The following is a 72,089-nucleotide window of genomic DNA, read 5'->3' on the forward strand; positions in this document are numbered from 1 at the left end:
GTCCCTATGAAGGTCTCTTCTCCTAAGTTCAAGCCTCGGTTCATCGGTCCTTATAGGATCTCGGAGATTCTTAACCCTGTATCTTTTCGTTTGGATCTCCCAGCATCGTTTGCTATTCATAATGTGTTCCATCGGTCGTTGTTGCGGAGGTATGAGGTGCCCGTTGTTCCTTCGGTTGAGCCTCCTGCTCCGGTGCTGGTGGAGGGAGAATTGGAGTATGTTGTTGAGAAGATCTTGGATTCTCGTGTTTCCAGACGCAAACTCCAGTATTTGGTTAAGTGGAAGGGTTATGGTCAGGAGGATAATTCCTGGGTGGTCGCCTCCGATGTTCATGCGACTGATTTGGTCCGCGCCTTCCATAGAGCTCACCCTGATCGCCCTGGGGGTTCTCGTGAGGGTTCGGTGACCCCTCCTCAAGGGGGGGGTACTGTTGTGGATTCTGTTTGTGGGCTCCCTCTGGTGGTTACTGCTGGTACTGGGTGACTTTGGTGGGTTGCGGCCTTTGGTTTCCACCTGTCCATCAGTGGCTGGGTGTTTCCTATTTTACCTGGCCTTTCTGTCATTTCCCTTGCCGGCTATCAATGTATTCAGATGTGCTCTGTTTGGTTCCTGCCTACCTGCTCCCAGATCTTTCAGGATAAGCTAAGTGCTGATTTTCAGTTGTTTGGTTTTTTGTCCAGCTTGCTTATTATGTCTCTATGCTAGCTGGTAGCTCTAGTGGACTGAGGTTCTCCCCATGTGCCATGAGTTGGCACATGGGTTCTTGTAATCTCAGGATGGTTTTTTTGATTAGGGTTTTTTGCTGACCGCTCAGTCCCCTTTTGTATCGTTCTGCTTTCTAGTTTACAGCGGGCCTCAATTTGCTAAAACTATATATATCATCTCTATGTGTGTGCCTTCCTCTCATTTCACCGTCAATACATGTGGGGGGCAACTATATCTTTTGGGGTTCATTCCGCTGGAGGCAAGTGAGGTCTTTATTTTCTCTGCAGTGCTAGTTAGCTCTTAGGCTGGTGCGTGGCGTCTAGAACCAACGTAGGCACGCTCCCTGGCTATCTCTAGTTGCGTTTGTCAGGCGTAGGGCAGCGGTCAGCCCAGGTTCCATCACCCTAGAGCTCGTCCGTAATATATTTGTACTTTGCTTGTCCTGTGCTATTCCTAGCCATTGGGATTCATGACACAGCTCCAAGCCTCAACAGGGAAGTGCAAATTAAAAATATCACCAGCAATTCCTAACAGCAAGTTGGGAGTTATAAACACCCAGATCCAGGTGACACCATTAGAGCCAGGGGAGGTGGCCACTGGGTCCTAGCATCAGAATGACCAGGCAGAAGTCTGCAGCCTCTGACACATCCGTGACAGTATGATTAAGCGCTCTGCCTAACCAGCCCTGTATAACGTAATTCAGTTCAATAAAAGCTTTAAGAAAATCATTTATAATAATGTCACCATTTCCTATGCTAATGAGGGCTTTGATTAGTCGATGTGACATTAGTGTCCCAAGACTAGTCAGCCCTCTTTCCATGTTATCATGCCCTTGTGGGAGTGATCGAATAATTTGCATGAGCCGGCCTCATCGCCAGCTGATGCAAATCTAGCACATGGGTGCCGCTCATTTTGTCACCGTCACTGCACCTCTGCAGCCAAGTGTACGCTTCCCGGCTTCAGAGGCGCACTGTGCATGACCGGAAGCCATCTTCTGAACTTCTGGTGAAGCTCAGTACATCTCTGAAACCAGGAAGCCTACACCTGGCTGCAGAGACGCAATGGTGCTGCCAAAATGAGAGGCGCCCATGCGCTAGATTTGCATGAGGGCTGTCTCGTCAGGGGAACTAACACCCCATCAACCAGTCAAATCCCTAATTAGCATAGGAAACAGGGACATTACAAATATTTTTTTAAGCATTTATTTAACTGAATAACGGTACACAGGGCTGGTTAGGCAGGGAGTTTACTCATACACGGGTGAATGCTGCTGGGTTGGAGGGCATGGAGGCCTGACAGGTTTCCTTTAACTCTTATCTACAATTGCATAATGAAAGGTTCAGGAGGGATTTGGAGTCCTGCCATTCCTGCTCACTTTCCTCTATCCAACCATGCACTTATGCATCTCTCACACGGGCAAGACAGAATTTAATATCTGGGTCTAAACAATGATAATATGAAAATTCCTATTGAATGACAGCAAGCAGAGATGAAAAAAACATGAGGAACTCATAAAGAAAGTAAAAAAAAGAGAACTGTATAACTAATCAGTATTTATTGAAACCTGAAGGATTTTTTGACGTACAGCTGTTACTGAATACTGTACTATGCACAGATTAATCTAAATTGTAAAAAAAATGCTCTTTTTTTGCGAAGACCCAAATATGGTGGTATGAAAGTACCTCACGCAGATGTATGAATGCTGCCTAAAGGGAATGCGTCATCACAAAATGATCTACTGTTAGAATCAGGTCTGCATGATAAACCTATTCTGTCATGAGTTTTTTTTTTTTTTTTTATGGGTATATAAAAAAGAATCTTAAAATCACAAGTCTGTCCAAAAATTGCAATTTTTACTCTGAGAAAAACTCCTAAGATTCCCCTGCGAAAACACGCAGTCACCTATCCACAGGATGGTTTGTAACTGGTTGATCGATGTGGGTTTGACCACAAGGAGGCGCACCAATCCGTAGAACAGGGATTTTTTATCCACATTAGAATGGAGCGGCAGGGCGAATGCTCGAGCGTTGCTCCATTAATTCTCTATGGGGATGCCGAACGTTACGCTCAGCTTTTTCCACTAGTCCCATAGAGAATAAAACAGGGATCAAAGTTCCCTGTTTTGTTGATCGGTGTGGGTTCCAGTAGTTAGACCCCCATCGATCAGTAAGATATTACCTATCCTGAGGATAGGAGATAACTTGTTTTCATAGGAGAACCACTCTAATATTAAAGGGGTTGTCCACTACTAGGAAAACCCCTTCTTAACCTAAATGTTTGGCGCCAAGAAATAAAAGGCTTATATTCCCCTCTCATCCCAGCGCCTTTCTGATCACATACTTGTCCATCAGTATGTACAAGAAAGCTGTGCAGTCTGTGAGGAAGGCTACTGTAACAAGTGCAGGAGGAAATCCCCTTTAAAAGGGGTAGTGCACAACCCTTTAAATGTCTAAGGTCCTTGTGGCTGCTATAATTCTCTAAACAGTGTTACCAAATGCCCAGGCGGCATGGTTTTCTCATAATCATGTACATAAAAGAACAGCATAGTCCTACAGCTTTGCAATGCAGCCCTATTTTTCTGTTCTTTGTCCTACCATTATTTTGTGGGCAAATTTGCTCCAGGTTGTTTATGTTGGTTATTTAAGGCTTGTAGCCAAATACTGTGATTTCAATGCACTGGTAATTTTTTTGGCACATGTTCACATATAAAGTGGTGATTTGTATGTAATAAAATCAGTTTCTTATACTAAGGATTTTTTTAAAAAATTATTGAATTCATGCGGTTGTGTTTTACAAAATTATGGTCTTATTGCCATCTTCTGGTGAAAGACTGCATTGCAATAAGACGTGATAGCGTGCATTGGAAATAATAATTGAGGAATATTGCCACCTTGTGGCCAAAGACTGCAGTGCACCCACTATCTGGATTGATTAAAAATATAATAATAATTTTATTTGTAGTCTGCAGCACCTTAAAATTCAGGGAGGACATGTACAGACAAAATAAGACAATATAGAATAACACCTAATTCAACATTTACAAAGAGGAGTAAGGACATTAAAGTAAAACTGCACGAAGCCAGTAATAGCTTCAAAGCATACCTCGCAACTTCTACAGGAAAGAAAGAGGGGCAAACAATGTGGGGCGCACAACTTATTGGCCACACCCCTAACCACGCCCCCAGGCCACACCCATTACCATTTCTCTCTACCGTGGCAGGAGGAGACGTTAGGTGGCAGGGAGGTACATTCAGCAAATACAGGGAAATGCAGGGAATGCTGTAGATAAGCCCCTGATGCCGGTGGCCGCAGCTTATAGGCGAAAAATGGGGTGACAGGTTCCCTTTAAGACTTGCACCTGCAGGAATACACTTTATTTACCAACATTGTGAATTGCTGATTTTTTCCTGGATTTCTTTGCCATTAATTAATTTGTCAGATTGTTTCTTTGGTTACATCACATTAATTAGTTATTTGGTTATTGTGACTTTTATAGGAGGTTTTTAAACCCCTGATTTAATTTCTCTCTCTTTTTTTTACTTTGCAATTATATGCTTCAATGACCGCAAGTAATTTTCTGCACTGAATCCAGTTGATATTTCATTGGTGGTAACTTTTGGCACCATACAAATTGTGTCCTCATGTTTTTATTATATTCTGTCTTTATCTTTTAAAAAAATAAGATATTTTTATTCTAACTTCAATAAAGTATCATTTTTTAAGGCATATAGCTTCTTTTTCCTCCTTTGATGATTTTGATTGTTGGAAGCTGCCTCTCCTAGGCATTCTACATGCTTTTATGGGGAACCTGAAAAAAAAAGTAAGGAAGAAAAATGGAGTTGCATTTTTAAGCATAGAATCAAAGCTTTTCTCTATCATTAAAAACGCAAATTAACATGTGCGCCGAAAACACACCAAATATAAGAGAAAACGCATAAATAAATGCAGCAAACATGCAATAGAGAAAATTGGTATAGCATCGTGTGATGTGGACACCTGTAGAAAGCGTGCAGAAAAAACGCAGTCGAAAAAACACAGCATTTACGCTACATGTGAACACGGCCAACATTTCTGAACGGACAATCGCAGCATCTCTCAGTGTTTCAGGCAATCAGATTGCCTGAAACACTGATGTCCCAGCCTATGATCGGTGTTCTAAGAGCACCAATCATAGGCTGGTGCCTGGCAGCGCCTGACATGGCCTGGATCCGCTCTGATTAGCACGATCGACCATTACATCAGTCACGCCAATCACAGGGCACAGCCACGGTGTGACCGTGCTGTCACTTAGCTGTGCCCCGGCTGTAACCTACCTAGGATCGGAGCTGTAAGAGCACTAATCCTAGGCTAGTGACTGGCAACACCATCGTCACCAGGGCCAGCTCCAATTGGTGCGATCAATGTCATCGGCGATCACACCAATCACAGGGCACAGATACAGTGACATAGTCTCCTAAAGTGCAGTAGTTGCAATAAAAAAGGACATAAATATAAGTAAAATGATCAAATGACAACCTATGTGCAATCATGAGTAGCTGCAAAGCAAGGAACGGTCTCATATAGCTTACATCAGTGTTAATCCTGGCCACAGACACCACAGCTACAATCCCGACAGCGCCGTTTCGCCTGTCTGGCTTCTTCCAATGGGGGCATGTGTGTGTTGTCAGCGTAATATACACATTTAAATAGTGAGCGTAACAGCTGTTTCACATGTCGACCAAATCAGGGGGTTATTCTGCATGCACAGATCGCCGGACCGCCTCTCTGCAAAAAGTGGCTTCCGGATCCCAGCGCTTGGAACGTGGCACTGGTCAGAATTCAAAAATGTGGCTCTGTCAGGGGTTAAGGGAATCTATAGTTAATCTGCAAGTAAAGAGCGATGAAATCATGCCTGCTTGCCTTAATGGAGCTGCGGCTACAGGGAAAAAAATATATTTGATTTTCCCTGCAGGTGCTCATTTCCATTCTTTGGGGCTGTGCAGGGGAGCGGTTACAGTCACCACTCACTACACAGTGAGCATGCTCTAATCACTCCTCGGTCATTGATTGACAGCCTGCTCTGCAGTGTGTGTGTGCAGCGTATGTGTGCAAAGCAGGCTGTAAATCCAAGTGCCGGACAGTAATAACAGCATGCTCAAAGTATAGTGATATACAGGTGCTTCTCACAAAATTAGAATATCATCAAAAAGTGAATTTATTTCAGTTCTTCACTACAAAAAGTGAAACTCGTATATAATATAGAGTCATTACAAATGGAGTGATCTATTTCAAGTGTTTATTTCTGTAAACCATAATCATCAACATTAACAGAAATAAACACTTGAAATAGATCACTCCATTTGTAATGACTCTATATTATATACGAGTTTCACTTTTTGTAGTGAAGAACTGAAATAAATTCACTTTTTGATGATATTCTAATTTTGTGAGAAGCACCTGTATATACTGCTCCCTGTACTGCTCCATGACTAGAAGTGAGTAGGCACAAGGAGAATATAAACTTATTTTCTTCCAGTATCTGCTACACCAGTAAGGCAGGCAGGATTTTAACACTATTTACCTGTAGATTAACACAATATCTGCAGGGAAATAATGTCTCTTGTCTTGACCTAACAGATTTCTTTTAACACCTACAGTACAGACCAAAAGTTTGGACACACCTTCTCATTTAAAGATTTTTCTGTATTTTCATGACTATGAAAATTGTACATTCACACTGAAGGCATCAAAACTATGAATTAACACATGTGGAATTATATACTTAACAAAAAAGTGTGAAACAACTGAAATTATGTCTTATATTCTAGGTTCTTCAAAGTAGCCACATTTTGCTTTGATGACTGCTTTGCACACTCTTGGCATTCTCTTGATAAGCTTCAAGAGGTAGTCACCGGAAATGGTTTTCACTTCACAGGTGTGCCCTGTCAGGTTTAATAAGTGGGATTTCTTGCCTTATAAATGGGGTTGGACCATCAGTTGTGTTGAGCAGAAGTCTGGTGGATACCCAGCTGATAGTCCTACTGAATACACTGTTAGAATTTGTATTATGGCAGGAAAAAAGCAGCTAAGTAAAGAAAAACGAGTGGCCATCATTACTTTAAGAAATGAAGGCCTTCATGGTAAAATAGATGCTAGGAAACCACTGCTAAGGACAGACAACAAGCAGAAGAGACTTGTTTGGGCTAAAGAACACAAGGAATGGACATTAGACCAGTGGAAATCTGTGCTTTGGTCTGATGAGCCAAATTTGAGATCTTTGGTTCCAACCACCATGTCTTTGTGAGAGAAGCAGAAAAGGTGAATGGATGGACTCTACGTGCCTGGTTCCCACCGTGAAGCATGGAGGAGGAGGTGTGATAGTGTGGGGGGTGCTTTGCTGGTAACACTGTTGAGGAGTTATTCAAAATTGAAGACATACTGAACCAGCATGGCTACCACAGGATCTTGCAGCGGCATGCTATTCCATCCGGTTTGCGTTTAGTTGGATCATCATTTATTTTTCAACAGGACAATGACCCCAAACACACCTTCAGGCTGTGTAAGGGCTATTTGACCAAGAAGGAGAGTGATGGGGTGCTACGCCAGATGTCCTGGCCTCCACAGTCACCAGACCTGAACCCAATCGAGATGGTTTGGGGTGAAAGTTAAAGGGGAAAGAAAATTCAGATTAAAATGGTTGTCCAGGTGTAAGATGGTGTGCCATATAAGATGCGATTCCCCAGCACTGTGCGGCATTTGTGTCTGGAGACTGCCACCTACTGCCCAAGCAGAACCTTGTGGAACCAACAGGAAGAGGAAATGTTTCAGGAAGGACAAATCTAGATGAAGGACTGGGTTAGGTTACTTTCGAGACACAGTTCCCCGATATAAGAGACTGGAGTGACAAGGCAGGGCAGATTTGGAAGCTATTATGCAGTAGCCAACAACAACCAGCAGCAGCCTCCACACATTGAACGGAACTGCGCTTACCAGCTCTGTTCTAAGTGTTTACACCTGGCTGCTGTCTGAGCCAAAAACAGCTGATCAGTGAGAGCTGTATTATCCTGCAGATGGGTCATCAATTAACTATGCCCAGACAACCCCTTTAAATCATTAGATTAATAGATTAATCATTAGAGTAATATGGGCATATGCCTTTTATGGGAATAATTTAAATGACAGAATATAATTTTTATTTACAGCATGGGGTACGTTATACTATACAAAATATATACACTGGATTATAATGGATCAAAGAGGTTCAGCACTAAGAACACAAGTACAATATATGTATAAGAGATCATCTATGTCCTATGTGACCCATAGAAAGAGAAAGAAAAAGGACATAACCGATTCCATTTGAAGGAAATACAATTTATTACAACAACTTCATTGCCCTCCAAAATACAAAAACACATATTTACAATACACATATATGACTGCTATATACTGATCTCTGTATGCACAACTCATGTCATACAGTTTAGTTTCTGTAGCTTTCCTATGATTTGTCACTGTATTTTGGTGGATTCTGTATATTTAAAAAGATGAATGCGATGTAATCAGTCACCTGCACCAAGCACTAAGTTACCATATATTGCAGGCTGCACCTTTGACTCTTAGTCTATGTGACATATATATTGTGATCCATCATTTATTCCTAAAGCATTTCTTACCAAAGCACAAGGATATAGATTATTACTGCTAAATAATAGTATTGCAGATTGTAACAGGATTGCAACAATGTGGCAATTTTACAAATATCGCAATATATGAAAGCTGCACAGAAATTCAGCATATACAAGTATCTGACACCCTCTTATGTGTGAAATTCACATATCTTTTATGTTAGCACATTGTGAATAATGTCATGATACTGTTACGATGTTGTCAATTGTCTAAGGCTGGATTCACTCATCCATATTAAACAACCATGGATCTATTGACCTAAACTCCTCACCCTAATAGACATATATGAGGGTGTTAATCTGTCACCAGGTTTCTGCCACCTAATCTGAGGGGCAAAGACCCTGATTCCAGCGATGTGTCACTTACTGAGCTGCTTGCTGTAGGTTTGATAAAAATCACAATTTTAATTTAACAGCAGAAGATTATCACTAGAGGACTGGTAAACCTGCTGCGAAGTGGTCATCCATATTCATGAGATCTGTATAACCCCACCACTGATTGGCAGTTTTCTGCCTATGCACAGTGTACACAGAAAGAAGCCAATCAGAGTTGTGGGTGGGGTTGATTGCCTGACACATGGGGATCTCCCGGGTTTAGTGTATCCCTCATATGTTCACCAATGCCATTTTTCAGTGTTGTTATTGTGCATCAAACATACTGGACCTGACATTTATCACATTATATAAGCTATACTATGGGTAGGACTACAATTGATGAATGATGTATAGTATTGTTTTAGTGCAAAACAATGTAACTGTTGTTGACTCCTTGATGTACTTGCATAAGTTACATCCCTTAGAGTTCATGCAGAAGCCCATGCAAATCGATACGCAATGCACAGACTGGCAGTGGCTCTCCCAACCCGCGTGCCATAACCTCATAGATATATATGAAGCTGTCACGCTTGGGTTGGGAGAGCAGTGGCCAGTCCATGCACTGCGGTCTCGGGCCAATTTGAAAGGACGTGTAAATGAGCCCTTAGTCTGTGACCAAGTACATTGCAATTTCCAGTACGATCTTGGCGATACCATATTCCTACAGTCCTCACCTTCTAGTGGTCAATTGGCGCCCTGAGCATAGAATAGTAGCTAGGTCCCGATCTGTATATACAATAGGGAAGGATTATTTTATAACATTCCTGACTATAAGTGGTAATAAATGTAACTCCATAATTTATCATAATCTGACGCAGTTTTTCTCTTTGTCTACATAAATATTTTTCTCTAGTTTTTTGGTTTGCCTTTCTTTTTCCATGTGTAAAGCACTCATACACATTAGATAGCGCCTGGCTGAATGATCATTTGCCTGACGGCTATCTTTCCTGACTACAAAGAGGCTTGGTTGAGCGTTCCTATGTTCTAGATGAGAGAGACGCTGCCAGAATCATCTGACAGAGGCATTATCTCTAGTGATGAGCGAGTGTGCTCATTACTCGAGTTTTCCGAGCATGCTTGGGTGTTCTCCGAGTATCTTGGGCGTGCTCGTAGATTATGTTTGAGTCGCTGCAGCTGCATGATTTGCGGCTGTTAGACAACCTGAACACATGTGGGGATTCCCTAACAGGCAATCCCTGCATGTATTCAGGTTGTCTAACAGCCGCAAATCATGCAGCTGAGGCGACACAAACATGATCTACGAGCACGCCCATGATACTTGGAGAACACCAGAACATGCTCGAAAAACTCGAGTAACGAGCACACTCGCTCATCACTAGTGTTGAGCGATACCTTCCGATATTCAAAATTATCGGTATCGGATTGGATCGGCCGATATCCAAAAAATATCGGATATCGCCGATCCCGATACCAATACAAGTCAATGGGACACAAATATCGGAAGGTATCCTGGATGGTTCCCAGGGTCTGAAGGAGAGGAAACTCTCCTTCAGGCCCTGGGATCCATATTCATGTAAAAAATAAAGAATAAAAATAAAAAATATGGATATACTCACCCTCGGACGGCCCCTGGCTGTCACCGCTGCAAGCGTCTGCCTCCGTTCCTAAGAATGCAGAGTGAAGGACCTTCGATGACGTCGCGGCTTGTGATTGGTCGTGTGACCGCTCATGTGACCGCTCACGCGACCAATCACAAGCCGCGACGTCATCGCAGGTCCTACACTCACTGCATTCTTAGGAACGGAGGCTGCCGGTTACACCGCTAAGGTCCAGGGTCCGCCGGAGGGGTGAGTATATTCATATTTTTTATTTTTATTCTTTATTTTTTACATGAATATGGATCCCAGGGCCTGAAGGACAGTCTCCTCTCCTCCAGACCCTGGGAACTTCCGATTCCGATTTCCGATATCACAAAAATATCGGAACTCGGTATCGGAATTCCGATACAGCGCATATCGGCCAATACCCGATATTTGCAGTATCGGAATGCTCAACACTACTCATCACTAATTATCTCCTCTTCCAAAAGAAAGATCAGACAGTTGAATGCCAGCTGCCCGAACCTTATGTCCCTCAGGATAATTTGTCAGTGGACAGGCAGGCCCCCATATATATTAGATGGTCCACTGATCCAGCCGAAATTGGCAGATTCGACCGACTTTTATGTAACGTGTATGGGGCCTTAAGAGTGGTCAACAAATCTTTTAGGTATGTTTCCACATTGCATTAAAAATGGTTTGAGTTTCATCAAGTATCTTTTGAGAGTTCATCAGAGTTTGGTCAGTGTCAATTTTTACCATGAGAGTTTCATCAGTTTTTCCAGATGAAATAAATAACTAATGGAGGTTTCTGAAACAGTCCATGAAAAATGGACAGCACAAGGATGGCATCTGAGTACTGTTCGATTTGTTTTTCAGACTCATAGACTTGCCTTGGGGAGTTTGAACTGACACTTGGACATGTGAACAGCCCCATAGACTATCGTAGGTACGAGTGCAATTCGTGAAAAATATGGCTACCAATCATTCGAGAAAAACTGATGTCTGAAAGAGGCCTAACGGTGGCCATACACATTTGATAGAAGTAGATTAAACCAAGCATTAACGAACAATCACTACACCATGGCAATCATACACATTGAAGTCCATATTGGCCATTAGTCTTTCAACCTGGACATACACAGACGATGACACTTGGCAAAAAATGACATTTTGGGGAAAGTTCTGGATGGGGACTACTGATTATCAGACAAAATTATTGAGTGTTTCTGACTTAATTCCAGATGAAGATTTATAACAATCTTTACAATTCTGGCAGGGCCTCCTACAGATGTGTCTCTTTAGTCAGAACTGAGTAATATCAAGACAATATTGGAGGTTACCGGGAAATTTATCTTGTGATAAACAGTTTCTTGTTGAGTTACAACCAGTCATTCAGGCACTAATGAGATAAAATATGACAAATGTCAACTGTTCTATTTCTGAGTTTTATGGCGATGATTCATTTTTCTGATGAAAAAGTAAAAAAAAAATTTAATGTCAGTTTGCAGAGCAAAATTTGTGGAAATAAAATACATGTATGGTTGTATTGATGTATATTCTTTCCATTTTTGAAAACCATCTAATGAAATCTCTCCGAAGACCACCTGTTTGAGATTACTGCCTACATCCTAGGCTTCATTCTTCTGAGACAGACTTGAGACTTCAGTTCATTACGTATAGTAGTACTCTTCCTTGAGAGAGCCATCCCTCTTGAAGTCCATTTTTTGGGGTTTACTCTTAAGTGGTTGTCCCAAAGAATTATCAATGTATATATATATATATTTAAAGGAAATAGGAATATCAAGGAGAATAGGTTGTGGTTGTCTCTGTCTCCATTGCAAAAGAGCTTCTCTTGCTAGGTTTGCTTGTAGACCATTTGGAGAACTTCTCTTGACTTAGGCAGCCCAAATCCTTGAAGAATTTACACATGTCATTCCTGAACTTAATTCCAATTATAGCATATAGAAAAGGGTTAAGACAACAACGCAAGCATGCCAGGCTATAGGTTATATCATCAGCTATGTCCAATTTTTTGCTCACGGTGCAATCGCTGCTGTTGTAAAAGTTCTTCACCATCAAGACACTGTTGTATGGCAACTGGAAGACCACAAATGCAATGACAATGGCAATAATGACCTTGATAGCTTTGTACTTCTCAAAATTACGTGCTCGTAACAGTGTTCTTATAATCATACTATAACAAAAGGACATGATGAGAAAGGGTAGAAGAAATCCCAAGACCATCTGGATGATCGTCAGCATTGCATTGAAACTCTTGAAATCTGTTGGTAATATGGTGCAAGTTTCCTTCCCATACATGAACGTGACACCACTGTTGATCATCTCAGGTATGGATAATGTGAAGGCGAGGACCCAGATGCAAACACTGGAGAGCTTGCTAATGAGTACCGTCTTGGATCTGTGACGATGAGCAGAAGGTGCTTGGACTATTGCAAAGTATCTTTCAATACTTACACTCAAGAGCAGAAACATCCCACTGATAAAGCTCATTTTGTACAGAGAGTAGATGACTTTACACATCTCCATACCAAAAACCCAACGATAACTAATGCTCACTGCCCAGAAAGGAAGGGTGAAGAGGAACACAATATCTGCAATTGCCAAGTTCAGCATGTAATAGTCTGTGCCTGTTTTGAGTCTCTTGAAGTACAAGTATCTTAGTAGGACCATGCCATTTCCAGATAACCCGACAATGCAGATAATGAAGTACATTAATGGCAGGAAGATGGAGCTGAAGTCTCGAACGTCACCCTTTTTACATTGCTCTTGATAATCATCCATAATCAGTGTCAAATAGTCTTCTTCAGTGGTCATGTCGGTGGAATTTCCAATCCCATCACTAACCTGAGAAATTGCAAATGTTAGATGTTATTTTAAATTCTATGGGCCCCAAAACAGCAGCATACAGGTTCAGACTGGTTCACAGGGCAACATTCTCTTAAAGGCGTTTTCCCACGAATAAAAGTTAATTTTAATCAATAGATTTTGGAACAACAATTTCCACAATTGGATGTCCCTGAGCTGAGATAATCTTATAAATGTGCCCCTGCTGTGTACTGTGTAATGGCTGTGTCTGACCGTACAGGAACACGGACCGATCATACCACAGCTCCTGGGAAGGGGGGGAGGAAAATAATATATAGATAGTACAGCATGGGATCAAAGTTGATTTTTTCTGTGAGGTAAAACATTTCCCTGCCTAATTTTAAACAATGTTTTACTTTAAAGAAAGAATCATTTGTAATCCCATTCTGTAATGTCTGTGTAATCCCCCTCCCCTGTCCAGGAGCTGTGGTATGATCAGACCATGTTCCTGTACGGTCAGACACAGCCATTACACAGTACACAGCAGGGGCACATTTATAAGATTATCTCAGCACAGGAACATTTTATTCAAACACATTCGATTGTGGAAATTATTATTATTCAAATACCTACTGATAAAAATGAACTTTTGTTCATGGGAAAACCCCTTTAAATTAGCAGTAGCTTAACTTTTACTCTTCCTTTTATTTAAATCTATATTAGCCAACTGGGCATGGTCCTGAAAATGCACCCCATAAAGAAGTTTTTAGGGCCACCCTCATTTGGAAAATTAGACTAAATTTATATAGAGGGAAGGAGAGGTGGGAAACAAAAGAAAAAGAACTCCACATTCAGAAGGACAGCGGCACATACATTTGGCAAGAAGAATATATATTTATGGTAAATGACAGGTTCTCCTTAAGCCAATTCTGTGTATGTTTTGAGCATTTGGTAAGAAGTAGCCATATTTATGGCATCTGCAGCCTGGGCTGTGGGTATCTGTCCATGGCAGTCTGTAAATTTGACAGACACGCATGATTGCATGATGATGGTAACCTGCAGCACATAAGAGAACATTTGCACATTTTCTATTCTCTGAGCTTCTCTAAGCCACATCCTGCCTCACCTGGAGTGAAAGGACAGGAAGCCACAGATTCACAATTCAAGTTGCAAAATTACCTGATGCATCTCGTCTAGGTGCTAATATTGTGCAAGATTGGTAGTCTAAAAGAGGGGAGGATTATAAAGGGACAATTGCCCAGGGCCTCCACCAACTTTTATCTGGCCCTGTTCTGACATCAATACAGTGAAATATTTTCATTTTAAGATATGGATGGCTTTCAGACAATAAATGGAGGCACACTATCCTGTCAATGGTAGATCTAGTGCAGACCAATCCGGAGGATGTCTGCTCTGTTCAATGGCTGCAGTGGTCAAAAGACCGGAAGAGTGCATAATTGGATGTTTCTTTAAAGGGGTTGTCTGGTCCAAATCAATAAGCCTGCAGACACTCTGTGTGACTGCAAACCAAGGCCGGACTGGCCATCTGGCAATTCTGGCAATTGCCAGATGGGCTGGTCCAGTTGTGGTAGCATTTTCTGCTATGCTGTTAACAGTATCAGCTTCATCAAGATGCAGCTGAGACGGAGCATCAGGGGGAAGAACAACACGGGCCTATCTGCTTTCAAATGCCAGAGCTGAATTTCACTTCCAGTCCATCCCTGCTGCAAACTGATCAATCCACCCAATAAGCACTGTGTGCTGCAGGGATTCGCCAGTTTCTGAGTGGGGAACGGAGGAGGGAATGTATGAGTTTTACTTACTCCCGGAGAGTGGACACGGCCTTGCTTCCATACATTTGTATGGAGCGAGGCTGCGCCCTGTAGTCAACCCGCCCAATGGACAGCATTGTTACTAGACAGGCCGTGGCCTCTCTTTATACAAATGTATAGCGCGAGGCCACGTCCACCAGACAGTCCCTGGCAGGGAGTATATCTAACTCATACATACCCTTCGGTCCCGAGTCAGAAACCGCGTATGTGAGTGCGCTGGGAGGATTCATAACTTTGCAGTCACACAGAGTGACTGAAGACTAATCGATTTGGACCGGACAACCCCTTTAATAATGCATTCTTGTAGTCACATGACTGCTGCAGCCAATCACAGTTTGCAGCAGTCCGGTTTAATTTTAAATGAGTAGACCGCTTCCTGAGCGAGCACACACCTCTAGCGCAGCCTATGCTAGACCCACAGGGATACTGTAAGGTGAGTATGCCTGTTATGACTGTCTAAGTAATTGTAAAATCCACCTCCTCAGGCTTTATACTGCAGCTCAGATTAATCAGATTGGCTGCTGCTATGTATGAACTGAAGCCCGACCCAAGCTCAGTAGAAAGTTAGTCCATACTCACAGGAGTGAAGGGGCTGATGCTGCTGTTTGCAGAGTTATTGGACTCAAGGTCTGCTTTGGTTGAGTGTACCTGTAACATTAATAAGTAATATTGTACATAGGTGTGATTAGCTGAAAAATATTACAAATGTAATATTTAAAGAGGATCTATCACTTTCCATAAATATGATTTTTTTCTACCTGGGGTAAATGCCGCTGTTTTCCTGAATTTGGCATTTTTTGTCTTTGGTTCCTGCACCTCTCTGTTCCTGAGATATGGACTCCTTTTGCCTGTGCAAAAATCTAGTCTTATCAGCCAAATGGGAGTGGCCCTCAATGAGACACCCACAGAGAAGATATGAGGACCAAGAAAGACTAGATTTATATACAGGGAAGAGGGACCGTATGTCAGGAGTGAGGAGGAGCAGGGACAAAAGAAAAACCACACCGGATTTAGGAGAACAGCAGCATTTACACCAGGTAAAAAAAATTTGGATTTATGGCAAGTGACACGTCCTCTTTAATTCGATATTAGAATGTGACATGCTGATGGCTCTTTTGTATTATTATTTTAAAATATCATATCAATTATCCTGAGTTATGGGCCTCAGCATATGGGAAAACAAAGCACTGTTCTGCAAAAACACGCCCTCGTATGAAGGGAAAAGTAAGTAAGTTATGGGAAAAATGGCCCAGAAGGACACAGTCAATGAACAGTCCCCGTGTTCTTAGTGGTTTGCGCAGTGGTTGGGAATTTTTCTTTATTTTTAATACTTTCTTTCATCTTAAAGCAGAACAATAAATTTCAACATTTCAACAGGGTAATTATTGTCTACCGTGGTATTGTGGATTACATAAGATCACAAGACTGCTGAGATCACAGGACTGTCACACATCCTAGCACAGAGAACTCCCTACCCCTATTATTCCTGGTGAGACAGCAATGCCCATGGTGGCCTCTTTCCGAGACCCAAAACATTTTAATTTTTGGGATATTTAGCTGTGTGAGGGCTTCTTTTTTACATCCCGAGTCATTGTTTTTATTAATATCATTTTTGGATATATACAATGTTTTGATGGCCTCTTATTAAATTTTTTTCTGTTGTTGCAGCTGCCAAAAAATGCAATTCTGGTGTTTTGATTTTTGTTTATCACTACGCTGTTTACCGATCGGATTAATCTATTTTATATTTTGATAGATTGAACTTTTACGAACTCAGCGATGGATACCAAATATATGTTTTTTTTAATTCCTTATTTTTTAACTGGTGGAGAAAAAGGAGTGATTTGAACTTTTAGATATTTTTTTTTCACAGGGGCGGCTGTCAGTCAGTGCCAGGGGCGTGGTTACAGCCGCCACTCTATACATACAGAGCAGTGACTGAAGGCCGTGCCGGCACCGCCCCCATGACTGAAACCGGTCTGTTTCTCTGTCCTCCGGAATACACGCCTGCGCAAGGCAATATTGCCTTCCGCTGGCGTGTACTCCGGTGGACAGAGAATGAACTTCAATCCATTATTGCGGCCAGCATGCGGCCAGTGGGTAAGGACAGGGTGAATCAAACACCCGAAAACCCCGCCCATATGACCCAAAACCGGTCCCGCCAAATTCAGGTGACAGGTTTCCTTTAATTTCTTCCAGTCAGCAGGCTACGGGCAGGATCACAGTGCTATTAACTTGCAGATTAACCCCATATCTGCAGGTTATTACCATTTTTCAGGCGACATGTTCCTTTAAAGTGTTAGAGGAACTCTTTAAGGAGCAGTTTAAGTTTCTTTCGTATTGAGCTTGAGGGTAAGTTACCCCTTATAACATCTACGAGGCCTTCAACTTGAGAAGAATACAAGTCTGCATTGTTGTGTACGCTCCCACTGTTCTGTGTGTCAGTCTACACTGTAGTTATGACATTTTAGCTATGAAACAACAGAATCGGGATGAACAATGGTACAGGTCATCAGTGCATGGAGTTGGGTGAGGACGGAAGGAAATCTGGTCACTTTTAGGGGCTTTTGGTCACAGATGATAAAAATATTAACAAAATCGAGCAAATTTCTGACTCGACTTTCGAAGAATTTCTAAGTGGAGTTGATGACTTAGATTAGAGTGAGGGGGATAAGTGGTTCCGAAGATGCTGGTAGTTTTAGGCACGGCAGTCTATAGCCCCTGTGTGGTTAGAAGGGTATATATCTCATGGGCGTAGTCCCAGGTACTGCTAGACTCATACAGATAATGTCAGTACATGAGCGCTGTGTGGGTGAAGCTTTATTCTGGATTCTGCCTTTGATGTTGAGCTCCTTTGACAGAAGGAGCTAAGATAGCAAATCAAGAAAAAAAAACTTTAAGAAGAAGCTGTGGTTAAAAGGAATAGGTAGAAAGTAAAAAGAGCAGTTGTCGGTAAGGAGGGGTTCGTGAAGACAGTGCCGCAGCAACTAATCAATGTGGTGAGGCGCCCCCATACAAGAAACTGCGGTCACACATAACCTGGTTCCCATGACTTGTCTACAGTACACTTACCTGCAGGACGGCCAGGACGAGAACCACGAGTAGAAATTCTGAAAATGAGAACACAAATATTTTTATAAAACCTTCCCATTCTTGTAGCTATGATCTTATGTTATTTGGATGGGTTGGCCGAGCACCTGATGGATATGGCCAGATTACTACTGTAAAAAGTGGTCTTGGGGGCACAAATTTGTACCAGGTTTGCAAAATCACTCTAGATAGATAATGGACTTAAAGGCAATAAGCAGCACCACAATGGTAAATCATATTTAAAGGGAATCTGTCAGTAAGATCTACCCCCCAAACTACATATATGACCATGCAGGTCTTTGACATATAAATCCATCAATATCATTATATATTCTGTTCCTGCTTTACCAAGTAATTTTGCATATTCATTTATATCCAAATGAGGTATTAAGTACTCGAGTCCTGACACAGCACTTAAAGGGAATCTACCACCAGGTTTTTGCCATCTAATATCAGAATGGCATATAGTAGAGGCAGAGACCCTGATTCCAGCAGGGTGACACTTACAGGGCTGCTTAGTGTAGTTTTTATAAAATCTATGTTTTATCAGCAGGAGATTATCACTAGAGGACTAGCAAACCTGCTGCTGGGTAATCCTCCGTATTCATGTGATCTGTGTAACCCTACCCCCGATTCTAATTTGCAGCTTTCTGTGTACACTGTAAATAGGCAGAAAGCTGCCAATCAGTGGTGTGGGCGGGGTTATACAGGGCTCCGCATTCAGAGAACTGCTAGAGCTGCAGCAGAGAAAACAGAGATATTAACAAAATGACAGTAAGCAGCCCAGATTGCTGGAATCAGCGTCTCTGCCCCTAAATTATGCTGCTTTTAAATGGGATAGCAAATTCCTGGTGACAGATTCCCTTTAATAAGCCACTGCTCCTGAGGATGTTTTCCCGCCTATCACCAGCCTCTTTAGCTTGATTGATAACTAATTAGAAAGTTACTCAACTATGCACATAGAAAAAAAAAGAACAATTCTGTGCTTAGGTTTGCATAGCCTTGTGGTGGCCATATTATAAAGGTATAATAAGCATGTGATACCATCATTTAAGCGTCCATGTGCCTTTTATAGGGTGGCAAAGTATATTGGTTGATACTCCTGCATTGCTTAGCATATATTAGTTCTGGATAACACATATAGCATGCTGCTTGTAGGCGGCTATCTCTATGATTATATCATGAGTCTCGTCAAGTCATGTAGACTTGCTTGTCAGAGTTGTCATCAGTACAGTCATTTCTGATCGGCAGAGCTTGTTTTTGTAAGTTAGTGCATTCATATCATGTGTGCGCTAAACCAGACAGCTCATGGGGATTCTTGTAAGTTACAGTGAAAATAGAGTCAGAGTGCTAAGGGATCAATAAATGTCACTCGGCTGCAGTAATGGGCATAGCCTGCCATATAGATAACCCTGTGCCTGAGTAAAATGTTAAATAGTAACTGTCATTTTCTTTTAGTACACATGAAAATGAGACATTTTGTGATATATCTTATTACAGAAATCGGCTTCTCTTCCCTCCTGGATTATTCAATGTCAAAATTCTCAATTCACAGGTAAAATGTGTCTTCAGTGAGGACAGATTTTTCCATTACTGAGATAGGAGTTGGTGCTCATAAACTTCTATGGAACCAGCAGCAGAATGTCTGTGTGGGTCTGTAGCTCCTCCCTCCTGCATAGAAATTTAAAAGCACCAACTGTCATCTCCTATCTCAGTAATGGAAAAATCTGTCTTCACTGAATACAGATTATACAGATTTTAGCCCTGAATTTAGAGTGAAAGATCAGTCCTGTTAGAAAAAGAAGCAAATATCTTTGATAACATACATTAGAAAGTTTCTTATTTCCATGCATACTATTGATTTATGAGATAAAAATTACAACAATGGTTACTTTTTAAGGGAATGTGACAATCTATTAATTTTATCAGTTTCGCTAGCTGTCATGGGACCAGTACAGAGAATGGCCCCATCTAAAGTTGCCTCTTTCCTTTCTCCCCAGGGTTGCTTGACCCTTTACTACAGATCTCAGTGCAATGTCAGCAAATGAGAGTGTGGGAGATCTGGAAAAGAAACTTACATGTATGTTAAGTATTTTTAGCTTTAGCATGTTTAATATATTTAATGTCATTTTACAGAATACCCTTTTAACCCTTAGTTCTATGATGAATGTTCTGTCCAGGTTCGGGGATAAACTCTGCATGTTCTCTGCAAACAGAGGAGCGAGTGGAAGGTTTCTGCCGCAGCCAGTTGCTTCCCAGCAAAAGACTAAGCAACATGGAGCTTCACCAGATCACAAAGTTAAAAGCACTAACAGTTGTGTTACCAGTCCACCGGATTAGAACATCGATGTGAATAGTTTCTGTATACCACAATGCTGATGTAAAATGTGGATAAAATAAGGCTAGGTATACGTCGCAGTCAATAAACCCACAATGCACTGATCACATCTATGTCTGGTACAGCTCGGTTCCGTCAGTCAACTTTTTCTGGCAAATTGTTAAAATGCCTGATTATCATACTTAGTTATAGCTGATGTGTGGGAAATCTGGGTGACAACCGATTATTTACAGGTGCTGAAGTGGTGTGAGGTTTGATAATGGACCCAGTGGATTCAGAACAGTCATCAAGTTCCTTTACTTGAAAGGCCACACACCAAAGGAGACGTTCGAAGAGATGAAAGAGGTTTATGGTGACGATGCCCCATCATATGATGTAGTCAAGAACTGGCATCGTCAATTCAAATGTGGTCGGACTTTGGTGCAAACAGCTCCGATTCCAGGGTGGCTCCACTCTGCTATTGATGAACACACCATCAAGCAACTGGAGGTCGCCATTTTGGAAAATCGCCGCCTAACCATTCGCCACCTAGCCCAAAATTTCAAGATTAGTGTGGGGTCTATGGAAAAAGTCATCCAAGACCATCTTCACATGCATAAGGTATCATCTCGCTGGTTTTCCCGGCTGCTCACACCTTTCCTGAAGCAGGAACGAGTCGAATGCTCTCAGGCTCTATTGGTGATGTGCCATGGAAACCAGGAGGACTTTTTCAACAGACTGATCACACAGGATGAAAGCTGGGTCCATCACTATGATCCTGAGACTAAAGTCCAGTCGATGCAATGGAAGCATCATGACTCCCCTCCTCCAAAGAAGGCACGTGCCCAATCCTCGGCAGGTAAGATCATGCTCACAGTATTTTGGGACCAGCACGAAGTAGTATTGATGGATTTCCTAGCAAAGGGTACCATTATCACTGGGGCATACTACACTTCACTGGTGCTGAAATTGCGGGAGGCCATAGAAACCAAGAGACGTGGCATGCTCACCAAAGGTGTCCACCTTCTGCAAGACAGTGCACCAGTTCACAACTCACATGTTTCCCAAATGGAAGCATGCCCCTGTGGCTTTGAAATTCTACCGCATCCCCCTAATTCACCCGAACTCGCACCATCGGACTTCCACCTTTTTCCAAAAATGAAGTTAGTTTTGAAGGGCAAGAAATTTCCGGATGATGAGACTGATTTCCGAAGTCACAACGTGGCTTTTGGAGCAACCTGTAGATGTCTACAAGCGAAGTGTTTACAGTTGCTTAAAGAGATGGGAGAAGTGTGTGTCCCTAGGTGGCTCCTATGTAGGGAAGGACTAATAACTGTGCAAAGTTTTATTGCTCTCAGTCCACAGGAAGTGGGTCAGGGGAAATCTTTAATGAACGCCCCTCGAAGATGGAGTTTCTGGGTGACAGCCCAATAAATGCAACCTAAGCCTCTGTTCACATCTGTCACATGAGCTGAATGTCGTGCTATTTTGTTCAGTAATATGTCGGACACCATGATAGAATTCCTTTACAGTTAGTGGGGTAAGGTGGATGCTACTGCTTTCTGTCTGGTGGATCCGACTCTGCCATTAATTGTACACACAGGTATATCTCTACCTTACTTGTTATAATCTAGGCTTGCTAGTAGTGATGAGCGAGTATACTCGTTGCTCGGGTGGTCTCCGAGTATTTGCTAGTGCTCGGAGATTTAGTTTTCGTCACCGCAGCTGCATGATTTACGGCTGCTAGACAGGCTGAGCACATGTGGGGGTTGCCTGTATGTTAGGGAATTCCCACATGTATTCAGGCTGTCCAGCTGCTGTAAACCATGCAGCTGAGACAAAGAACACAAAATCTCCGAGCACTAACAAATACTCGGAGATCACCCGAGCATGCTCAGGAAAACCCAAGCAACGAGTATACTCGCTCTTCACTACTTGCTAGAAGAAAATAAACATAATTTCTAAGGCCACGTTCACACGTTCAGTATTTGGTCAGCATTTTACCTCAGTATTTGTAAGCCAAGACCAGGTGAGGAAAAGTATAATTAAAAAAAGTCACTATTTCTGTATTTATCACCCACTCCTAGTTTTGGTTTAGAAATACTGAGGTAAAATACTGACCTCAATACTGAGGTAAAATTCTGACAAAAAACTGAATGTGTGAACGTGACCTTACTGTGACAGAACTGGACAACTCAATGAGTTGCCTTCACTCTTTTTTTACCTTTTAAAGTTTACCTGTAACCAAATGGTAATTCTTTAAGAGAGTAATTTTTTAAAGTCAGTATTGTTTGTGTTTGTGTTACCATTATTTGTTGCAGAATATTTGATAAATTTGCAGCATCTTTACGTTACAACACTTTTCTCTACAGCTGAGTTTCTGCTTTTTAAGCCACCCCCTGCTGGAACCAATCACTGAGGTTAGCCGTTATCCATAGATAAGCAGTACGAGACCACTGCGCTCAGTGATTAGCTAAAGCGGTCAGACATGTCAAGCAGAGTGAAAAACTGGGTATACGCAGGGATCCAGAATTTTATCACCTAAAGAAACACTAAACACAGAAAATGTGCCAAAATATTAAAAACTATCCAGGCAATTCTTCCTTTATTCTTTTCCTAGTCTAACTCATATTTTAGAAATCTTGTTGTGTCTAGTGAGATCAGCCATGTCCCTCTCCTCCATCTTTTGACTTTCTTGTGTCTGGCTGTAAGACAACCAGCTGCAGTAAAACAAAGAAATAGCCATTACTTACTCATTTTAACCCCCTCCAGTGTGGCTACTCACGTGCCAGACATCATCAATGTGACTGTGACAGCCATTTACTGGATGTACTGCACGTAGATACTGAGGGTAGTGATTGGCTGCAGTGAGTGATGTCCAGCACATGATCACTGCTATTGAGGCAGCAGCACTGGGTTAATGCGGAGATACAAGGAGTCAGTAACAGTTATGTAAAACTTCAGAATTTTCTGCAGATTTCATCCTTCTACATTGAAATCTGCAGCAGAAAATGGCGAGCTAGAGAGTAAAGAGCATGGAGATGAGATTTGGTGAAATTATATTAATGTGATGCTCTGCGCAGCTTTTGCACTGCGAGTGCGTTTCTCCTGAAGGGTGATAGAGCGCCCTACCTTAAAAGTCAGAAATATTAAAGGGATAGTAAGTAATCTTGAAAACCATACCACTCACATAATGACCACAATATATACCACTGTCACCTTGACGTGACACTGCAAGTACCACAATCCTCTATATAATTATCAGCGAAGAAGGTAAGAAGAAAGTTGACTCATCTTCTCATGTGCTGTAAGACAGAGAACTCGGGATTCAGTGGTGACGCTTACCAAGACACATTAAAAACATCTGACCATAAACCAACTTTCTCACTTTCATTTTTTAAAGTCACTTTTTCCATTTACCGAATACTCTCAGGCTGGAGTTTACGACTAAGAGAATGAGAGTTTCGTTTCAACTCATTTCACAAGAACTCTAAAAAATCCCTTTTTGGCTATTGTAAAGCACTTGTTATAATTTGGAATAATATATTTGCGAGACAAGTAAAAAAATAAATTATCTGTTTTTTTTTTTTTTAATTATATGTTTGTGGAAAAAAAACTATTTTGGAAGATTTGACAGCCATTTTTGGTATTGTCAAGGCTATCCATGCAGACATTTAGTGGCCATACATGCTACATTGCAAATTGGCAATTAGAAATATAGTATAGTTTTTCTGATTAGCTATGTCGCTTACCCCATGTGCAGGGCATTGTAGTAGCTTAGATATCCACGGTTACAACCACTAACAACTAACTGTCACTATTTGAATGGTTGTAACCATGGATACCTAAGCTACTGCTACTGCAATGCCCTGCACATGAGGTAAGCATCATAGAGAATCAGAAGAACTATACTACATTTCTAATTGGAGGTATTTGCTAATATTATTAATATTACACCTACTATATATTGGGATAGGGTCTTGGAGAAGAGAATAACCCTTTTATGGTCTGTTTAGAGCAACCCCAATTCAATGCGCACATAATGATAGTTAAAACAATTGTTCTGTGCTCATAGAGTATAATGTTATTAGCAGCACATGATCTGTATACATGGGGCAATGTATGCTGCCATAATGATGATTTTTAAGCTGTCTTAAAAATTATTGCTGGCCTGTTAGTCAGGAATTACCAATTATCTGAAGGACTGCTCCCCAATTATGGGCCTCTTTAACAGCACCACTGAGCTATATAATATATAATTAATAGCACCATAATAATATTTAATAGCACCAAATGAGATAGCTCTCTTCCCTCATACATATCAAATGGTCAAAGGGGAATGTGTCACCAGTTTTCACAGTCTTAATTGCATACATTATTAAATGCAATCCTGATGATGCAGGTATACTTACTGTTAAACTCTATGAAAGAACAGATGTATACATCATTTTGAAAGCTTTCCTGCCTGCTATTAATATGAGCATATTAGGAGTCCAACTCTAGCTGTCATCTTAATATCCAGGTGATTCCTATATGGAACTTCATAGTAAGTATACCAGTCTCACCAGGTATAAGAAACCTATTTAATAATTAATACAGTTTGTATTGCACAATTTGGTGTCAAGTTGCACACAATGGATGCGACGTGAAGTTGTGAGGCAGAAAACTTATTACATAAAGAAAAAATATTGAAAAGTAGATACGTGAGTGACAGTGGCATTTTTAGGTAGTGCTGTATGAGCCATTGGTGAGATCCGATACAAGCGCTCCCCTGTCTGTCTCTTCATTGCTACTTTTTAACATAGAGCTCAAAGATCTAGTCACTTAGGATTTGCCCAATTAAAAGGGAAGCGCGGTCATACCCCGGTGCCCAAGGTTTCTATTGGGCAGATGCCCCTACCCACCATGGGCTGCGTATAACACTCGTATCTAATTTACCGGCACATGGGCCATTGTCTTAAATGAAAGGCTCCAATATTAATTAACTGACCTGAACCCCCACCCAAGATAATTCATTCATGGCGACCCCATCTTCCAACCCCCCAAATATTATAGTTTAACATTTCTAAATCTCGTCTTACATGACCCCCCATTATATTACGGTGGACCCAAACTAATTATTGGGCACATTCAGCAGGAATATAACATTATTTTATATGGACATAATGTTGATGTTACAAAAGACAAAGAAAATATAGCAAATTGTGACATTAAAATACCAAACACAAGTGAGATATCTGGGCATCCTGTAATCCTGCATTATCGTCAGTGCTGCCATTCTGTAAATCACTGCCTGCAGCCTGTGGCACCGCATTGTCTCCCCCATCGGCCGGCTACTCACCACTTCCGCGCAGCTGCAGCATGGTGGAAGGTGACTGGGATCCTGTCTGAGCTGTGAAGTCAATGAATGTTTCTCCTCCTTGTATCAACAGTATCTGCAAAGATTAGAGAACCTCCCCTTCTTCCTGAATATCAACTCATCATCATACAATGTGGTGCCCTGCATCGCCAGGCTGTGAGTACCACCTATAGAGTGAGCTGGCGCTCTATAAAGATCAGTATTCTTATAAACAGCCTCTCTGCTAATTAGAAACCATGATTAATAATTATGCTTACTAAAAATCTATCCATGTCTTTTAACCTGATCCATTATTTTCATTCTAATCACTTAGGTGAGGTGCAGACAAGAGTATTTTTGCCATCTGAGACGATTGGATAAATTATGCAAATAACACTCTGTTCAGAGCGTGATCATAGTGTGATCCAATACTCTCAGATGAGGAGAAGATGGAAATAAAAAAAGTCTCAATTTTCTCCATTGTGTCAGGAAGCGGAAATCGGGCTGCACTCAGATGTCATCCGAGTGCAGCCCGATGGATTTTCATGGACTCATTGACTTGCATGGCCGACTGAGGTCCAAATGTTGGATCAAACTTGGGCATGCTGTGAAAAAAGACAAGGAAAAAAAATTGGACATGTGCACCGTCCCGCAGCCCAATATCGATCTGAGTGCGATCCGATGCTCTGCCGCCAATAATACAGTCACCTGCCCCAGCCCTTATATAGCATATATTCCATCATATTCCACAGCGCTTTGTACCCATTGGGACTCACAACATCAATTCCCTATTAGTATGTCTTTGGGGTGTGGAAGTTACCCGGAATGACCGGAGGAAACCCCCGCAAACACGGGGAGAACATACAAATGCCTTGCAGATGTTGTCCTTGGTGGGATTTAATCCCTACTATGTATGCCGGTTGCCTGCTCTTCTTGTTAAATACCTTGTGCCAGGAGGTCCTTGGTATCCACAAGGTCTATTAGTTTGCCTGGGAAATATTTACCTTGGCTCCTCAATACTGAAGGGAAGATTTACCTTTAAAGGGAATTTGCCACATAATCTCAGAGCAGCATAATACAGAGACTGAGACCCTGATTCCACAATGAGTCACTTATTGTGCTACTTGCTGTAGTTCTGATAAAAACACTGTTTTATCAGCAGGAGATTATCACTAGCTGAGTAGTAAGGCTATGTGCACACTTTGCGGATTCCACTGCGGAATTTTCCGCAGCGGAATTCCAAAATCCACAGTGAAAACCCGTTGCGGTTTTTACTGCGGATTTATCGCGGTTTTTACTGCGGTTTCTTCTGCAGATTTTCATCTGCAGTTTCCTATTGGAGCAGGTGAAAATCCGCAGAAAAGAAGTGACATGCTGCGGAATGTAATCCGCTGCGTTTCCACGTGTTTTTTTCCGCAGCATGTGCACAGCATTTTTTGTTTCCCATAGGTTTACATTGTACTGTAAACTCATGGGAAACTGCTGCGGATCCGCAGTGGTCAAATCCGCTGCGGATCCGCAGCAAAATCCGCAAAGTGTGCACATAGCCTTAACCTGCTACCAGGTAGTTTTCCATATTCATGAACCCGCCCCCTCCACTGATTGTCAACTTTCTGCCTATGCACAGTGCAAATAGAAAACTGCCTTTCAGTGATGTGAGTAAGCTTATATGGTGCTCGGAATTCAGAGAATTAGTAGATCTGCAGCAGAGAAAACAGTGATTTTATAAAAACTTCAGCAACCAGTAAAGTAAGTGATACATTGATGGAATTAGCAGGAACTTTATCCCTAAATTACGCAGTAAGCTGCGGAGAAAGTGATATTTCACTGGAATCAGTGTCTCTGCCCCTGCAGCATGCTGCTCTCATATGGGATAGAAAAGACCCTGTGACAGATTCCCTTTAAGTGAATTTTGGAATTCCGTTTTGCTCATGGCTGCATTGGCTTTATTGACGACAAATTTATCAGAGTGTTTCACCATCTTCGATACATTTGGTACATCTTTAGATATATAACACTTCTGTCTAGAGCCGTTTTCCTTCTTTTTATGCCGCTGTCCTAGTGAAGTGAGAATTGTGACTTTTTAAAACATGGCAATACATAATTGTGGCTCAGACTTATTTGCATATCAACTCTTCAAACTTTCCCACCCTCAATTTTGAGCAAAAAGAACATGCAGCAAAACTTGCACCAGTTTGGAACTAGAAAATGAATGTTTTAAGGCAAAAAAGGAGGCTTGGTTTGGGGGTGTAAAAAGGTTCTAATGGTAGTTGTCAATAGGAAAGAATATTCACTTAACCATTTAATCTCCAAGCATTGCAAAATTATGAATTTGTGTCCTATATTTCATTATATTTTGTGGATTATAGTGTAGGGCTCTTGCTGAGAAGCAGTTCAAAGCAGCTTTAAAAGGAGCATAAACAGGGGATTAAAGCAGCATTTCAGCAAAGTGCTTGGAAAAGGAGTAAGCATGATAGGTTAATAAAGTACTGCATATTACAAAAATTAATAACTTTGCATTGACCAGAAAGTAATTAAATACTAAATAAATAGAAAAGTTTAGTTACCCTTTAAATGCTATTCATATCCCTAACGTCTGTGATACATACTATGTTTGAGTAACCTCAAAAATTAGGAATAGGTCCCTTTTTTTACAATTTTTTTGTATGATGGTAGAAGTAAAGCTTCAATAATTTACCGTGGGTTAAATTATCTAGTATAGAGTGTGAATTTAGTTTGTGGTTCAAAAAAGGATGCGGTAAAAGGTGTTCGATCTACCCCCACAATGTAAAATAAAGTGCTCCGCTAGTAAATAACCTTTATCACTTGTGATCATCCACGATAACACTGACGTAGTGCAGCCCATGGTTTTCCTTGTCTAGCTGCTATTTATATTAGTGTATGGTGTAATTATAGGGCACAAGCTGGCATAAAACTGCTTTCCTATGTACAATTTTTAACCTCATAACGACCAGAGGTATTTTTGATTTTGCATCTTTATTTTTTATTCCCCTTCTTCCAAGGAGAATAACTTTTTTACCTTAGAGGTCATGTTTGTAAAGGTTGCACAACAAATATGGCAGAGATTTCAGCTTTATGATGGGTTTACATTCAGCTTTTCCAGACACCCGAGCCGCAAGTCTGCATAGATATATATTGATATGTGTGCAGTTGTGGCCACAACTTTTGATGCTGACACCAATTTTTGATTTCATAAGTTTTGCTTCTTCATTTTTTACAGCCACAATTTGCATTGACTCTAGATTGTTATGAAAAAATGGTCAGATGAATTGCAAAAAATTGCAGTTATTCCTTGCCATGAAAGTTAATCACAAAATAAACTAATTTCCACTGATATTAAGGGATGGTCTGATTAGCTCAGGTGAAAATGTTAAAGGGAACCCGTCACCTGAATTTGGCAGGTCCTTTTTTGGGTCATATGGGCGACCCAAAAAAGGACCCGCCAAATTCAGGTGACAGGTTCCCTTTAAGGGGGTTGTCCACTACTCAGACAACCCCTTCTGATTCCCTGTGTTCCCCTCAGTAAAATAACACTTATACTGTGATTGTGGTACATTGTTATTTCACTGGATCCCTGCAGCCAATCAATGTTGACTTCACTCTCCCCTCCTTCGAACAAATCAAGACATTCAAAGAAAGTGAGAGAGTAGAAGCAGTCCCACTTCCTCCAGATGTCAATTGGGTCCTTAGGATAGGAAAGTGACTGCAGGGATTGCATGTCATAACAATGTCATGTGATCCCCGGGAAAGCCGCTGCTGGATCAGAGCCTGCATCGAAGGTTGACAACCCCTTTAAGGAAGACAAGGCAGCTGATATCACTCTGTCACAATGATTGATTTATAAGAGTGGACTAGTTGCTTTACATGGGGGCTGTGTTTGAAATCATCGTATCTTGTTAACCACGGTTACCTTCAGTCATTGTTGCTTTGCATCAAAAGCTTTACAGATAAAGACATTGCTGATCTTAAGATTGCCCCTAAATCAACCATTTATTGGCTCATCAAGAGACAGGTTCATTTGCTGTGAAAAATGTAAGAAAGTTCTTACTGAGAGCTGTAAGAGCCGGGAAAAATATATAGACAGACAATCCTCTAAGAAACGCCAAGAAAAGACTGACACTGTGATAAAGGGACAGGTGGAGTCTGGCTCTCCAAGTTGAGTAAGGGGTTATTACTTAATACCTTTTGGCCAATGTACTCCAGCCCCTCTTTTATGTACACCGGAAATGTTTTACTTATCCCAATGGTCTCGAATCCTCATTTATGCTTCTTTTAGATCACTCTTCTTTTTTTATCCTGTGGTATTCACTGACATTTATTATGCCAGTTCTAAGTTCTTTCATAATGTCAAAGACATTTATTAAAAGACCTTAATACATTTGTGATACAGTTTATGACTTTATGAGGGGATTAAACAATAGCAGCTCCCTCTATGGCAGTCTCCATATGGCCATACTTTCCATGGCTCCCATTCCTTTGAATGGGTGCTATATAATTCTACATGGGAGACGTGATCAGACAGAATTTTCCCAACATTCTATGTTGTTATTACAGTAGATGCCAATCCAATAGTGGTTGTCGCCTGGAGCCGGCATACTAAGGGTGTATGCCTTGATGTTGGATGCCAGAGGAGGACCACCACAAGCTACATTGGACAGAGTGTTTCGAGACTTAGAGGAATGAAATAGATATTTTATCAATTTGAAGAAAATCCTAGTTAAGCCTTTGTTGTTGCCCACCTTGTCCAGACCACTGTACGACAAGTCCGCCTCAATATGCAGAAATGTCCATTATCTATTCATTGCTCTATATTATAGCTTATCTAAGTAGACTTCTCATTCAGAAGCTTCACAAAGCTTGGTAGCACCCAAATCCAAATCAAATTGTATTCTGATTCATTTCATAACAAGCCAGGGTGGACGTTGCAGCACCCTTTGCACCGGCACAGGGCCAAAAAGGTGAGGGGGCACACTCCTACCTCCAAAACAGCAAGAAGCTGCTGTCACAGACATGTTATTGGACCGCAAAGAGCCCACATCCTGTTCTTGCACAGGGGCCCTTTTCTGCCTATGCCCATCACTATAATAGGAATTTGCAGGAATTGGGGCTCCATTTTGGGGGGCAGAGGACCCAATAACCATACTGTGTATTGCCCACCTTCTGTACTGCAACAATCCCCACCGGATACATTCTGGACCTCCATCTATAATGGTGCAGCAGCAGCAAGAATTCATCATGCACTTTTAGAAGCAACTCTCGATCATGTCTACTAAGAGGGCAAGTACTTTGGGGGATGATTCCCGTCAAGGGAAAATCACGTATTAAGTGTGCGGTGCCGAATTTCCAATATAACTTGAATAGGAGTTAAGGGGCCACCTGACTAAGCTAAAACTGCCAGATTCAACCCAAAGTAAAAGAAGACGTGCAGAACTAATTGGTGTAATATTGTATTGTGCATAAGGTTTATAAAAAATGGCCCCAAAGAACATATTTGGAGCAAAAGAGGGGGCAGAGATGCTGATTGCCATTACGTATATTAATTGATAAATGTTTCACTTGACAGCAGCTGTCCCCTAAAATGTCAGGACAGAGGAAGCAATCACTTTACGGTCAGTGGTCCCTTATGATTTCGGTTTCTCAGATAGTCAAGATTTGGTGCATAAAAGTTAAGCTACAGCCAGTGCCTATATACTCACCAGGAAGAATATATATTGTAATTTCGACTCAGCGCATGGCTGTGTGCCCCATGCCACCAGGAACCGATAATATGTACAATTGTGGTGCAGGGTAGAGGACGGTGACATCTGGATGATAGGTCAATATTAATGACTTAGGAAGTTGGTGGACAGGTTGGAGGTGACGTGGCAGCTGTGTGACACTAAAACAGGAAGAGCATAAAACTTCCAGGACATAATGGAGGTGTAGATGACATGTGTCTGCTGGGGGTCACTACAGATGTAGGCACAGGACATATGGAGGGGGTACAAAACTAATCACATTGTGATAGTGACAGCAAAGGTCAGGATGCTTTGAGCTACAGTACCCTCGGCACCAAGAATATGGAATTAATTACTTTAATCCAAGATTAAAAGGTCCTCCATGACTTTTAAACATGATATCAATGGGTCCAGAGTGGTGCAAAAGTAAAAAATGAATAACCAAACTCACCTATCAGACAGGTGCAGCTCCTCCAGTCTGCTATCGGTGGTCCCTCCAAGCTCCTGTTTTCCTCATAAAGAGGTAATCCCATCTCTAAGAATCCTATCTGAACATGTAGTAGGTATAATAATATTAGTAAATTAGAAATGTAGTATAGTTGTTCTGATAAGCTATGTCATTTACCCCATGTGCAGGGCATTGAAGTAGAATAGTTTTCCATGGTTATGACCATTGACAATTAACAAATTTACTAACTGTCACTATATGAGTCGTAGTAATCATGGATACCTAAGCTATTGCAATGCCCTGCACATGGGGTAGATGACATAACTTATCAGAAGAACTATACTTCATTTCTACTTGGAGGTATTTGCTAATAATATTATTATTACACTTAATACATATTGGGATAGGATCTTGCTTATAAGAATTAAGGCTTGTGCGAATTGTCAAGGCTGACGTGAAGCCGGCAGCAGAGCCAAAGTTCAGTGTTGTTTCGAAGGATGTTTTCTTCTGTTTGTTTTTTTTTACTTTCGCACATTCCAATAAGCCATGTTCTCATGTAGTGTAAAGGTACCTTCACACGAAGCGACGCTGCAGCGATAGCGACAACGATGTCGATCGCTGCAGCGTCGCTGTTTGGTCGCTGGAGAGCTGTCACACAGACCGCTCTCCAGCGATCAACTATGCCGAGGTCCCCTGGTAACCAGGGTAAACATCGGGTAACTAAGCGCAGGGCCGCGCTTAGTAACCCGATGTTTACCCTGGTTACCAGCGTAAAATCTAAAAAAAACAAACAGCACATACTTACATTCACGTCCCCCTGCGTCCACTTCCTGACTGACTGAGCGCCGTACAGTGAGAGCAGAGCGGTGACGTCACCGCTGTGCTGCTTTCACTTTCACTTTGCGGCGCTGAGTCAGAGGAGGAAGCAGACTGCAGGGGACGCAATGTGAGTATGTGCTGTTTGTTTTTTTTACATTTTACGCTAGTAACCAGGGTAAACATCGGGTAACTAAGCGCGGCCCTGCGCTTAGTAACCCGATGTTTACCCTGGTTACCAGTGTAAAATATCGCTGGTATCGTTGCTTTTGCTTTCAAACACAACGATACACAGCGATCGGACGACCAAATAAAGTTCTGGACTTTATTCAGCGACCAGCGACATCACAGCAGGATCCTGATCGCTGCTGCGTGTCAAACGAAACGATATCGCTAGCGAGGACGCTGCAACGTCACGGATTGCTAGCGATATCGTTATAATGTCGTTTCGTGTGAAGGTACCTTAAGTACTGCTTCTTTGTGCAGAAAATCTGCTGCATTTAGCTGTCCAAACAGAGTGCGTCTGATTTCATGAAAACGTATGCCCAATGCCAATGGAGCTGTTAAACTGTTCAGTGCTTGGTGCATTTTTTCTCTATAGGCTTCTATTAGTTGCCTGAAAATGGGCAAGTAGAAACAAAGCAGAGGGACACAGTGAGCATCATGTTGCCTCCATCTTTGAAATTTCGAAGACGGAAGCCCATTACAACAAGGTCAAGCAGCAGACATTGGGGACAACGAAGCTACAGACCGGCAGAGGGTGAAAGCGACTCTCCACTGACTGGGCTGACCATCATCTTATTCGAATGTCACTCAGCAACCGCAGGATGACATCAAGTGACCTACAAAAGGAATGGCAAATGGCAACTGGGGTGAAGTGCATGGCAAGAACAGTTCGTAACAGGCTCCTAGAGGCAGACCTCAAGTCATGTAAAGCTAGAAAAAAGCCTTTTATCAATGAGAAGCAAAGGAGAGCCAGGCTGAAGTTTGCTCAAAACCATAAGGATTGGACCATAGAGGACTGGAGTAAGGTAATCTTCTCTGATGAGTCCAATTTTCAGCTTTGTCCAACACCTGGTCGTCTAATGGTTAGACGGAGATCTGGAGAGGCGTACAAGCCACAGTGTCTTGCACCCACTGTGAAATTTGGTGGAGGATTGGTGATGATCTGGGGATGCTTCAGTAAGGCTGGAATTGGGCAGGTTAATATTTGCGAAGGACGGATGAATCAAGCCGCATACAAGGTTATCCTTGAAAAACACTTCTACTCAGGCAATGTTCCCCAACTCTGAGGACTGTTTTTTCCAGCAGGACAATGCCCCATGCCACACAGCTAGGTCAAACAATGTGTGGATGAAGGACCACCACATCAAATCCCTGTCATGGCCAGCCCAATCTCCAGACCTGAACCACATTGAAAACCACTGGAATGTAATCAAGAGGAAGATGGATAGTCACAAGCCATCAAACAAAGAAGAACTGCTTAACTTTTTGTGCCAGGAGTGGCATAAGGTCACCCAAAAGCAGTATGAAAGACTGGTGGAAAGCATGCCAAGATGCATGAAAGTTATGATTAAAAATCATGGTTATTCCACCAATTATTGATTTCTGAACTCTTTCTGAGTTAAAACATGAGTATTATTGTTTCTACATGAATAAGAATGTTTTATTTGCATTATTTGAGGTCTGAAAGCACTGTTTTTTTTAATCATTCTGTCAATTTCTCATTTGCTGCAAATAAACACAAAATTTTTAGCTTTAAATTTCGGAGACATGTTGTCAGTAGTTTATAGTGTAAAACAACAATGTACATTTTACTCAAAAAATATACCTATAAAGAAAAAAATCAGAGAAACTGAAAATTTTGCAGTGGTCTCTTAATTTTTGTCAGAGCTGTACATTCCTTGCTTCCTAGACTTGGAGCTGCTGGATGTATTAGATCTATAAGCCTTCAGGTGCAAGCAAGAAGGTTCCTATTGACAGAGAAAGCAGTAATCTTATGGCTCTCAGGGTGATGAGAGTCATAGTTTCAGCTTTAGAGATACATTTTAAAACACTACTTATCTACTGTCAGCTTGGGATATAATTATAAACTTTAGGTGGTCCTGATAATTTAAGGACTTGATATTGATGTTTATGAAAGCAGGTGCAGGGATGAAGTAACGGTCAGAGGCAGAACAAGGGTTAACAAAGGGGTTTAATGTAACAGCGTTAACTCCACACAGGGAGAGGATTAATGGAGGGGAGGATGAACAAGATATACTTGGTAAACCTAGGGGCAACAGTTGTGGGATTGAGTAGGGGAGAGTTCAAAGGTATCAAACTTATCAATTCGGCGTGGATGAGGAGCAGTCTTTGCAATGATGGTGGTGGCGTCCCGGCTTGTACACTTGAAGGGTCCAGAGTCATCCTGGTCCGGAGGAGGTCCAGGGTCCTGATGTCATCAGTGATCCTGAGATGTCCGGTCATGGGTCCTGGATCCAAGAAGAGAGCCGCTGGAGAGATGTGAGTCCTTTCTTTTAAGCGCTGGCACAGCTCTGTAGTATGCGGGAGCAGATATCTTAGGCCACCATATTCGGTCTGCGGCTTGGTTGTCTTGTCTCGAAGTGCACCCCTTGCGGTCGGGTCGTGAAGAGGAATCACTAATGCTCAGTGGCGTTACAGGAGTCGGAACTGTCAGGGATACCGGGAGGTGTCTCTGCCTATCGTTTCCGGTAAGTCTTCGTGGGCTCCTCGGGCTTGGGCCTACTTTGTCCTGACTACTCAGCAACGGAGGACTCACAGTCAACCTACGGGCACTACAGCTTCCCGTCGCCACTCTGTTTGTTCCAGCGCACTGTCGCCCTTTTATATTCTCCACACCCCCTGGGCTCAAGTTCAATGGTCTGTCCAGAGAACTAAGCTTACCCCCCTGCAACGTGGGTGACAGCACTGATGGTTTCGGACTCCTCCTGGATAAGGCACCTTACATTTATCCTATAAGTAGGATAAGACATCAGTATTAGAACAGCTCGTGTCTGAGACCCGTCTGTATTCCGCTGTCTACAGATAAGAGTAGATAGCACCTGTGGGGGAGCTGGGTGTGGACCCCCACGTATTTGATATTGATGACCTAACCTATGGGTGCAGCTAGATGGCCCTATAAGTCAGAGTGAGATTGGAATGCAGTGAGCAGGCTGGCCGGCAGCACCGCTTATCCAAGAGTGACAGATTCATAAAAATACTTGACGCTGCCATGCTCGGGTCAAGAGATCCACCGTGCACTGTGTTCTGATCTCACTCTGATTTATGTGTCTGTCTTACTCTGCTCATTAATATCAGAGTTCCGGACCACCTCTTTAATGCAGGACTGCAGACTACCCTGTTGTATATGGGTATGTCATAGTAATTAAGTCATCATTGTAAATCAGGAGACAACAGGAAACTGCTCGATGTGTTTGTTTCTAGACTAATAAGGAAGTAAAGTCACAGGAAAGTTCATAATTTTAAAGATTGCTGACATTTAATGGCCACCTGACACAGAGGACATCAGTAAATCTCCCCACCACATGTAAAAGCAGGAAACAGATGGGGCTCTCCTATGTCACTCGACCAAATGACTTTTCACATGCCATGGGGGATTCCGGGACATTGAGAGGACGGCAATATTCTGTGCTCTATGACATAAGTACACACGTCTAATATTAATACTTTATAACCAAATGTCCAGCATTTTACACGGGCACTTACCCTAAATTCTTCATATTCATAATAGTGCGATCACTTGATATACATTTTACATAACAGTTAGATTTCATTTGTTTGTTTATATTTTTCTATATTTTTTTGTATTGTCGGCTCTTAGGTTGATCCTATGAAATTTTAGGGGGCACACACTACATTTTCCTTTGTTAATCAGATCTCCAAGTATTTGTAGAGTGGGAATGTTTTAGGTACGGTAATTAGTCATTTTGGTTAATCAAACTATTTTTGCCAGAATTATGGTGTAAAACAGTATGAAGTGTCGCAAACTTTTTGCGCAGCTCGTAGACTTTTGGCATTCTCACAGTGCCTCCAACTAATTCTGGCAATTTTTAAAAACTAGTTAGAGCTTAGCAGGAAGGGCATGCTCCTAGAATAACAGACAAATTCATCATCAGGGTTTAACATAGTAGTTATAATTATTTTATATAAATATTGACTGTAACACTTAATGTTGAGCTGAATTAAGTATGCTGACATCCCCCATATACCATTTGAGCCCATAAACAGTCCCTTCTATATATCGTATGAGCCACACACCATCCCTATATACCGTAAGAGCCCCCACACAACCCCAGTATACCGTAAGAGCCCACACAAGTCTCCTGTATAGTATAAGAGCCCCCACATAGCGTCCTATATACAGTATGTGCCCCACATAGCCTTTCCATATCTAGCATGAACCCCACATAGCCTCCTCATGTCTAGCATGATAGCCCCATTGCCTCCCTATGTCCAGCATGAGAACCTCATAGCATCCCCATATCAAGCATAAGAATCCCAGAGCCTCCCCGTGTTCAGCATGAAAGCACCATAGCCTCCCCATGTCCGGCATGAGACCCCATGTCTTGCATGAGAGCCCCATAGCCTCCCCATGTCCAGCATAAGAGCCCCATAGCCTCTGCATGTCAGGCATGAGAGCACCATAGCCTCGCCATGTCCGGCATGAGAACTTGATAGCCTCACCATGTTCGGCATGACATCCCCATAGCTTCCCCATGCACAGCAGGACACCCCCAAAGCTTCTGGATGTCCAGGAGGACTCACCCATAGCCTTCCCATATCCAGCATGACACCCCCATAGCCTCCCCATGTCCAGCATGACACCCCTATAGCCCCCCTTGTCCAGCATGACACCCCATGTCCAGCAAAAGAGCCCCATAGCCTCCCCATGTCCAGCACGACACCTCCATAGCCTCCACAAGTCCAGCATGACACCCCTATAGCCTCCATATGTCCAGCCAAACATCCTATACACATGGAAAAAACCACCACATACTGACCTCACTCCTGTTCCCCTGACACTCTGCTCCTGTCTCCGCAGTGCACATCTGACACAATGAAATTACGTCATTGCATCAGCTGTTTCTCATGCTAACTGGTGGAAAAATGGGCGCGTGGCTCCTCCTCCACCAATGCATTCATTGGGGACAGCGGTAACAGCAGTGACAATGTGATGGCAGCGGGGGGAGTGGTGGTGTGGTCTGTGGGCCACTGTTTTCAAGCCCTCGGCTGTATCGGTCCGGGGACTGGACTTGAACAGCCAGAGGGCTTGATGTGGCCCACGGGCTGCACTTTGCCCGAGTCTGAAAGAGGGATTGAAAAGGTTCAGTTGTGGGTACATTGGATACAGGAAGTGGGTTTACAAGTTATAATTCAGTTAAATGGTTGGGACCAGTCAACCAAAGGGGGGACAAGGTCAGCTGGAGGGCAAAAGAAGTACAGACTGTTTAGCAGTATGAGAACCTCGACAATAGACATTCCTGTAACGTCTGAGACTAAGTCCCCAAAGTAGGCATTGGGAAGTTTGCCTTATTCCCTTTCAGTAAGTGAAAGCTGGATGGGGAAATGCCACATCCCCCCATTAAATCCAGTACTCCCGGACTGGGAAAAGAAAACGTAAACAAACCAGTTAGATAGTGCAAAATGTTTTGAAAAGGGCATTTAACAGGTTTAAACTTTTTCTTCCCTTAGAGGCACTTTTTGGTTTTAACGTTGCCAACATATTTACAAAAGTATATCTGGTCTTATACTAGGGTGTCCTTGTTCACGAACAACAGTACCAATGCGGGGGACCCGTCATAAACCCCAAACATAGGCCCTGGGTGGACTACAAGGTGCATATCCACACCCGGTGTTCAGCCAGGCAAGACAGTTTTGCTTCAGGCCTGTGAGCAAACAAGGCCCTACCCATGCTGGCAATCTGGATAGAACCAGAGGTGCACCTTGGAGGTGCCAACTATGTACAGTAAAGTTTTGGGGCAATTCACCGTCCATTACCCTATTGTCCATTTTAAACCTTTAATAAGCAAAAGCAAACAGTTTAAAACAGGTAACAGCAATTATTGACAGCTCATATTTTTAGTCCCTGTAACGGGCTGGCATTTGACCTCTGGTACTACGGGTAGACCTACGCAGTACAGGGATTGATAGTGACCTGACAGGATTCACTATTCTTGCTACCACTGGTGTAGTGCACTCTCTTATGGCTATACTTCTGGTGATTCTACGTAACACAGGTATACTGTATCTTTCGGGACTTCCTCTACTCACTGTGGGCATGACAGATTCACCGATAGCAGTGGTGGATTCTCTGATTCCACTGTTGGTGTGACGTCTGTTGCTTGAACCCGCTGGTGTAGAGTCTCCTCTGGTTCAAATTGATTTTGAGTCACCTCTTTCTCTGGTATTTCCAACTGGGGAAAAGTCAAAACAGGCACCACTATGGCTTGATGTACTTGAGTCCAAGACTGGGGAAAGTCTCCAAGAATGGTATGGATTCTTTTTTCCTCTGCTTCCGTAGGTTGAGAAGTACCTGAATCTTTTTCCTTGTCTCTCAGTTGGTTAGGACACACTTTTAGATGATCCCTTGATACTGCAGTCAAGGTTTCTCCTCCATCTTTGCTTATAAGAAACACTTAAGTATTGTCAATGTTTAATGGTAAGATGGTATATGGTTCTGCTTCCCACTCGTCATCAAGTTTGTGCATTCTTCTTTTTCACTTTAGAACTTGTTCACCTGGTGACAAGGGAATTGCAGGGGCATGTTGATTATAATTTCTCTCTTGTTTTTGTCTTGCCTGGGACAAGCTTCTTTCCACACATTCTTGTTCTTGACGGTATTTCTGCTGTCGCTCAGTATCCCATCTGATGATGTTGCTTCTGGTGTGAGGACTCCCATTTCAAGATCAACAGGTAATTTGCTAGATCTTCCTCTCATCAGTTAGGCTGGAAGCAGTTGGTGGAATTCACTGGGATGTGATTGTACAGATCTACCAAGTCTGGCAACTTCTCTGGTCATAAGTTTCTCTCTTCCAAAGGCAAGGTTTTCAACAGGTCGATTACCACTTGATTCATCTTCTCACACATATCGTTAGTCTGAGGATGGTATGGCGTTGTTCTTATCTTCTTACATCCGTACAGGTTGCAGAACTCCTGGAACACTTCCGCTTCAAAGGCTGGGCCTTGGTCGGTAAGTACCTTCTCAGGGTAACCATGTGGTCAAACAAAGTGTTGGAAGGCCTTGGCTGCCGTCTTCGCTGTCTGGTCCTTAACAGGCATGACTACCAGGAATCTGGAGTAATGGTCCACAATGGTCAGAGCATAGACATAGCCTGACTGGCTTGGAGTTAGCTTCACGTGGTCTAAGGCCACCAGTTCAAGTGGCTGTTTGGTGACTATGGGCTGTAGGGGAGCCCTTTGGCTGTCACGGTCCTTTCTGTCACGGATGTATATAGGGAAGTTCCCCTTAAACCGGGTTTAGAGCTCCCCCTTCTGGCCTGGAGTCAGAATGTGTTGAATGTAAGGTTACCTGCCAAAGGGATCCCTCCTGTCTCTAGGCATGGCATTACCCTCCCCGAGAGGAAAGGCAGCACCACTGTGGTACCCGAACTCTTGGGGTGCCACATGTACATTTAGGGTATGTGCACATGATGTGTTTTTCAGGTGGATTCCACATGATAAAATGCTTAAGAAACGCTACAAAGAATTAACATATGCATTGCAATGTCAAAACGACTTGCAGTACATACACTGCTCACAAAAAGTAAAAGATATTTTGCTTTCCGGCAAAATTTCAGGATTAACCTAAAATGCACCTCTAACCTTTTCAGGTAAACTTAATGTGACCTTCTCTAAACTTTTGAATGCATGTGTCTGTCCAACTGGTCAATGTTTCAGTACTTTTCGCACAACTTGCTGTTCTCTAACAAGGAACTTAATGGCAAAATTCACAACAGGTGCTTCATCCATGAAGAGACCAATGAATTTCTGGGTTCAATTAGAATTGGTATTTAAGTGCAGCGCCCCCACCGCCGCAGGGCCGAGGGGTACCCGGTACCGGGCCTCTGAGTCTCTGCTCTGGGGTTGTCACGGTGGCTAGGCCCCGGTCCGTGACCCTGCCGAGGGACGCACAGTATCGGATAATGATGATAGGTGGATGTGGTGGTGCGGTGCAGTAAATAACGAGGACACCAGGTTGCAGTCTCTTTACCTCTTTACTGAAGATCTCTGGGTCCTCAGTCCGGATAACCAGGCTTCGCAAGTCCGGCCGGTCCAATGGCACCTCCAGAGTTCTCTTAACAGGTGGAAATCTGTGCCTTCCTTCTAGCGCTATGTGTTGCGGTCCTTCCCTGCTGTGCTTACGGAAAGTCCCCACAACTGTTGTGTCTGTTTCTTAAGTTCCCTCACAATTAGATGATGTTCTGCTAATCCTCCATCCCTCCCTGATGTTACGGTTAGGACGGCACCCGTATGACGGGTAGGCTCGGAGCTCTTCCGGGACCCTAGAGTCGCCCCTCTCCACAAGTTGCCCCCCAAGACTGCATAGGTGATTTAGATGAGACAGCCCGCCTTTGACTGACTGTCCTGCCGTTGGTTTAGAGTATTGCTTGAAGCTGAATATTGTAATACTCCCTCGGCGTTCCGGCCGCCGGTTATGCGCCTCAATAGGATGTTGCCTCGGTCTTACAGCACGACTCCTACTGGTATCCTCCTTCTTGCTTTGATCTCGTTTCTCACTCAGCACAATCTATCTTGCTTCCAATCCCTCCTTGGGCACCACCGCTATGCTGAGCAGGCACGGCCCCGTTACGTTCGCTCAAGTTGCCAAGTCTCTGTCAGGATCCCACCCCTGACAGGGACCCTACTGAATCTTCCCCTGCAACACCCTCTGCCACAAGGTGTTGCCTGGTTCCCATCCAGTCGGCTTTCTCCCTAACTTCCTGCCTGACCCCCAGTTTTACCAGTATGTGAGGAGTGGCCTAATGAATAGAACCCTTAGCTCCCCCTGGAGGCCCGGCTGTGAAATGTATTGGTGTCTGTGATACCTGGTCAGATGAACTCCTTCAGTGCCATCAGACGTACCATAGCTCCCCTTAGCGGCGGAGCCACAGTACTGCAACGACCAGGACTCTGGGGCGCTGCATAAGCAGTCCTCAGCATCATGCTGTTCACGTTTTGACATTGATTAACAGTACCTTGCTATTGTGAGGTTTCAAGCAGGATGTTCTTAAACGTGGCAACTGAGCTTAGAGCAGGGGTGGCAAATCTTTTTTCTGCGATGGGCCATTTGGACATTTATATGATCCTTCGGGGACCGTAAAAACTCCACCCACAAAGTACATCCTGACTCTGGTGTCAGGATGTAATCTTTCATTACATGCCCTTCAATGTTTAGTAGTGAACACTGCGTGTGTGTGCTAACAGAGCAAGAAGAAATTAATGAGCTTGTGGCAATCAAAATATAGCTCCTTGCCCAAGAATGCGGTCCCTGAGAATCTGCTCGGGCCTGATAAAAGGTCATCGAGGGCCGTAAATGGCCAAGGGGCCTGAGGTTACCCACCCCTGGCTTAGAGTGTCACAGAGTGTGATCAGCAGGTTGCAACAGAGATACAGAAAGACTCGAAGAGTCACAGAAAGGCAGAGAAGCAGACATCCTTTGGCCACATCCCACACTGATGACCTCTTCTTTGTGAACAATGACCTTTGGAATTGGATGATGAATCCCACACAACTCCAAGCACATTTAAGGGAGGTGAGAGGCACCCAAGGATCATGTCAGACCAATCAAAACCATTTACATCAGTGTGATCTGTATTTGTAATGTACCAAAAAGCATCTGGGAATACTGTGCCAAAAGCCTCTGTTTGTACGGCGCCAAAATGCCTCTGTTTGTACTGTACCAAAAAGTCTCTGGGAGTATTGTACCAAAAGGCCTCTGTTTGTACTGTGCCAAAAAGTCTCTATTTGTTCTGTCCAAAAAGGCTCTGGGAGTACTATGCCAAAATGCCTCTGTTTGTACTGTACCAAAAAGCCTCTTGGAGTACTGTGCCAAAAAAGCCTCTGTACGGCACCAAAATCCTCTGGTAGTACTGTGCTCAAAAGCCTCTGTTTGTACGTCACCAAAATCCTCTGGTAGTACTGTGCCAAAAAGCCTCTGATTGTACTGTACCAAAAAGTCTCTGGGAGTACTGTACCAAAAGGCCTCTGTGTGTACTGTGCCAAAAAGTCTCTATTTGTTCTGTCCAAAAAGGCTCTGGGAGTACTGTGCCAAAAAGTTTCTGTTTGCACTGTACCAAAAAACTTCTGAGAGTATTGTGCCAAAAGGCTTCTGTGTACCCTGCAACAATGTCTGTACGAGTAGTGTGCCTGAAAAATGATACTCTGCCACTGTGTCCATACGAGTCGTGGCCCTAAAAAATTTTTTATACCACTGCAATCGAGTCTGTGGGACTACTGCGCCAAAAAACCTGTGTGTGTGTACTCTGTACATCTCTGTGGGAGTACTCTGAAAAAAGCCTCTGTGGGGGTACTCTGCAAAGCAGCCCGTGTGGGTGTACTCAGCAAAACATTTTTTTATGTTTGTTTTATTTTTTTATTTGGGTAGGCCCCAAAACATTGTGAATGGAAAATAGAACAAACAAACTGCTGTGGAGTCTAACATTGACTGGGTGCATCTGGTACACTTCAGCCAACGGTCCTATGGGATCTACACCTGGTTCATTTTAACACTAGAACTACTGGTATAGTCATTTTGACTACTTGCACTTTTTATTTCTCTTCTGCATTTTTCGGAATTCCGGCTTGAGACTCGGTGACTTTTCCTCAAATAGGATGTGAAAAAAGATTTTGTGACAATAAATAATTTTGGTGAAAAATTGCGTGTTTTTTTTCCAAATTTACCTTTAACTACTAAAGGTAGTCATTTTGACTACCTACTATATTTTGCTGTCCTTTTGTCACTAAATGTTGCTGTAAAGTTTTGTGCATAATTTTTTCACTGTATCTTATTTACCCTGATGTTCATATAGACGTAGTTCAATTCAGATGTCAACTTTTCACATTTTCCTTGTGTTATCTGGTTCTATTAAGGTACCTTCACACGAAACGACTTTGTAACGATATCGCTAGCGATCCGTGACGTTGCAGCGTCCTGGCTAGCGATATCGTTTAGTTTGACAGGCAGCAGCGATCAGGATCCTGCTGTGATGTCGCTGGTCGCTGAATAAAGTTCAGAACTTTATTTGGTCGTCCGATCGCCGTGTATCGTTGTGTTTGACAGCAAAAGCAACGATACCAGCGATATTTTACACTGGTAACCAGGGTAAATATCGGGTTACTAAGCGCAGGGCCGCACTTAGTAACCCGATGTTTACCCTGGTTACCAGCGTAAAATGTAAAAAAAACAAACAGTACATACTTACATTCGCATCCCCCGCCGTCTGCTTCCCACACTGACTGAGCGCCGCAAAGTGAAAGTGAAAGCACAGCACAGCGGTGACGTCACCACTGTGCCCTGCTACTGCCAGCGCTCAGTCAGTCAGTCAGTGCAGGAAGCGGACGCCGGGGGACGCATGTAAGTATGTACTGTTTGGTTTTTTTACATTTTACGCTGGTAACCAGGGTAAACATCGGGTTACTGAGCGCGGCCCTGCGCTTAGCAACCCGATGTTTACCCTGGTTACCCGGGGACCTCGGCATCGTTGGTCGCTGGAGAGCGGTCTGTGTGACAGCTCTCCAGCGACCAAACAGCGACGCTGCAGCGATCGGCATCGTTGTCGCTATCGCTGCAGCGTCGCTTCGTGTGAAGGTACCTTTACTGTGTAATGCAGAACTGAAAAGAGCTTGTTTGTAATACTGTAGGCCAGTGATGGCGAACCTATGACACGCGTGTCAGTGCTGACACGCGTAGTCATTTTCAGTGACACGCCGGCCGCCGGCCGCGGCCCCATAGAAATTGCTTCTTTCCCAGGGTCTGAAGGAGAGGAAACTCTCCTTCAGGCCCTGGGAACCATATTAATATGTAAAATAAAGAATTAAAATAAAAAATATTGCTATACTCACCTGTCCGACGCAGCCTGGACGTCCGCGAGGGAACCGGCAGCGTTGTTTGCTTAAAAATCGCGGTTTTCCTTCCTTACTTGAAGTCCCGGCTTGTGATTGGTTGCGTGCCGCCCATGTGACCGAGACGCGACCAATCACAGCAAGCCGTGACGTAATTTTAGGTCCTTCAGGATTTTAAAATTACGTTCCGGCGTTGTGATTGGTTGCGTGCGGTCACATGGGCGACGCAACCAATCACAACGCCGGAACGTAATTTTAAAATCCTGAAGGACCTAAAATTACGTCACGGCTTGCTGTGATTGGTCGCGTCTCGGTCACATGGGCGGCACGCAACCAATCACAAGCCGGGACTTCAAGTAAGGAAGGAAAACCGCGATTTTTAAGCAAACAACGCTGCCGGTTCCCTCGCGGACGTCCAGGCTGCGTCGGACAGGTGAGTATAGCAATATTTTTTATTTTAATTCTTTATTTTACACACATTAATGTTGTTTCGATACCGATACCCGATACCACAAAAGTATCGGATCTCGGTATCGGAATTCCGATACAGCAAATATCGGCCGATACCCGATACTTGCGGTATCGGAATACTAAACAATGGCATCCGATCCGATTTTTTATCGGATCGGATGCCATGCAGGAGGTCTGTGGGTCCAAACAACAGAGCTCCGGTGCAGAGCGTCTAGGCCTGGGACTTCCGGTAGGCTAGGCGCAGCTCCCGGAAGTCCCAGGCCTCTGCGTCGGATCTGTGTTGTTTGGGCGACATTGCGCTGCTCCCTGCTGCGCCGACCAGAAGTCCCAGGCTGCACTTCTGAGGCCTGAGGAGATTGCTGTCTGGACTCAGGCCCTATAATTGCTGTCTGGACTCAGGCCCTGTGATAGCTGTCTGGACTCAGGCCCTGTGATAGCTGTCTGGACTCAGGCCCTGTGATAGCTGTCTGGACTCAGGCCCTGTGATAGCTGTCTGGACTCAGGCCCTGTGATTGCTGTCTGGACTCAGGCCCTGTGATTGCTGTCTGGACTCAGGCCCTGTGATTGCTGTCTGGACTCAGGCCCTGTGATTGCTGTCTGGACTCAGGCCCTGTGATAGCTGTCTGGACTCAGGCCCTGTGATAGCTGTCTGGACTCAGGCCCTGTGATAGCTGTCTGGACTCAGGCCCTGTGATTGCTGTCTGGACTCAGGCCCTGTGATTGCTGTCTGGACTCAGGCCCTGTGATTGCTGTCTGGACTCAGGCCCTGTGATAGCTGTCTGGACTCAGGCCCTGTGATAGCTGTCTGGACTCAGGCCCTGTGATAGCTGTCTGGACTCAGGCCCTGTGATAGCTGTCTGGACTCAGGCCCTGTGATAGCTGTCTGGACTCAGGCCCTGTGATAGCTGTCTGGACTCAGGCCCTGTGATAGCTGTCTGGACTCAGGCCCTGTGATAGCTGTCTGGACTCAGGCCCTGTGATAGCTGTCTGGACTCAGGCCCTGTGATAGCTGTCTGGACTCAGGCCCTGTGATAGCTGTCTGGACTCAGGCCCTGTGATTGCTGTCTGGACTCAGGCCCTGTGATAGCTGTCTGGACTCAGGCCCTGTGATAGCTGTCTGGACTCAGGCCCTGTGATTGCTGTCTGGACTCAGGCCCTGTGATAGCTGTCTGGACTCAGGCCCTGTGATAGCTGTCTGGACTCAGGCCCTGTGATTGCTGTCTGGACTCAGGCCCTGTGATTGCTGTCTGGACTCAGGCCCTGTGATTGCTGTCTGGACTCAGGCCCTGTGATAGCTGTCTGGACTCAGGCCCTGTGATTGCTGTCTGGACTCAGGCCCTGTGATAGCTGTCTGGAGGCCCTGTGATTGCTGTCTGGACTCAGGCCCTGTGATTGCTGTCTGGACTCAGGCCCTGTGATAGCTGTCTGGACTCAGGCCCTGTGATTGCTGTCTGGACTCAGGCCCTGTGATAGCTGTCTGGACTCAGGCCCTGTGATAGCTGTCTGGACTCAGGCCCTGTGATAGCTGTCTGGACTCAGGCCCTGTGATAGCTGTCTGGACTCAGGCCCTGTGATTGCTGTCTGGACTCAGGCCCTGTGATTGCTGTCTGGACTCAGGCCCTGTGATTGCTGTCTGGACTCAGGCCCTGTGATTGCTGTCTGGACTCAGGCCCTGTGATTGCTGTCTGGACTCAGGCCCTGTGATTGCTGTCTGGACTCAGGCCCTGTGATTGCTGTCTGGACTCAGGCCCTGTGATTGCTGTCTGGACTCAGGCCCTGTGATTGCTGTCTGGACTCAGGCCCTGTGATTGCTGTCTGGACTCAGGCCCTGTGATTGCTGTCTGGACTCAGGCCCTGTGATTGCTGTCTGGACTCAGGCCCTGTGATTGCTGTCTGGACTCAGGCCCTGTGATAGCTGTCTGGACTCAGGCCCTGTGACTACTACAGCAACCATCATCCAGTGAACTGTGGGGTGTCATTGGCCATTACTGAGATAAGTGAGAGGGAGGCATCAGTGATGGCGAACCTGTGGCAGTCCAGCTGTTGCAAAACTACAATTCCCATCATGGCTGGCCATTCAAAGCAAAGGCTTTGGCTGTAAAGACATGATGGGAATTGTAGTTTTGCAACAGCTGGAGTGCCACAGGTTCGCCATCACTGGAAGAATTCCCCCTCCCCCTCACTTATCTTAGTTCACGGCACCCCACACAAGTTAAATAATAGCAAGACCAACAAAAGAAACCAACTGACAGATGAACAAAGAAGTCACTAAGCAGGTAAGTTAATTCTAATTATACATATTTGTTATTTAAACTATACATGTCGCAAAATTGTTTTTTTATCAAGGTGACACACCACCCAAGTTATGCTCGGTTTTTTGGCGAATTTTGACACACCGAGCTCAAAAGGTTGCCCATCACTGCTGTAGGCTCTTATCTTATGCTAAAAAGGGTGTTGTTTTTCTCTGGTCCTAGCAGTAGACAGTAGTGTTGAGCATTCCGATACCGCAAGTATCGGGTATCGGCCGATACTTGCGGGTATCGGAATTCCGATACCGAGATCCGATACTTTTGTGGTATCGGGTATCGGTATCGAAACAACATTAATGTAATAATGTGTAAAAGAGAGAATTAAAATAAAAAATATTGCTATACTCACCTGTCCGACGCAGCCTGGACCTCACCGAGGGAACCGGCAGCGTTGTTTGCTTAAAATTCGCGCGTTTACTTCCTTACGTGAAGTCCCGGCTTGTGATTGGTCGCGTGCCGCCCATGTGGCCGTGACGCGACCAATCACAGCAAGCCGTGACGTAATTTCAGGTCCTTCAGGATTTTAAAATTACGTTCTGTCTTGTGATTGGTCGCGTCGCGGTCACATGGGCGACGCGACCAATCACAAGCCGTGACGTCACGGGAGGCTGGACACGCGCGCATTTTAAAATGCGCGCGTGTCCTGCCTCCCGTGACGTCCCGGCTTGTGATTGGTCGCGTCGCCCATGTGGCCGCGACGCGACCAATCACAGCAAGCCGTGACGTAATTTCAGGTCCTTCAGGATTTTAAAATTACGTTCTGGCTTGTGATTGGTCGCGTCGCGGTCACATGGGCGACGCGACCAATCACAAGCCGTGACGTCACGGGAGGCTGGACACCCGCGCATTTTAAATTTTAAAATGCGCGCGTGTCCAGCCTCCCGTGACGTCACAGCTTGTGATTGGTCGCGTCGCCCATGTGACCGCGACGCGACCAATCACAAGCCAGAACGTAATTTTAAAATCCTGAAGGACCTGAAATTACGTCACGGCTTGCTGTGATTGGTCGCGTCGCGGCCACATGGGCGGCACGCGACCAATCACAAGCCGGGACTTCACGTAAGGAAGTAAACGCGCGAATTTTAAGCAAAGAACGCTGCCGGTTCCCTCGGTGAGGTGAGCATAGCAATATTTTTTATTTTAATTCTTTCTTTTACACATTAATATGGATCCCAGGGCCTGAAGGAGAGTTTCCTCTCCTTCAGACCCTGGGAACCATCAGGGATACCGTCCGATACTTGAGTCCCATTGACTTGTATTGGTATCGGGTATCGGTATCGGATTGGATCCGATACTTTGCCGGTATCGGCCGATACTTTCCGATACCGATACTTTCAAGTATCGGACGGTATCGCTCAACACTAGTAGACAGTAGTCTGGATAGTAAGTTTACTTTCAGTTCAGCTGAAGACAGAGACAAAGAGAACACATGCAGACATAAGAGCTCAAAAAACTCATACAAGTATATAGGAGATACAACATTTTATTGTCATATTATTCGATTATTTTGTACTGTATATTGTGAAGCAGCAATTTTTTTGGGGGAAAAACTATATTTGCCTACAGCTTGATGTTATTAGTTATAGTTTACAGCTAGAAAGAATATTTTTTTATCTGCAAATGGGCAGTATGCATGAATATAGCAATAATGCAATGTAATGGCTTATGACTAGTGTTGAGCATTCCGACACCGCAAGTATCGGGTATCGGCCGATATTTGCTGTATCGGAATTCCGATACCGAGTTCCGATATTTTTGTGATATCAGAAATCGGAATCGGAAGTTCCCAGTGTATGGTTCCCAGGGTCTGGAGGAGAGGAGACTCTCCTTCAGGCCCTGGGATCCATATTCATGTAAAAAATAAAGAATTAAAATAAAAAATATGGATATACTCACCCCTCCGGCGGCCCCGGGGACCTTAGCGATGTAACTGGCAGCCTCAGTTCCTAAGAATGCAGTGAGTTTAGGACCTGCGATGACGTCGCGGCTTGTGATTGGTCGCGTGAGCGGTCACATGAGCAGTCACGCGACCAATCACAAGCCGCGACGTCATCAAAGGTCCTTCACTCTGAATTCTTAGGAACGGAGGCTGACGGTTACATCGCTAAGGTCCAGGAGCCGCCGGAGGGGTGAGTATATCCATATTTTTTATTTTAATTCTTTATTTTTTACATGAATATGGATCCCAGGGCCTGAAGGAGAGTTTCCTCTCCTTCAGACCCTGGGAACCATCCAGGATACCTTCCGATATTTGTGGCCCATAGACTTGTATTGGTATCGGGTATCGGTATCGGCGAGATCCGATATTTTGCCGGTATCGGCCGATCCAATCCGATACCGATACTTTCGAATATCGGAAGGTATCGCTCAACACTACTTATGACGTGAAAACGATAAAAATTACATGTTTTTTTTCATTTTTCTTTTGTTTATGATCAACCATGTTCACATACAGTATAATTTTGCGAAAAAATGTATAAATTAGCTAAAATATCAAGACTTTTATAGGTCCAGTCAAAAATGAACGAACATTATATTTGTATAGTGGTAGCGAACAGAACAGCAGGGATATGTTACTGGTGATTCTCATTGTATGCTATGTTATATGAATATATACTGTATATATGTCCAGTACTGCTATTTTCTGTTGTAGTTTTACAGTGATCCTAGGAAAGAGTTTAGCTGTCTGTCAACTGATTCAGCCCACCTACGTTTGAAGGTGGCAGAACAGTTATTATTTCTTTTAGTTTTCATTTCATTTCTATTTTTCAGCAGTGAACCAGTGAACTCTTGAGTGGAATTTGTGTAGAAAAATCAGAAAAAAAAACATTCCAAAGCATTACTGTTGGATCTCACAATAATAATACATTACAAACAATATAATTATTAATAAATAACCACAAATGAAACTCTAAAAATAACCGAAAACAAGTCAGTAGTCAAAATGACTACATTCAGTAGTTCTAGTAGGGGTCGCGAGTCCAGTAGTCCTAGTGTTAATGAATGCGAGCTTGCCCACATTGGCTGTGGACAGGCGGATGCCCCTGTCTGTGACAACACCTCCTGCCATGCTAACCACACATTCTGACAGTACATTTTCTGCAGACAAGGCCAGCACCTCCAAGGCATATAGGGCAAGCTCAGGCCATGTGTCCAATTTGGAGATCCAGAAGTTAAATGGGTCATACCAATCACTCAGTATGTGGGGACATTGTGGACACATACTCTTCCACCATGTTGAAACTGTACTGTTCATGTGTTTGATCCCTTTACCTTGTGTTTTGTTTTCGGCTTTTTTTTATCAAGCCACATAAGACAAACTTTTCTTCTGGGTGTTTGGGTTCTGTTTTCTGGCTGCAGTTTGTCTAGCTAAACATAGGTGTTTTCAATTAGTATACAGTCATAACCTAAATGCTGCCTCCTGCTAATAGGGACCATATCAGATGGCGGTGCTGGATTTTGCAACATGCTGAGTAATTATTTCCATATTTCTGCCATGCTAACCATACCTTCCGAGCTGGTGCACATCCCCCAGCTGTGATGGTGACTTCATCCTCCTATGCTTTGTGCTTCCACTGAGCTCCCACTGTCAGGTGAGGACACCATCAGTAGTACATCTATTAGCGTGTGATTGTATTCCCACATTTGCTAATCTCACTCTAGTGATGGAAGTAAAGATGGCACGTTGTGCTCGTAGGGGACATCCAGCAGGGTGGCTACCCAGTAATCAGCACTTGTAACAATCTGGGCAACTTAGTGGTTGTTGTGCAGATGTGACACCCCAGGAGTTCGGTTGTCACAGTGGTATTGCCTTCCTCATGGGGAGGGTGATGCCAGGCTTGCAAGCGATGAGGATCCCTTTAACTGGTAACAAGTACATACATCACTGTTCTGACTCCAGGCCAGAAGGGGGAGCTCGAGACCCGGATGCAGGGGAACTTCCCTACATATATTCTGACTGGAGGAGGAGTTAGTTAGTCTGTCAGAGAGGAGTGGAAATCTGGGGCCATGCAGACACATGGTTCTGCAGCTCCTGGAAAGAGAAGAGAGAGACAGTGCAGTCTGTAGGAGACTGTGAGGGGAGGAGCAAAGTGAAGAGCTGGAGGGGATCTGCAACTGAGCTCCCTTCATGCTGAAGCGCAGGAACTGAAGGCCGGAATTCTGAGGTTGTGGGGGTAACTGCATGCCCCACAGCAGAAACCGGCAGGCAGGAGATTTCAAGTCGCCTGTCCACCATTTCATCCGAAGGCACAGCAGCAGATAGAGTCCGGAGTCGCCGCAACTAGGGACACCTGTAAAAAGGCTCGAGTTGCCTGCCATATGGATATTGTCCTATTAATATCACAGAGAGAAAGTGAGGACCTTGTGTGAAGCCTGATCCAGCAAGGGATTACAACACAGCGCAATAAGGAAGGCTTCCAACCCCACCTGGCTAGGGTGATTCCGAATCGCTTCCAAGCTGGCTGGACCTCACCCACACCTGTGATCTGTACCCTTGATTGTGGCTGTGTTATACCAGTAAAAGGTAAAGAGACTGCAACCTTGTGTCCTCCAATTCTTTCCGGCACTACACCATCTGTCCTCTTTGTTTACTACAGTGGGAGCCCTGGGGACTAAGCTTCACCTGTGGGAAGCCATACCATCGATGCTGCAATAACATCATCCCCAGTGGACCCCTTTAAGCAGTGTCGGTCATCCCTGACCAAATACCACAGGTGGTGTCACAAACATTCTTTATTCCAAACAATCCCTTTAAAGACTTTCCCTTTAATTTGGACGCCCAGGGCCATGAACCTGGTCACTGCTACCGTGACCACCCTTTTAATGACCACTGGACCCATCCCGAGTACCCCAGAGTCCTAGCGGGTGCTTCACAGGCACAACAGCATGTATTGCCTCATGTGTGCCAGGCTACCCTGAGACAATGACAAGCTGTCCTCGGTGGGAGGTGTATTGTCCGGGTCCTCTGTATTATCTGTATCCCTCCAGCCACGCTCCAGTGATGCTCGTGAGCTAATTTGAAAGCCATCCTGCTGTGAATACTGTTGTTCCTCGTCTTCCTCCTCCCCATCCTTCAGAACTGTAAACTGGCTGGACATTTGTGTACCTGGCCACTGTTGGTACAGGAACACATCCTCCAAGACATGCGTGGATGCCTGGCCTGATAGTGGTATGAATGTTCCCTATTTCTCCTACTATTCCTCCTGTGACCCAACCTCATCCATCATCGCCTGAAGCTTTTTTTTTCTGTGAGGCGTAGAAGTGGGAGGTAACACTGATGATGGCATTATCAGTGATGGCCATGCTCATTAAGAAATTGAAAAAGCGCAACCCTTCAAACATGTCCTGCATGGAGGCCCATTCGTTGGCTTGAAGTGGTGTTCTGCAGAGCGACTCACCCGATTTGGAGTGCTCAGTTCGTCGGCACGGTGGCCAGTAGAATTCGATGTACTGGCTAGGGGCTGCCCGCAGTCCTCTTTTGCTATAGATGCCGCTGGGGCAGCGTGACCACCACCTGTCTTCCTCCAAACTGCCCACATCATGCAGATGGCCTTGACTGCATGTGGGGTCTAGGACTTCATCATCCCACATCATATCATTGCACCTCTCAAGTCTGTCCTTAACTCTGCTGCCCTACTAATCCAATTTTGTGCTCACTACTTCTCACCTTCTCCCCTCTGTAAATCCCTTCATTGTCTCCCAATTCCACAACATATCCACTTCAAGCTACTAACACTGACCTACAAAGCAATCCATAATCAATTCATCTGTTAACTATCAAACTACTCATGTAGTCTATCTGATTGAATGTGGTTGCGGTCTACAATATGTAGGCCGCACCATACAAATGATGCATGCGAGACTAAATAAGCATAGAGAGAACATAAAAAATGGCTTCATGTTACACAGCCTATCGAAGCATTTTTATTGATGCACCCAAAAAATTGGAAAGCGATGCAACTAACAGTTATTGACCATATACCTGAGTATGTAACAGACCGTTTGAGTAGTTTAATAAAAAAAAGAAAGCTTCTGGATTCTTAAACTTGGTACACTGGCCCCTGAGGGTCTGAACCTTGTGATTGAGAAAGTTACTAACTAGTCGTCTATTTGTATCTTTTTTCCTTATTTTTTATGATAATTTTTTATGCTGATTTTTTATTATTATTATTTTGGTGATTATTTTTATTTTTTATTCTTATTTTTCTTTTACTTGGTTTTTATTAGGAAATTTGTAACAAATGATACATGCCCACTATCTGTATGTTATATTTGCTGCTAAAAATGTTGTAACAAATGATACATGCTTACTTTTTGTATGTTACATTTGCATATGTAATTGCCATTGTTCTGTGATTTGTCCTTGTAAGGTTAAATGCTGCTTCCTTGCATATCATTAATAAAAATCCACCTGAAGAAGACGGCACACGCCGTTGAAACGCGTTGTGGTTTTACCCTAACTGGTGTCTGTGTTCTCCTTCTGCGCTCCTGAGACCGGCTATTCTGTTCCTGTTTCAAGTCTTTCTCCCCCGTTGTGGGGTATCCGGCTGGAGCTGCGTGGACCTGCGCACTTATTTCCTCCTCATTGGGACGGCTTCTAGCGCTCCTTCTACAAACCGCCATTTGTTGTTCTACACATCATGCAGATGGCCTTGACTGCATGTGGGGTCTAGGACTTCATTATCCCACATCGTATCATTGCAACTCTCAAGTCTGTCCTTAAGGGTACTGTCACACTCTGCGACTTTCCAACGATCACGACCAGCGATACGACCTGGCCGTGATCGTTGGAAAGTCGTTGTGTGGTCGCTGGAGAGCTGTCACACAGACCTCTCTCCAGCGACCAACGATGCCGAAGGCCCCGGGTAACCAGGGTAAACATCGGGTTACTAAGCGCAGGGCCGCGCTTAGTAACCCGATGTTTACCCTGGTTACCATCGTAAAAGTAAAAAAAAAAAAACCGTACATACTCACATTCCGGTGTCCGTCAGGTCCCTTGCAGTCTGCTTCCCGCTCTGACTGACTGCCGCCGTAAAGTGAAAGCAGATCACAGCGGTGATGTCACCGCTGTGCTCTGCTTTTACATTACGGCCGGCAGTCAGTCAGAGCGGGAAGCAGACTGCAAGGGACCTGACGGACACCGGAATGTGAGTATGTACGGTTTGGTTTTTTTTACTTTTACGATGGTAACCAGGGTAAACATCGGGTTACCAAGTGCGGCCCTGCGCTTAGTAACCCGATGTTTACCCTGGTTACAAGCGAACGCATTGCTGGATCGGTGTCACACACACCGATCCAACGATGACAGCGGGAGATCCAGCGACGAAAGAAAGTTCCAAACGATCTGCTACGACGTACGATTCTCAGCAGGGTCCCTGATCGCTGCTGCGTGTCAGACACAGCGATATCGTATGGATATCGCTGGAACGTCACGGATCGTACCGTCGTAGCGACAAAAGTGCCACTGTGTGACAGTACCCTAACTCTGCTGCCCTACTAATCCAATTTTGTGCTCACTACTTCTCACCTTCTCCCCTCTGCAAATCCCTTCATTGTCTCCCAATTCCACAACATATCCACTTCAAGCTACTAACACTGACCTACAAAGCCATCCATAATCTGTCTCCCCAATATATCTCTGAACTAATCTTCCTCCTATTCCTCCTGTGCCACCACCTGATCCATCATTGCCTGAAGCATTTTTTCAAGGAAGCATAGAAGTTGGGAAAGTAACGCTGTTGATGGGACATCAGTGCTGGCCATATTCGTGTAGTACTCAAAGCAGTGCAACACGGAACACATGTCCCGTGTGTAGGCCCACTCATTGGCTTGAAGTGTTGTTGTTCTGCAGAGTGACTCACCAGTGCGTGCTAAAGGTACCTTCACACTGAACAACTTTCCAACGAGAACGACAACGATCCGTGACGTTGCAGCATCCTGCATAGCGATATCGTTGTGTTTGACATGCAGCAGCGATCTGGATCCCGCTGTGATATCCTTGGTCTGAGCTAGAAGGCCAGCACCTTATTTCGTCGCTGGATCACCCGCTGACATCGCTGGATCGGTGTGTGTGACACCGATCCAGCGATGTGTTCACTTGTAACCAGGGAAAACATCGGGTTACTAAGCGCAGGGCCGCGCTTAGTAACCCGATATTTACCCTGGTTACCATTGTAAAAGTTAAAAAAAAACACTACATACTCACCTTCTGATGTCTGTCACGTCCCCCGGCGTCCACGCGCTGCTGCAGGGAGCTTTCCCTGCACTGACTGTGTGAGCGCCGGCCGGCCGTAAAGCAGAGCACAGCAGTGACGTCACCGCTGTTACTGCCGGCGCCGCTGACACATTCAGTGCAGGGAAAGCTCTCTGCAGCAGCGCGTGGACGCCGGGGGACGTGACAGACTTCAGAAGGTGAGTATGTAGTGTTTTTTTTTTACTTTTACAATGGTAACCAGGGTAAATATCGGGTTACTAAGCGCGGCCCTGCACTTAGTAACCCGATGTTTACCCTGGTTACCCGGGTGCTGCAGGGGGACTTCGGCATCGTTGAAGACAGTTTCAATGATGCCGAAGTCTTTCCCCTGATCGTTGGTCACTGGAGAGAGCTGTCTGTGTGACAGCTCCCCAGCGACCACACAACGACTTACCAACGATCACGATCGCTGGTCGTGATCGTTGGTAAGTCGCTTAGTGTAACGGTACCTTAACTCTGAAACTCCACTATCGTGTGCTGCTGTTTGCATAGTCTCTCCAGCATATGCAATGTGGAGTTCTACTTTGTGAGAACCTCATAAGTGATGCGGGGAGCAGGAAGGCAGAAGTGACGCTGTACCTTAGATAGGTGAGCAGCAGCAGAGTGAAAACACCAGGCTTACTAGCCAAGTGAAGTGGGAAAAGAAGGCCACTGATAGCTCAGTGAGACTCATGAAATTGCTGCTAGAAGGGGAAAAATAAACTTTAACTAATCTAAATGAATCATTAAAGGACCAGATAGAAATTACAAATCTTCATATCTGAACCAGATTTCCTCCTCAAGGAAAGTAATCTCCAAAATAATCTTGAAAGATTTCAGTTCTATTTGAAGGAACACAAACAAACTCATCATTAGAGATCTCCGAGAATATAGGGAGAATAAGGCCTACTCCATATCAATTAGTCAGAACCAGAGAACTCTAGAGACAGATATTTCATCATCTGATACATGACCTAAGTATAAGAGGGGTAAAAATAGAAGAAGAGGCGGGGGTTGTGGGGGAGGAAGGGGAAATAATAGGAGATCACCCAAACAAGATAATTCTTTACAGTTCAACTATCCACTTAGAAATCAGTTGATTCACACAATGCACCCTAAAATCACAGATCATTATCCTCTCCTCTAGACCCTCTGAAGTGTAGAAATGTGTGTCCTGAGTAAAGTAACAGACTATGATTGCTTTGAAACAATAACTACCTTCATTCACAAATTAAGATGGCGGAAGCACTTCACTAAGGAGGATAAAAAGTCATATTCCGAACTGGGAATAACAGAAGATCTCCTACAATATGTAAGATTCATATTCCATCTGGGAGATATGACCAAAGTGGAGACGGTCCATTCACGAATCACTAGAAAAAAAGGGTTAACATGCCTCTGTAGTCAGGTGACCTAAGTTCTATCTATGTTTTTCTAAATTTGGTATGTAGAGATCTTATGAGTATGTCAGTACATAAGGAAAATAAACATAATTCAAAGAAAGAAATGGCCAGTTTATGTGACCTTGAAAAAGACCACACAATAACAATAAAATCGTCAGATAAGGGGGAAAACATGGTAATCATGAACACCATTAACTATAGATCCCTGTGCCTATCCTTTGTTGACGAAACAATGGGGTATGAAAAATTGCCTCATAACCCCACTAGGTAGATGCTCAGAGATCTAAGAACGCTGGGGAACGAATGCATAGGGTGTGATGTCATTGACAGAAATTAGAGAGATTTTTTTATTCCTATACATCCAGGTATAGCAACCTTCTACTGTTTGCCGAAAATACATAAGGGAACAAACCCCTTAATAGGTAGACTCATTATTTCAAGGATCAATGGCCTCACGCAAAATCTGAGGATTTATATTGATAGAGTCCTGAGACCTTTTGTTTTGGCCCTCAACTCGCATGTACGCGACAAAACTGATCTCTTCAGCAAGATAGATGGAATCTGTCTGGAGTCTGATAAGGTCCTAAGTAGTATTGATGTGGAGACCCTATATTCGTCAATTCCTCACAAAAAAAAGGGTGGAGGCTGTGAACCATTACCTGCGTACCAGAGGTTGCCAGTTCAACAGACATAATGCCTTTATCATCAAAGTTCTCGAGTCTTGTCTACCAAAAATCTCTTCCTATTTGACAACAAGTACTTCCACCAGCTCAGGGGCACAGCTATGGAGAGCCCCTGTGCTTCCTCATGTGCTAAGCTGCTCCTGGGTTGGTGGAAGGGAATTATTGTATTGAGCGAATTACACGCAATCTCCAGTAACAAAGTGGTGATGTGGCTACGCTACATATACATCATTTTTGCTATTTGGAAAGAACTGAGATGGATTTTGGAGTTTCGTAGAAGGGCTCAATGTCAATAACTTCGAACTCGGAAATGGGGAAGTAACTACGAGCAATTCCAGAAAGCCAACTACAACAAACTCCCTCAAGAGGGGCATCTCAAAGGGACAGTATTTAAGGATACGTAGGAACTATTCAGACTTAAACAAATTTAAAGAACAGGCGGATGATTTACAGCAATGCTTCCTGGAAACGAGATACTCTCAAAACATCATGAGGGGTGCATATCCCTATCTAGAGATCGAAAACAACTCCTTGCCCCAACTCTGCAAGAGAAACAAGGCAATATCAAGTTGGTGCATATCTGGCTCACACATGAATATTCGCTTAGGAAATCTGGTATTCCAACAAGGATAATAACGATTACTAGATTTCAATTGGTATCAGGAAGCTCATATAATGCTATACTGGATATCTAGCACTTAGTATGGTATGGCACACAGCCCGGAATAAATTAAGTAAATGTAAAACAACTGTATATGTGGCACCCCTGAGGGTTCATTCGCCACAGAGGTACTGCACCTCATCCAGAGGTGTGGTATCCCACTCTCAGGTAAGGAGGGGGCACTACCCAGGACTCTAACACCAGCATCCAACACCTCACCACTCCAGTCAGGGCACCTGGGCATACTCCTTGGGAGGATGGCCTCTTCCCAGTCTGGAGAAGGTTACGAGGTAGAGGGTGTGGGTGGAAAGAGTAGAGATGTCATGAAAACAAGAGGGAGGAGTTAGTTAGATGGTTAGTCAGTTAGAGCTGGGGACTTGAGTATTGAGGAACTCATCCCAGCACCCGAAGACAGAGAGAGGGAAGCTACAGAAAGAAGAGAAAGAAGGGGTACTAGGGGCACGGGTAGTGAGGAATCTATCCATGGGGCCTGCATCCACACCGACCATAGGCATGTGGAGGGACCAGGTTACAGTGGGGGAACCGGCCCCCAAGACTAATGGAGAACTCCAAGACTCAGCTAGCAAGCCAGAGGCTGTGGCAGCTGTAGGTGCCACAGCAACATCCATACACATGAAAAGTCACTGAATCAGAAAACAGCTGACCGCACCATCCAATTTCAAGCTTTGTGAACACACCGGTTGTCAGCAGATGCTGGCCACCTGATCTCGGGTGCTGAGCCCAGAAGACACACTGTTGTAAATCATTTGAAGGAAGAAGTGGCAGCACTCACCAATCTTCAAAGCAGGTTAATCTTTATTGCATTAAAATCTTCACGGCTCGGGGGTGCATATACAGCGAAGTGTACAAGCTCAAACGACGACCGTTTCGTGCTGCTTGAGCGCTTCAACGGGTTTGTGAATGAACGGACGGACGTGACGCCAGAAGGAGTTTATGCAGTGAGCACACCTTCTCCCAGATCCACTCAGCCCAATCACTGGTACGTAATACTAAAAACAACTAAAAACAATTCAACAATTCAATACGAAGAGTAACGGCTGTATTAAACTTATGTATAGCATGTATTCAACCTGGTATTTATAGCATTATGAATATAAGAAGTAACATTATAAATCCCTGAGTCACATGATTAACAGACATCTGTTCAACTATATCCCACCGTGCTTGCTCTAATGGCATTTGATGACTAGCCCAAACGAACTACTACAATCCCCTTTAAATATATATACACACATCACTAGCATACGGCCAAAACCTTGCGACATAGCCACAATTTTTTAGAAAATATGTCGTATATGTGGTTTTCTGCCCATGTGGGAGGTACTACATAGGGAAAACAATAAGACACATGTATATATGTTTTAGAGAACACTTCAAATCCATAACATCTGGCAATGGTGTCCCAAGGTTAATCAGCCATATGCGTGAAGCACATGGGGGGAACGCCAGGGCGATGACATTTGCTGGTATAGAAAAAGTAGTCCCATCCAGAAGAGGAGGTGATCTCCATAATTTGTTACTGAGAAGGGAAGCAAGATGGATAATGCAAACAGGAGCCATGGGGCCAGCAGGCTTAAATGATAAGGTAGACATGGCAATATTTTTGTGATTGGTATCATCTGTATTCCCTCAGTATAATACACTAAGATAAATGTACTGCCGGTTTTTCTAAAAAATTGTGGCTATGTCGCAAGGTTTCGCCCGTATGCTAGTGATGCCGTGTATATATATTTAAAGGGGATTGTAGTAGTTCGTTTGGGCTAGTCATCAAATGCCATTAGAGCAAGCACGGTGGGATATAGTTGAACAGATGTCTGTTAATCATGTGACTCAGGGATTTATAATGTTACTTCTTATATTCATAATGCTATAAATACCAGGTTGAATACATGCTATACATAAGTTTAATACAGCCGTTACTCATCGTATTGTTATGAATTGTTTTTAGTTGTTTTTAGTATTCCGTTCCAGTGATTGGGCTGAGTGGATCTGGGAGGAGGTGTGCTCACTGCATAAACTCCTTCTGGCGTCACGTCCGTCCATTCACAAACCCGTTGAAGCGCTCAAGCAGCGCGAAACGGCCGTCATTTGAGCTTGTACACTTCGCTGTATATGCACCCCCGAGCCGTGAAGATTTTAATGCAATAAAGATTAACCTGCTTTGAAGATCGGTGAGTGCTGCCACTTCTTCCTTCAAATGATACACATGAAAAGGCAGCCATATAGGAGCAAGGGGACTCAGAGAAGGTCACCTGACAAGGTCTGCGGCTGCTGGCTTGAGACACTGTGTGTGAAGGCACAGAACAGGAGAGACGGGAACTAGTGCAGTGAGATGGCCAGGAAAGGAACATAAAAGAAGAGTCCTGGAGAATGTACCCCAAATCATCTGGGGGGTTGGCTGGACCACCGATTCGGAGGACACAGCACACGGCTGGAGACAGTAGTCTGTAGAACTGTGAGTAAAGCATTAAAAACTGCACCCAGCCGTGTCCTTGGAATTATTCCTGTGCCACTTGCCCTGCACTACTACCACAACCACCATCATCACAATTAATACCTATATCTGCCCTGAGGACTAGCTCTGCCCATGGAGAGCTGAAACATCTTTGCTGCGCCACCAACTGCCCCAGTTGATCTGAACTGCAGCGTCGGCCATATTGACCGAACACCATGGGTGGTGTCGCGAATTAATCCCCCATAAACTTTATTTTCCCCTTAATTTCACTTTTACATGGTCAGCCAGGGCCACAGTCTGGGTCACTGCTGCCGTGACCTTCCCCTTTAAGAACTGCTGTGTCGGACCCGGTATCGAGTACCCCACGGGCCTGGCAGGGCGTTCCATATACATTTGAGAGGAAACATATTGCACCAATAATATGGTTAAACAAGGTGCCTAAGCTCCAAGAAAGTAGAACCTGCTATATACCTCAAAGAGGTGGTTCATGTTTAACGGTTTATAAAAAAAAGTACCAGGATATCTCCAAAAAATCTATGCTCCAGTAGAGTATTGGAGTAATAGAAGGAGATTAGAAAATATTGTCTACACCATACACTGTTTTTGTATGTTTGCCCATGCACATTGCCCTTTGGGTTCGTGTGGTTTATATTTAAAAAAATTTTAATAAAAGTTATTTTTTACCCTAACTGCTTCACCAACTAACATACTCACTGGGTTACCACTTTTTGGCTACTTACATGAGAATGCCAAAAGGACGCATAGACGGCCCACACTTCTGTCCTTACTACTCGTCTGCTTCTTCCCTCTGCAAATCCCTTCATTGTCTCCCAATTTCACAACGTATCCACTTAAAGCTACTAACACTGACTTAAGGTACCTTCACACTAAGCGACGCTGCAGCGATACAGACAACGATGCCGATCGCTGCAGCGTCGCTGTTTGGTCGCTGGAGAGCTGTCACACAGACCGCTCTCCAGCGACCAACGATGCCGAGGTCCCCGGGTAACCAGGGTAAACATCGGGTTACTAAGCGCAGGGCCGCGCTTAGTAACCCGATGTTTACCCTGGTTACCAGTGTAAAATGTAAAAAAACAAACAGTACATACTCACCTTCGCGTCCCCCGGCGTCCGCTTCCTGCACTGACTGAGCGCCGGCCCTAACAGCAGAGCGGTGACGTCACCGCTGTGCTGTGCTTTCACTTTACGGCCGGTGCTCAGTCAGTGCAGGAAGCGGACGGCGAGGGACGTGACGGACATCAGAGGGTGACTATGTACTGTTTGGTTTTTTACATTTTACACTGGTAACCAGGGTAAACATCGGGTTACTAAGCGCGGCCCTGCGCTTAGTAACCTGATATTTACCCTGGTTACCATTGTAAAACATCGCTGGTATCGTTGCTTTTGCTGTCAAACACAACGATACACGCCGATCTGACGACCAAATAAAGTTCTGAACTTTAACCAACGACCAACGATATCACAGCAGGATCCTGATCGCTGCTGCGTGTCAAACACAACGATATCGCTATCCAGGACGCTGCAACGTCACGGATCGCTAGCGATATCGTTTAGTGTGAAGGTACCTTTACAAGCCATACATAATCTGTCTCCCCATCTACAGGTGCTTCTCACAAAATTAGAATTTCATCAAAAAGTTAATTTATTTTAGTTCTTCAATACAAAAAGAGAAACTTATATATTATAAAGAGTCATTACAAACAGAGCGATCTATATCAAGTGTTTTTTTTCTGTTAATGTTGATAATTATGGATTACAGCCAATGAAAAGTCATTATCTTAGTAAATTAGAATACTTTATAACACCAGTTTAAAAAATGATTTTAAAATCTGAAATGTTGGCCTATTGAAATGTATGTTCAGTAAATAGACTCAACACTTGGCCGGGGCTCCTTTTGCTTCAATTACTGTATTAATGCAGCATGGCATGGAGGCGATCAGCCTGTGGCACTGCTGAGGTACTGTATTATAGAAGCCCAGGTTGCTTTGATAGCAGTCTTCAGCTCGTCTGCATTGTTGGGTCTGGTGTCTCTCATCTTCCTCTTGACAATACCCCATAGATTCTCTATGGCAGTGATCCCCAACTCCGGTCCTCAAGAGCCAGCAACAGGTCATGCTTTCAAGATTTCCTTAGTATTGCCCAGCTGATAATTGCATCACCTTCACAGACAATAATTCCATCACCAGTGAAATACTAAGGAAGTCCTGAAAACATGACCTGTTGATGGCTCTTGAGGACTGGAGTTGGGGAACACTGCTCTAAGGGTTTAAGGTCAGGCGAGTTTTCTGACAAATTAAGCACAGTGATATTGTTGTTTTTAAACCAGGTATTGGAACTTTTGGCAGTGTGGACAGGTAGCAACTCCTGCTGGACAATGAAATTTCCATTTCCAAAAAGCTTGTCGGCAGAGGGAAGCATGAAGTGCTCTAAAATTTCCTCATAGACGGCTGCGCTGACATTGGTCGTGAAAAAACACAGTGGACCTACACCAGCAGATGACATGGCTCCCCAAACCATCACTGATTGTGGAAACTTTACACTAGACCTCAAGCAGCTTGGATTGTGTGTTTCTCCACTCTTCCTCCAGACTCTGGGACCTTGATTTCCAAATGAAATGCAAAATTTACTTTCATCTGAAAACAACACCTTGGACCGCTAAGCAACATTCCAGTTCTTTTTTTTTACCCTGGCCCAGGTAAGACACTTTTGGCATTGACTATTGGTCATGAATAGCTTAACACAAGGAATGCGACACTTGTAGCCCATGTCCTGGATACGTCTGTGTGTGATGACTCTTGAAGCAATGACTCCAGCAGCAGTCCACTCCTTGTGAATCTTCCCCACATTTTTGAACGGCATTTTCTTAATAATCCTTTCAACCACACTTTTTCCTTCCACTCAACTTTCCATTAATATGCTTGGATACCGCACTCTGTGAACAGCAATGACTGCCCTCTGGACATCTGTCAAGTTAGCAGTCTTCCCCATGATTGTGGAGCCTACTGAAACAGACTAAGGGACCTTTTAAAAAGTGCAGAGAAGCCTTTGAAGGTGTTTTTTGTTAATTATTCTAATTTACTGAGATAATGACTTTTGGGTTTTCATTGGCTATAAACCATAATCATCAACATTATCAGAAATAAACACTTAAAATAGATCATTCTGTTTGTAATGACTCTATATAATATATGAGTTTCACTTTTTGTATTGAAGAACTGAAATAAATTAACTATTTGATGATATTCTGATTTTGTGAGAAGAACCTGTATCACAAAACTAATCTCCTGATATCTTTCACCATGTAATCTCTAGTCCTCCCAAGACCTTCTCTCTTCCACAATTGTACATTCCTCATCCAATCGGCTGCAAGCCTTCTCCCGAGTATCCCATATCTAATAGGATTCTGTGGCCCAACACATACGATTGTTCTCTACATTAGGAACTTTCAAGCAGAACTTGAAAACCCATGACTTCAAGGCAGTTTACAGCCTGCAATGACGGCTGCCACATCACCAACACCAGAGCTGCTGAAACTCCTGAACCTACTGTCTCATTTCCCATTCTCTTATAGAATGTAAGGCTACAAGGGTAGGGTCCTCTCCAGTCTCTACCTTTCTGTCGTTATTAGTTTGATTATTGTAAATTATTTTTATGTTTTGTATGTAAACCCCCCTCATGTACAGCACCATGTTATTGTGGCACCCCAGGAGCCCGGATGCCACAGTGGCAATGCCTCCCTCACAGGGGGTAATGTCATACCTGGAAGCAAGAAGGGTCCCCTTAGCAGGTAACACTGGCATACAACACCTTTCCTGACTCCAGACAAGAGGGGGGAGCTCTAAACCCGGTTTCAGGGGAACTTCCCTATAAATTCTGGCCTGGAGGCAGGGTTAGAGAGTTCAGTCTGATTGTAGTGTGAGACAGTGAAGGAAGAGGAACCAAGTGAGGAGAATCTGGGGATAGGAGTTTGCGACTGAGCTCACCCCAGGACTGAGCGCAACAGACCAGACACCGGAGTCCATGGTTGTGTGGGAACTGCATGTCCAGCAACTGAATCCAGAGAACAGGAGATTGCAGGTCTCCTGACCACATCTGATGCCCGAAGGCACAGCAGCAAACTAGAGAGCCCGGAGTCACCAAGAGGGAGTGACATCAGTAAAATGCCATAGCTGACTGCCCTGCGGGTAGTGTTCCACTTAAAGGACAGACTGAGAGAGGGACTTGAAGTGAGCTTAAGGCATCAAGAACCTAAAGAACAGCGCAGTAGGGAGGCTTCCAACCCCACCTGGCTAGAGGATTCTGAACTGCTTCCAGGCTGCCTGGATCTCCAATACCACCTGTACCTATGCTCCAGACTGCACCTACAATTAAAGGTAAAGAAACTACGGTCCTTGTGTCCTCCAATTATTCCTGTACTCCAATGTCCACAACCCCTTATAGGCTGTTCCAGTAGCCCTGGGGCCCCGCTCCACCTGTGGGGAGCAGAACCATCCCAGCTGCATCACCATCAGCCCCAGCAGTCCCTTTAATCAGCGTCGGCTATCTATAGCCGAATACCACTGGTGGCATCGTGAACAATCCCCTACAATCATTCCCTCATCCCTTTTAATTTTGCTCCCAAGGTCATGGACCAGGTCACTGCTGCCGTGACCACCACTTTAAGAACTGTCCAATCCAGTTCCAAGTACCCCACAGCCCTAGCGGGTGTTGCATTTTCAATGGTACTCTTTAAATAAACAAATCCTTCGTTTGATGTTTCACCCAGTCTTCACCCCTACTCTCCTTGCCGGACAACACACAGCAGATAGCCGCATCTGTTGACGCCTGAATAAATGACCGCTGTGTAAGGCGGCCAGGGTGGTAGTTGTGACAACGGGCTGGTCTGTTCCCACACCCTGGTACCCCACAAAGGAAATACAAAGTCTTTTCTGTAATGTGTGTGATGCATGCAGCAGAGTACTCACTTCAATTGCTGGAGTCCCCTCGGTCTCGGTCACTCCAGCTTCACAAAACGTTTCAGAGCCACCAGTTTTTTCAAACAACACAGCTTTACTGGACAGCAGTACTTTCATTACATAGGCAGCACACGGCAAACACAGAAACATCTTCATATCTCTCCCTGCCATCCGGATAGACTCTATCTTCTCCATCAGCTTCCCTTTCTCGGCAAGCTCAACTATCTTCCTGGACAGTCTGTGTCCCATCTGTATCCTTGGACAATCTGTGTCCCACCTGTTTCCTTGGACCATCCGTGTCCCATCTGTGCCTTTCCTGTCACCAGCTATTTATCAGCCCCTCGTCCGGCTCCAAAGGGAAGAGGTGCCAGGAACACTATATCAACTTCTCCCGCCCTGATCTTAGACCCTGGATCCTGCCTGGGGATGATTTTGTCTAGCTGGTGCCCGTCGGCACTGCTCTCCAGCCTGGGGCCTCTTACTGCCATCCGCAGACTTATCCCCACGGCCTATTACACTCTGCTTCACTACTGCTCACACGTTCTGCCCTAGGGCAGGCTGCCCTGGTGTCTCATCCTAATCAGGAAGTATCTTGACTATACTTCCCTGATCTGTGCTGCCCCTCCCATTTACCTGTGTTGCCTACCTACTACTCTATGCTGTCCTCTATCACTAATATGCCCCCCTTTATCCTACCCCCCAATTGTCATATACTATCTAAGTTCCTATTCTATCCCTTTTCCTATAAACAGTGCATTCACATTACAATACATAACATCACAATATATATGAACATTAATACACAGTGAGGTGCCGCATGTGAAGGAGTGAACAGCGTCCAGGAGAGAGAAGGCAAATGAGGGTCCCCACCATTTCCTTACAGCTACATGACTTGGGGCTCAGACTGCATGCCTGATTTGCAAGGGGATGAGGTAGAAGACAGATGCCCATGGTCCGCAGGTGCAAAATCTATGTTTTTAGCAGGGGGTAAGGTGGAAGACTGTTGTGAATTCCGTTCTCGGACTCCCTCCTGTGGTCATGAATGGTACTTTGGTTAGTTCTGCTCTTGGACTCCCTCTGGTGGCTTTGAGCGGAACTGCTGGTCACTGAGGTTGGCTTTGTCAGCTGCTCTCGTTATTGCTATGCTGGCTTCCCTATTTAACTCCACTCAGATCGTTACTTCATGCCAGCTATCAATGTTTCAGTATTGGTTCAGATCTCTCTTAGACTTCTCTGAGGACCTGTCTACTCCAGCAGAAGCTAAGTCTTTGCTAGTTCATTTGTTGTTACTGCTTCCTGAATATATTTCTTAGTACTGCTAATTTCTAGTCCAGCTTGCTATCATGATATTCCCTTGCTAGCTGGAAGCTCTGGGGGTGCAGAGTGGCACCTCCACACCGTGAGTCGGTGTGGGGAGTCTTTTTGCTTACTCTGCGTGGTTTTTTTGTAGTCTTTTGTGCTGACCGCATAGTTCCCTTTTCTATCCTCTGACTATTTAGTGAAGTCTGGCCTCCTTTGCTAAAACCTGTTTCATTCCTGTGTTTGTGACTTTCCTCTTAACTCACAGTCAATATATGTGGGGGGCTGCCTTTACCTTTGGGGAATTTCTCTGAGGCAAGGTTAGGCTTCTATTTCTATCTTTAGGGGTAGTTAGCTCTTAGGCTGTGAAGAGGCGTCTAGGGAGAGTTAGGTACGCTCCACGGCTATTTCTAGTGTGTGTGATAGGAGTAGGGTTTGCGGTCAGCAGAGTTCCCACTTCCCAGAGCTAGTTCCGATTTTGAGTTTACTCATCAGGTCATTCCGGGTGCTCCTAACCACCAGGTCCATAACAGTACAGCTGACCACTAAAGTGTTAATGCATCTCAAAAGAGGGATAAGAGAAGTTCTGAACCCATTTTTTTTTTCTTTGCAGTGTGTTTTGTCTCTCTTTTCCCCTTAACCTCTGGGTGGTTCAGGACTCAGGTGTAGATATGGATATTCAAGGTCTGTCCTCTTGTGTGGATCATCTCACTGCAAGAGTACAAAGCATTCAAGATTATGTAGTTCAGAATCTGATGTTAGAGCCTAGAATTCCAATTCCTGATTTGTTTTCTGGGGATAGATCTAAGGTTCTGAATTTCAAAAATAATTGTAAACTGTTTCTTGCTTTGAAATCCCGCTCCTCTGGTGACCCCACTCAGCAAGTAAAAATTATTATTTCTTTGTTGCGTGGCGACCCTCAAGACTGGGCATTCTCCCTTGTGCCAGGAGAACCTGCATTGCTTAATGTAGATGCGTTTTTTCTGGCGCTTGGATTGCTTTATGACGAACCGAATTCAGTGGATCAGGCAGAGAAAATCTTGCTAGCTTTGTGTCAGGGTCAGGATGAAGCGGAGATATATTGTCAGAAGTTTAGAAAATGGTCTGTGCTTACTCAATGGAATGAGTGTGCCCTGGCAGCAATTTTTAGAAAGGGTCTTTCTGAAGCCCTTAAGGATGTTATGGTGGGATTCCCCACGCCTGCTGGTCTGAATGAATCAATGTCCTTGGCCATCCAAATTGATCGGCGTTTGCGTGAGCGCAAAATTGTGCACCATTTGGCGGTGTCCTCTGAGCAGAGGCCTGAGCTTATGCAATGTGATAGAACTTTGACCAGAACTGAATGGCAAGAACACAGACGTCAGAATAGGCTGTGTTTTTACTGTGGTGACCCCACTCATGCTATCTCTGATTGTCCTAAGCGCACTAAGCGGTTCGCTAGGTCTGTCACCATTGGTACTGTACAGCCTAAATTTCTTTTGTCTGTTACTCTGATTTGCTCTTTGTCATCCTACTCGGTTATGGCATTTGTGGATTCAGGCGCTGCCCTGAATTTGATGGACTTGGAGTTTGCCAGGCGCTGTGGTTTTTTCTTGGAGCCTTTGCAGTATCCTATTCCATTAAGGGGAATTGATGCCACGCCGTTGGCCAAGAATAAACCTCAATACTGGACTCAGTTGACCATGTGCATGGCTCCTGCACATCAGGAAGATATTCGCTTTTTGGTGTTGCATAATTTGCATGATGTGGTCGTGTTGGGTTTGCCATGGCTACAGGTTCATAATCCAGTATTGGATTGGAAATCAATGTCTGTGTCTAGTTGGGGTTGTCAAGGGGTACATGGCGATGTTCCATTGGTGTCAATTTCTGCTTCCACTCCTTCTGAAGTCCCTGAGTTTCTGTCGGATTACCAGGATGTATTTGATGAGCCCAAATCCAGTGTCCTACCCCCTCATAGGGATTGTGATTGTGCTATAAATTTGATTCCTGGTAGTAAGTTTCCTAAGGGGCGACTTTTCAATTTATCTGTGCCAGAGCACGCCGCTATGCGGAGTTATATAAAGGAGTCCTTGGAGAAAGGGCATATTCGCCCGTCTTCATCACCTTTGGGAGCAGGGTTCTTTTTTGTGGCCAAGAAGGATGGTTCTCTGAGACCCTGTATAGATTACCGCCTCCTCAATAAAATCACGGTCAAATTTCAGTACCCTTTGCCTCTGCTGTCTGATTTGTTTGCTCGGATTAAGGGGGCTAGTTGGTTCACCAAGATAGATCTTCGAGGGGCGTATAACCTTGTGCGTATTAAACAGGGCGATGAATGGAAAACAGCATTTAATACACCCGAGGGCCATTTTGAGTACCTGGTAATGCCATTCGGGCTTTCAAATGCTCCATCTGTGTTTCAGTCCTTTATGCATGACATCTTCCGAAAGTATCTGGATAGATTCATGATTGTATATTTGGATGATATTTTGGTCTTTTCGGATGATTGGGAGTCTCATGTGAAACAGGTCAGAATGGTATTCCAGGTCCTTCGTGCTAATTCCTTGTTTGTGAAGGGGTCTAAATGTCTCTTCGGAGTTCAGAAGGTTTCCTTTTTGGGCTTCATTTTTTCCCCTTCTACTATCGAGATGGACCCTGTTAAAGTTCAGGCCATTTATGATTGGACTCAACCTACATCTGTGAAGAGCCTCCAGAAATTCCTGGGCTTTGCTAATTTTTACCATCGCTTCATCGCTAATTTTTCTAGTGTGGTTAAACCTTTGACTGATTTGACAAAGAAAGGTGCTGATGTGGTGAATTGGTCCTCTGCGGCCGTTGAGGCTTTTCAGGAGCTGAAACTTCGTTTTTCTTTGGCCTCTGTGTTGCGTCAGCCAGATGTTTCGCTCCCTTTTCAGGTCGAGGTTGATGCTTCTGAGATTGGAGCAGGGGCTGTTTTGTCTCAAAGAAGTTCTGATGGCTCTGTGATGAAGCCATGTGCCTTCTTTTCTAGAAAGTTTTCGCCTGCTGAGCGTAATTATGATGTTGGCAATCGGGAGCTGCTAGCTATGAAGTGGGCATTCGAGGAGTGGCGACATTGGCTTGAGGGAGCCAAGCACCGCGTGGTGGTCTTGACGGATCACAAAAATCTGACTTATCTCGAGTCTGCCAAGAGGTTGAATCCTAGACAGGCTCGATGGTCGCTGTTTTTCTCCCGTTTCGATTTTGTGGTCTCATACCTTCCAGGTTCTAAGAATGTGAAGGCGGATGCCCTTTCTAGGAGTTTTGTGCCTGATTCTCCGGGAGTCCCTGAGCCGGCTGGTATTCTCAAAGAGAGGGTAATTCTGTCTGCCATCTCCCCTGATTTGCGGCGGGTGCTGCAGGAGTTTCAGGCTGATAGACCTGACCGTTGTCCAGCGGAGAAACTGTTTGTCCTTGATAGATGGACTGGCAGAGTTATTTCTGAGGTTCATTGCTCAGTGTTGGCTGGTCATCCTGGGATTTTTGGGACTAGAGATTTGGTGGCTCGGTCCTTTTGGTGGCCTTCTTTGTCACGGGATGTGCGTTCTTTTGTGCAGTCCTGTGGGACTTGTGCTCGGGCTAAGCCCTGCTGTTCTCGTGCCAGTGGGTTGCTTTTGCCCTTGCCAGTCCCGAAAAGGCCTTGGACGCATGTTTCCATGGATTTTATTTCAGATCTTCCTGTCTCTCAAAGGATGTCTGTCATCTGGGTGGTTTGTGATCGCTTTTCTAAGATGGTCCATTTGGTACCCTTGCCTAAATTACTTTCCTCCTCTGATTTGGTGCCATTATTTTTTCAACATGTGGTTCGTTTGCATGGCATTCCGGAGAACATTGTGTCGGACAGAGGTTCCCAGTTTGTCTCTAGGTTTTGGCGGTCCTTTTGTGCTAAGATGGGCATTGATTTGTCTTTTTCGTCGGCTTTCCATCCACAAACAAATGGCCAAACCAAACGAACCAACCAGACTTTGGAAACCTATCTGAGATGCTTTGTTTCTGCTGATCAGGATGATTGGGTGACCTTCTTGCCATTGGCTGAGTTCGCCCTTAATAATCGGGCTAGTTCGGCTACTTTGGTTTCGCCTTTTTTTTGCAATTCTGGTTTTCATCCTCGTTTTTCTTCGGGGCAGGTTGAGCCTTCTGACTGTCCTGGTGTGGATTCTGTGGTGGACAGGTTGCAGCAAATTTGGACTCACGTAGTGGACAATCTGACGTTGTCCCAGGAGAAGGCTCAACGTTTCGCTAACCGCCGTCGTTGTGTTGGTCCCCGACTTCGTGTTGGGGATTTGGTTTGGTTGTCTTCTCGTTATGTTCCTATGAAGGTTTTTTCTCCTAAGTTTAAGCCTCGTTTCATTGGTCCTTATAAGATTTCTCAACCCTGTGTCATTTCGTTTGGTCCTTACAGCTTCTTTTGCCATCCATAATGTGTTCCATAGGTCGTTGTTGCGGAGGTACGTGGCGCCTATGGTTCCGTCCGTTGTTCCTCCTGCTCCGGTGTTGGTTGAGGGGGAGTTGGAGTATGTGGTGGAAAAAATTTTGGATTCTCGTATTTCGAGACGGAAGCTTCAGTACCTGGTTAAGTGGAAGGGCTATGGTCAGGAGGATAATTCCTGGGTTGTTGCCTCCGATGTCCACGCTGCCGATCTGGTTCGTGCCTTTCATTTGGCTCGTCCTGATCGGCCTGGGGGCCTTGGTGAGGGTTCGGTGACCCCTCCTCAAGGGGGGGTACTGTTGTGAATTCCGTTCTCGGACTCCCTCCTGTGGTCATGAATGGTACTTTGGTTAG

General features: G+C 44.2%; 1 protein-coding gene across 2 annotated transcripts; it reads right to left on the reverse strand.

Annotated features, from left to right (window-relative positions):
* Positions 1 to 10,565: 10,565 nt before the first annotated feature.
* CCR7 (C-C motif chemokine receptor 7) lies at positions 10,566 to 25,820 on the reverse strand. 2 transcript variants are annotated; one of them, XM_077257705.1, is made up of 4 exons: positions 25,716 to 25,820; positions 18,040 to 18,077; positions 15,547 to 15,615; positions 10,566 to 13,174 (listed from the first exon to the last, which is right to left on the reverse strand). In XM_077257705.1, the coding sequence occupies exons 1-4, from the start codon at positions 25,735 to 25,737 to the stop codon at positions 12,110 to 12,112; spliced, it is 1,194 nt and encodes a 397-aa protein (XP_077113820.1). In that variant the 5' UTR covers positions 25,738 to 25,820; the 3' UTR covers positions 10,566 to 12,109. The 2 variants fall into 2 exon arrangements, with proteins under 2 accessions (XP_077113820.1, XP_077113821.1); XM_077257706.1 differs by lacking the exon at positions 15,547 to 15,615 and having other exon boundaries at positions 25,716 to 25,784.
* Between the last annotated feature and the right edge of the window lie 46,269 nt (positions 25,821 to 72,089).

Source organism: Ranitomeya variabilis, chromosome 4, assembly GCF_051348905.1.
Source record: "Ranitomeya variabilis isolate aRanVar5 chromosome 4, aRanVar5.hap1, whole genome shotgun sequence".
Lineage (NCBI taxonomy): Eukaryota > Metazoa > Chordata > Amphibia > Anura > Dendrobatidae > Ranitomeya > Ranitomeya variabilis.

What these genes read in the sequence shown, in the direction of transcription:
- CCR7 (XM_077257705.1), bottom strand. Translation starts at nt 25,737, where the DNA reads ATGCTGCAGCTGCGCGGAAGTG. An exon ending in GCTGCAGCTGCGCGGAAGTG is followed by an intron (nt 18,078 to 25,715) that starts GTGAGTAGCCGG and finishes TCTCATTTTCAG; the next exon opens with AATTTCTACTCGTGGTTCTC. An exon ending in TCGTCCTGGCCGTCCTGCAG is followed by an intron (nt 15,616 to 18,039) that starts GTAAGTGTACTG and finishes TTAATGTTACAG; the next exon opens with GTACACTCAACCAAAGCAGA.